We start from the raw sequence: 72,089 nt of genomic DNA, 5'->3' as shown, positions 1-72,089 counted from the left end.
CATCAAATTTGTTAGAGAAACACAGTTTTACAGTTCCCTTACTGTCCTGATTATCTAAATCATCTACCTGTCCATTCAGATTACATAATATACCCACTCAGGAACATTTGCTCTTGTGCCCTAATCTGTGGTTTAAATGGTTCAAAGTGCATGTAGGTCACAATTCAAGGACACTGCTTTTCAGTCTGGAGGGATGAGACCAAGCCAACATCCTCCGTGGAGGTGTGGCCAACAGCTGGACACCATCATAGAGCAGCAAGCTTGGCTGATGGCTTCAGGAAGCTGGACCCACAAGGTGCTTAGAGCTCATGAGTGCATCAGTCCTCTGAAGGCTCTTAGGATGTCCTACTTTCCCTTCCTTGAAAGCCTCTGCCTCCCACTCCCTGATCCTTTGGTTTTCACTTCAACTGTTAAGGTAAAGAAGCAGGGATGCTCAAGACACTTAGGAAAATGAGCAATCAAATCACCTAACAGGATCCCAAACTTTCCTATCTGCCATACAGCCTCTGTCGATGTCCAAAACATAAAATATAAAAATGACAGAATGTTATGTTTTATAAAATGCACACCTTACAAACCTACCTAAGTTTCTAATCTTTTTCTAGGTTGAATTACCAATTAACCAAATCGTACTTTTTAAAAAGCTCTGGGAAGATAAAATTCTTTAGAAAGCATGAAGGAATTAACTGGCAACTTTTCCCCTAAGAAAAGGAAGGCTGAAAAGTAGGCCAAAGGAGATTATTTGGGTGTTATACATGAGTTATACATACAATAAAAGAAATAATCATAATCAATAGAAAACAAGTAATTCCTCACTCATAAACGCTCAAATGACCTTCATCAAGAATAAACAGTAGGAGACACTTCATAGACATTTTTTGACTTATATCCAAAACTATACTACAGAACCGTTACACACTGGTACAAGGAAATCAATTTCACATCAAACTGGGCTTGCATCACTTCAGTTATATGTCAGACAGTATAAATGTATACATTCCGCCCCCAAGCACATTATGGTTTATAAGATAGTTTAAGATATCTTACCATCTTTTTAATTGAGGGCATCAAAAATTAAGCACATGCCCCCTATAACTCATTATCGGTGATCCTGTCACTAAACACCACTTTCAGGCACCACCAGACTTGGCCAAGGGTCTCACGTGCCTTTGCTCAGTGCAGCAGTTCTGATCAATACCCATCATGCACAGCAGGTCAATTAATCCCTTATATTTATAGCATTTTTTTCTCAAGGTCTCAGGACCAAATTATCCTCCCCAGTCACAAATCCAAACCGAAGTGTTTGGGTAATAAAGAAATCGCTAAAAGAAAGAAAGAAAGAAAGGGGGAAAAAAGCAATCATCCTTCACAAATGTGCTCTTGTAAATGTTACAACACATTGTACTGGATGCTAAATTCCCAACCAGTAATTCATGTTATCACAGGGCAGCTAGAAACTACAGAATGCTGACCTAGAAACAGCTGATGAAAGCTTCCCTGGCCTTATGCTACCCCGGCTGGCTCAGATGGTCACAAACAACTGCCTTTCAGTGGCACAAAGATAATGTTAATCCCAATTTAAACAAGAACGTTTTATGGCTCATTTTACATCTTTGGATATGCCTGGTAAATTCAATTACAGAAATCTTTAAGTAGAACAATGTGGATAAAATTATCAGACCTTGTTTTACAACCGATGCCGACAATTAGGACCACTCTTCATAAAATTCAGACTGTTAAGCACAGAAATGCAGGAAACTACTCACAAGACTGAACTAGTATTTTACACTTGAGGACGCGCAGTGTGACATGTTCCCCCACACGTCCGCCAGGTGGCTAACCTAAGACAGGAACTGAAGCACATTTGCCATTTGCATGTTCTAAGGAGATCCTGGTGGATGTCGCGGTCTTTTTTTCTTTCATCGCCTGGTTGTGTGCATACCTCAGAACGCTGATCATTTAGACAAACATGCCATGCCAGGCAACTGTTTTCTCACCGCACCAACACAGGCTTCGTTTGATGCTTCAGCGCGTGTGTAAATAAACCACCACAACAAAGCATGCGATACAAGACTGTTTCTTTCTGATGCTTAGTGGCTTTATTTATTTTTTCCAGGAGAAAGCGGGATAGCTTTGAAGATGCCAAACTACACCGACTCTTGTGTTCTGTGTGAGCTAACAGCAAAGGCAAAACATGAGTCTTTACTGTGTTGAATTAACACTGGCTACCTCCATCCTTCTGCACACAAAACTGAGGCCCACAGTGTAAACATTAAGGCCAGAACTCACTGTGGGGGTTTCTGCAGGGCCCCTGTACTTGAATATCACATTTGTTAGCAAATACCTGAACAAGGCTGTACTCTTAGTGCTATACAACTACATTCTGTGTTTGCAAATATACATAAGCTTCAATTTTCTGACTGTCTTTCATGCTTAACTGAGAAAATACTTGTTTTCTCTCCTGGCTTTCTTCCCAAAATGAATGCACCCTTTCATTACTACTATCAAACAGTGTCTAGTAGAGCATCTGTGAATCTCTCTTCCAGGTAAAATTCATTTTTTTTTTAAAAAAAGCATAAGAATTGTGGAAGCATACTGTTGCTGCAACTTAAATTCCTTAGTTTCCACTTCAATCTTCTAATAAGTAGCATTACTTCAAATTGCTAGCAAATATGATCAGACTTAAAAACTTAGTAATCAGTAGGCTTGCAGATGCTGAAATTCCCAAAGAGGGAAGAGAAACGTTAGATAATCATTTTATGTCTGGCACCTCAAGTAGTTTTAACAGGCATAATCCTGATCAACTCAATTGTAGTTCAAAATGTTTATTGCCATTGATTTCTTTTCATTAAATACCTTCCAGCAAAAACATAATTTCTTGCATTCCATGTAATGTGCTTTGAGCTGATCTACTACAACTAATAATTATTTTACTAAGTTGGGTAATCAATTTAACTAGTTGAATCATTTTCCAATTTTAATTGTGACATCTCACCACATTAATAAATACATTATTTCCTTCCGAATTAATCGGCTGTATTTCTAAAACTGCTTTGTCTTTCGCCATTGTATGACATATAAGATGATTTCTAAGTAGCTGAAACACAAGTCTTGACAGTCCCATTTTTAATTTACTCTTTGCAGTCTGCCACAAACTCAGTGACACGAAATGACTGCAAGGCTTGGGGGCACTGAGAAGGGAGAGAACCCATAACTGGAGCAATTCCCTATTCACGTCCTCTATGCTGTAGGCAACCGCATAGTAACCCTCCTCACAAACTCACAAACAGGAGTGCAAACACCACCTGCTATATGCCTTCAAAAGTGTTTTAATGACAAATGAAAGCACAAGGTATTTTCGAGTTCCTTAACGCTTGAACACAATACTCTCCACAAACAATAGCAGTGACTCTCGGGTCAAGTAATTAAATTCACAAAGTACTGATCCTGCTATTACGTCTGGTGTCGCTGGATGGGAAACCGGCACCTTTCCAACTTAGTTACAGGTGGAACGACATCTACCAAAGACAAAGATGGTTAGGTTCAGAATTCAAACAAACTTCAGAAGCCGCCTCACAATGCTGCAGAGATGCTCACTTTACAGAGATTTTTGTAAATTTTTTGTTTGTTCCGTTTATTACCCTCCCAGCCCTTTCCATCCCATCCTGAAATTTAAAAAAAGGATGCCCAAAGGTAAATCTTTTCATACCTTGCTTCCCAAAAAGCCTCGGTGACACTCCAAAAGGAAGGGACCAAAAGAGACCGGACAGCTAATGTAGGTGGGTACCACCCAACGCCTCTACGAAAAATCAAATCTAACAAGCACCCCCGCTCGGGGAAGCCGAGCTGGGAAACCCCTTCACCCAGCCAGACCTTCAAGTTGGTGCCAGGACAGGGAGTCCACCCTCGCACCCTAAGGCTCAGCCCGCCGGTGCGCGGGCGCCGCACGGCCCCGAAGTTTCCCGCCCAGCCGGCCGCCCCCTCCCCGGGGCCGCGCGGGTCCCGGGGAGCCGGGCTGGTCCGGGCGGACGCACTGCTTTCCCGGAGCGCGCGGGTTAAGAAGGGCGCGCGGGTCTCGGGGAGCGCGGGGGGTGCGCGGCTCTCCGGGTGTGCGCGGGGCAGGGCGGCGGGCCGCCGTTTCCCGGCAGGAACGCGCTCCCCGGGGAACTCGCGTGCAGCCCGAGCCCCCGCGCCCGCTCCCCGGGGTGGGAGGACCCCTCCCACCGAGCGCCCCGGCCCCGGCCCTCCCCGCCGCCGGCGCGCTCCCTCACCTGGCCTCGGCAGCGGCGGTGGCGGCGAGCGAGGGGCCGGGAGGCGCTCGGGTGGCGGCGGCGGCGGCGCCTGGGAGGGGCAGGAGGCGCCCGCGGAGGAGGAGCTGGGGCGCGGGGCTGGCGCGCGGCTTTGTTTCCACCGCGCCAGCCGCCGACCCCGTGTCACCATGGCAACCGGCGGGGCCTGGCGGGGAGCGCGCGCACACACGCACACTCACACACACATACACACACACACTACCACCACCCCGCCCAGTACCCAGGTCCCGGACCCCGCCGGGCCGCCGCCCCTCGACGCAGCCGTCTGGGTGTACCCGGGGCACAAGGAACCTCCAACGCGCCACCCCCACCATGAACACACCCCCTCCGTCTTCCCCACCAAATCGCTTGTCTCGGACAAGAGGGACAGGGTGAAGAGACAAGCCAGCCCTGAGCCAATTCTCATTTCCATCCCACACTGGACATCCCGAGGCCCCCCCACTGCACCCCCCCCACACACACACATCTTCTTCTCTGGAGCTGCACCCTCAAAAAATGGAAATTCGTACGAGGGAGAAGAAAGAGCAATGCAAACTGATAAAGTGTGAGCAACTGGTACCCGGGGCTCGGCCAGTGCCGCAGCATTCGCAGAGCTGCCAAGGGGACGCAGACCTCCCTCCCCCGCCCCCTGACCGAGCTTGGCCTCAACCCCGGGGCTGGTCTGGCTCCACCGAAGTCGTGTCTCTGTATGCTTGGGGGCTCCAGAAGGAGCGAGGGGAAATAGGGCTTTATTTCTGATGGTGAACGCTGAGGATACGGCCTCCCAGGCTGAAATACAACTTTCGGGCAGCTGCATTGCATTGTGCGTCTCAGCTGCTGCCCCTGCTGGCTGTGCCGGCTGAGCATCTTCTGTGAGCCGGCGCGGGGTGGCTCTGGGCCAAGGGCCGGAAATTCAGGAGAAGGGAAGGGCAAAGCTAACCCCGGCCCAGGCTAGGCACCCTGGTCCTGAGGAAATTCTTGGACGGGGAGGGGGAAAGGTACCCGCCGACCCTCAGTAATGCTTCCTCTAAAGCACAGAGCTAAAATAGCTGCCACAGGGTAAGTGACTCATCACTGTTTTCTTGAAAGTCAAGCTACTGAACCCAAAATCTACAGTGTCTTCATGTAGACCCCAGGGAGTATGGCACTCTTCTTTTCCCGCATTTATGAATCACTGGACGGAAACATCAATAATTTCTAATAAAACTCTGGGGTAGCTGATGGTTTCTGGGGTTTGCTACCTCTCTGAGAAGTCGTAAAGCAGCGCAGTGGTACAGACGCTGCACTTAACTAATGAAGATGTAAGATCCATTTTATGGAGGAGAATGAAGGCAGTTTGTTCCCCAGAAAGGTCGGCGGCTTTCCTGTGAAGGGAACATTATTACTTCCACACGGGTCAAGAGACCAGGTTTTTCTGACAGGCCCTCAAGCAGTTTGGCCATATCCATCAAAATGTAAATTGAAAATGCACATACCTTTTACCCACCCATTTCAATTCTAGAAATCTGTCATGCTGAAGTATGCACGTGCGCAATGAAAGATGTACGAGAATGTGCATTGCAGCAGTGGTTTGCCATAGCAAATATATGAAACAACTTGCCTGTCCATCAATAGTGATATGACTAAATAAATTTGTCACATGCATACCGTGGAATACTATGCAGCCATTAAAAGGAATGAAATATGTAAACTACATAAAGGATGTCGTTTCTTATTAAATGAAAAAGGGCTCTGCAAATGACTGCGTATAGCATTACCCCATTTCTGTACCCCAAAAAATTTCCAGATAGATATAAGCATAGACACAGACAGAGACATAGAGATAAAGGTCTGGAAGAACACATACCTAATTGTTAACAATGGTTATCACCAACACGAGTCAGAATCGAAGGAATTAGTACCTGTTACTCTATACAGTTCTGTATTCTTTGATTTTCTTAACCATGTTCATTTATTAGTAATTTTTCAAAGATGAATCAACAACAAAGGTCCTGAATAAATGTTTGTTGACCTTCATATTACTACCTGGTTGAAAGCTGAATACAGAACAGAGAAGAGCCATTGATTTGGCCGAGCTTCACCTGAGCGGCTGAGATAGAACCGATGGAAAAAGTCGCATCAGGCCCACTCTTGGCCAATGGCTCAGGGACTAGGTTCTGCCTTATTCTGTGAGGTTCTCTTCCAGACGTTCACTTTTTCCAGGGAAGTTTAGCGTCACCTTAAAGTCTGCCTCCATTCTAGCTCTTCTTAGACAAAATTAAAAGATTGTACCATATTCTAAAGTTTGCCACCTTATTTGCCACAGGATATATCATTTGAACAGTTTAAGTGGCAGCTTTTAGTCCAGTTCATTAAATTGGGAATGAAGCTACTGGAACTGCGAAATCAGTGTATGGGTTAGTGGCCTGCCTTGCCTATTCTTTCACCGTTTTTTAAATAAGCTGCATGCTTCTTTAGGATAATGAATTTACTTTCCTAAAAAGATCTGGAGCTGCACTGTCCACTTTGGTAGCCACTAGTCACTGTGACTATTGAGCAATTAAAATGGGACTAGTCTGAATTGACATGTTCAGTAAGTATAAAATACGCACTGGATTATGAAGACTTGGAACGAAAAGAAAAAGAATTTGTTATATCTCGATAACTTGTATACTGATTACATGTTGAAATGATAACGTTATGAGATATTGGTTTGAATAAAATATGTGATTACATCTGTTATTACATTTGTTATGTACATCTGTTTTGTTATGTAAAATAATGTTATAATTTAAATTAATGCTATTTTATTATGTCAAGTAATCATTACACTATTACATCTGTTTCTTTTCACTGTTTTAACATGGTTACCAGAGAATTTAAAATTACATATGTGCTGTGTTGAACAGTGCTGTCTTAAAATTAGTGTTATGGGAAAATATCATCAAGAAATCCAAAGTCATGGGCAGGCCACGGTGGCTCAGTGGCAAGAATGCTTGCCTGCCATGCAAGAGGACCTGGGTTCGATTCCTGGTACCTGCCCATGTAAAGAATTAAAAAAATAAAAATATAATAAATAAATAAAAGAAAAAAAAAAGAAATCCAAAGTCAGCTATTCTTCTCAGTCTTTCGTTAAAACAAAATAATTTCGTCATCAATGCTTCCTAATTCATTAATAAGGTGTAATACTGCCATTTATGTTAAGTAATTTCAACTTATTAGAAAAAACATTGTATACAAACATTAGCTCCTGCACTTATATTTTAGAAATATTTTGACCAGACACTGATGTGAGATTATCTGGGTTTGAGCCCCAGAATTTATCAGCTACAGGACCTGAACAAGCAATTTAATACATCTGTTTCTCAGTCTCCGCATCAGTAAAATGGAGATAATAATGGTACTTACCTCACTGAGTTGTTGTGAGAATGAAATAAATGAATGCATATAAAACTCTCATTACAGTGCCTGATCATTTACAATGCAGATCATATACAATTTGTATTATACTTTTTCAGATCTGTCACTTATTCTATATATAGTTCAGATTAGTCTATATATAACAAAATTATAAATATACTTTAAATGGGCTGATTGTGGTAGACTAAGGTATCAAAATTTAATCCTCTTCACTCTTGAACTGGTTATGAAATTATTATCAAAGCTAAGAAAAAATATTGATTCATTTCAAGTTAGCAGAATAAATCAAAATTTCAATTACTAGATCAGAATTCATAAAAATTCCACTTTAATAAATAATAAAAATTCCACTTTAATAAGTAATAAAATTTCCAGGCTTAACAAAATTCTAATACCCTCAAGTGGCTTACATTCTCATTATTATAGTCATATCCTTAATATGTGAAGTAAATAAGACAACCTTACTAAAATTTTTATAAAAAAATCTTCCTGTGGTATAATTTAGACTTTGTTATTTATTGTCCCTATTATTATTAATGTGTGGCTCATTTAAATCCCTATTTTTTCTCAGCTATAAATAATAATAGTAGAAATATTTATTGTACTTCTGTCCAAGGTCACACAAGCTATTAAATGACAGAATTATTAGATTCTTAACCATTATTCACTACATCAAAAAAGTGCAAAGTTAAATCTCATTAACTTTTACTTCTTGACACAATCAAAAACTAGAAGAAAAGACATCTAGCCTGAGAAATAGCTTTAAACTATTTGAGAGCTTGAATTTGAATATGTTTTACCCCATTAAGCCATTAAGGTTGGAAAAGGCAGGGGGTAAAAAAGCAAACTTCAATGTTTTCTCATTACAGCATCATTAAGCAATGACTGCTTTGACCCCTGCCTTCTAGACATATTCTGACAATGTTTAATGAGATGATATCAGCCTTCCAAAAAATATGGGAAAAAAAACATTTTTATTCTCTATGTCTTAAAATTATTCTTATGTTCTTTGCAGATATTCAAAATTTTTTATTGGAAAGACCCAGCCCCAGCCATTCAGAAGGCTTGAGAAAGAAAAACACAGAACTGAATCTATACATACGGAAAATTCAGAACTCACTAATTCCTCTCCTCCCAATAGCACCCCAAGGACACTAGGCAAATCAGCTCTGGGCAAATATTCACTATCATATCCCTGCAAGTGGAGGAAAACATTTTGTTTTAGTTTGCTAGCTGTAGGGATGGGATATACAGAAATGAAATGGCTTATAAAATGGGGAATTTATTAAAGTTGATGGTTTACAGTTCTAAGACTATGAAAATGTCCAAATTAAAGCAAGACTATAGAAATGTCCAATCTAAGGCATCCAGGGAAAGATATCTTGGTTCAGGAAGGCTGGTGATGTTCAGGGTTTCTCTCTCAACTGGAAAAGCGCATGGCTAACGTGGCAATGTCTGCTAGCTTTCTCTCCAGGCTTCTGTCCCCCTGGGGCATTTTCCTTCTTCATCTCCAAAGGTCCCTGGCTGCTTGGGCTCTCATGGTTCTCACGGCTCTCTCCAAAATGTTTCTTCTCTAAAGGATTCCAGTAAACTAATCAAGACCCGCTTGGAATGGGTGGTGCCACATCTCCCTCTAATCAAAGGTTAACACCCACAATTGGGAGAGTCACATCTCCGTGGAGATAATCTCAATCAAGTTTCCAACCTTCAGTGCTGAATAGGGATTAAAAGAAACAGCTGCCTTCACGAGATGGATCAGGATTAAAACATGGCTTTTCTGGGGTGCAAAATCCTTTCAAACCAGCTCACACTCCTTGATACACTGCTTCTAAGACACATGGACAGCCTTGCTTGAAGCGGGTACACTGGTCCCTTGAACTCAACAACCTCTGGCTGTAGAGGGGAATTTAAATCATATTTTTTTCAAAAGCTCCTAGAGGCGGATAGCATTTATTCTCAGTTCTTCATCATAGCAAATCCTTTAGCAAAGCAACAGATACAACCACATGACAAGAATTTCACCTCATTTAAACTGAGTTCTGCATATGATGTGCAGGTCTGTAAAAGACTATGAGTTCCTCTAATGGGTCAAGCACTAAAGAAATAAAAAGACATTCTGCTTTCTTATCAATGCCAGTCCCACAATCACCTGCAGAATTGAAGGAGACTGACTTCTCTACCCAATTAATTCCATGAAGATAAGAAGAATTTTGAAATATACTTTCTATAAAACTAGGTATTGTGAAAAATGTATATTGCTAATAATTGATATTAGTGTTACATTAAACCACCAAGCTATCTAGCAAATCAGATCAGGGTGAGAAAAGATGTCATTAACTAGAGAAATGAATCCTCCAAGAATTCTGATGAATACACCCAAAAGTAAATGGGCTTGAAGAGCACTATCTTATTCACTATTTATCATCCCCTTGTCTTTATTGTGCAGCCTATTTAAAAATATGAACATATTATCTGCTGGTGGGGAAAATGGCATAGAAATAGAGAGTTAACAAATATATCACTGTTCTCTGCCAAGGGATTCTATAGAGGGATCCAATATAGTATCTTCAGCCCAAAACATAATTTGATCTTGATCAGATTGCATTAAAGTAAACTTTTTGATATACTATAATCAGATATGATGAATTTTGTTTTAAATACATTAGCTTTAGGCTAGCTTCAAAAAATGCATTGAGAGAGTTGGTATAAAACTAATTGTCTTCCTTTCTCGTGGCATTACATCAAGAGTCTTGCATCTCTTTGCAGAGATCCTTCACATCAGACCTTTCCCTCACATGCAACTTATCTCAGTGGTAAAAATATATCAGAAGATAAATTACTTCCAGTGCTACCTGTTTGAAATTCATAATTCATTTACTTATTGATCTCTGTCACAGCTGCAAAATAGCTCTTAGTAGAATGGCAATGATTTGTTTCGTTTCCTCATCTATATTGAGGGTTTTTCTTATCTCCAGTAAGGGATTCCATACATTTCAATGGGATCATCCAGCAAAGCTCATTGATCAAAGGCTCTATGTGAGTCTGATGCCATAATACGATTATAGCAAGGGGCTATAAAAGTTATCACAGGGAAACTATTTGTACACATCATCATAATGGTAAAACTATTTTAAAGGCCCTCTTTGTTCCTAGATCTTTTGAACGGGATGAATAAAGACTTCGACACCATCAAAGACAAACCAAGGATGTAGGAACCAGGCAGGTTGTCCACAGATGAGGTACACAATGTGTCATCGGAAAAGGCGCTGCAGCGTGTCCCACTGGTGCCTCTCCATCAATTCAATAGTGCACCTTGCTTTGTTCGACAGAGACAGATCACAGGAAACACCCAGATATAGCCCTGTTAACTGCAGCCAGGTGTGACTCAACTAGGCTCTGGAACAAGCTCGGCTCTCTGGGGTGAGCTGGCCTCTAGGCAAGAGTAGGGCTGCCAGATGAAATACTGGACGTGCCATATTTGGGACATATGGATACTAAAAATAGTATTCATTGTTTATCTGAAATTCAAATTTATATGGGCATCTTGTATTTTAGTTGCTAAAATCAGGCAACCCCAAGAAGGGAGAGCAGAGAATTTCAACAGATATAGATGCAGGCAGGAAAATATATCTTGTCCACACGATAATAGTCAATGGCTAATAATGGTGGTGCAGGTAAGCAGTAAGCAAAGCAAGTAGGGAGAGGTATGAGGAGGACAGGGGCTGGGGAAGAGCACAGTTATTAGAGCCGGGCACAAGATCAAGGCCACACTAACAAGAGTGATTTGACACGGAGTCCCAAAACTTTGGGCTGGAGCAATAGTTCTCAATATTTCTGCCTCTGTACCAGTCACAAAATCTAATCCTCCAATCAGTACACTTCATGTTATACTCTCCCAAAGGTGTATCAGATTTCCCACCAGGGAGGGGTAGGGTTTGGAAAATCCACCCCTAAGTTCCTAATATGCATCAACCACCATGAGGTTATTCCTCCCCCAAGTAACGGTTTAGTAAAGATTACTCTACTTCCTGGAAAATAGAGTTGTGGACAGCAAGAATGGAGGAAGGAAGCCCCACAGTAGACTGGTTCAGTCACCACGTCAGAGGTGATGGTGGGTTGGACTGGGGAGGTGGCAGTGGAGATGGAAAGAAGTGAAAAGAATGAAGAAGCCTTTGGGAAGAAGACTAGAGAAGTCTTGGCAATGGACTTCCTCCAAGAGTTGGGGGAGGGAGCAATGCCAAGAATGCCTCCCAGGTATCTGGCCTGCCAGAAAGACTCTGTGTGAAGGGAGAAGAGCTGGGCCAGGAAGATTATCTCTCCTGTTAGAAGAGACTGAGACCAGTCGGTGGAGGTGAACATAAGCCGAGACACCTTGATGCAAAGCTGGGGCTAACTGCCACCCTGATCCCTGCACAGGAGGAAGACAAACAACCGCCAAGAGAGACCGAGGCAAGCGTTAGGTGGCCCCCAAGAGGCCTACACATCTTTGACCACATCAAGGGTACTCTTGTCTAAGTCTCACGCCCTTCTGTTCCCCAACCTGGAATGCTCTTCCCCCAGATCTGCATACGAACTTTCTCCTTTGTGCCTTGCAGCTCTCCATTGGAAGTCACCTACTCAAAGGGAACTTTCACCAGGCCCAATCTGAAACAACAGCCAGTTTCTCATATCATAGTGCCCTTTTTTATTGTTTTCAAAATATCATCTTCTGAAATTGTCATTTGTTTGTTTCCAGGTGTGTTGTCTGTTACTACATCTTCTAGAATATAGGCTTCCAGACCGCAGGGACACTGTCTATGCTTTCCATTCTTATCCTATAGCCCCGAGACAGCACCTTGTACAATGGGCACTCAGCAAATCCTGTAGGACCCCATTCCCGCTCACAGGAAGCTAGACTTTCCTTATTGCCTGCTCTTGGATGCTGTAAAGTAACCACTTTTCCTCGGCTTCTTCCCCATCCCCGCAACAAAAGGGCTAAACCAGACAAACATATGGGCCTAAATTAGCAGAGGGGATGGATTAAGGTCAGGGAATGTGTCCAGTTATGTCAACCCCTAAAAAGGAGAAAAGCCACTGATTTTTAAAATTAGGATAGAGTTCAAACGAAGTAAAATCCTCTCTAATTGCCTGTTGATGAGCATTAGCCAATTCAAAATGGTATTTGTTCACACAGTAGGTATGAAATTAAGTATTGGCTAAGGCTAGTGATACAAGGATGAATAACGGTTGACCCCAGCCATGGGAGACCCCAATGCAAACAGGCAGATAAGGGGACCAAGACTTCTACAGCAGCTTGCAGAGCATGCTTCGTGCCCTGAGGTCCAAGAACATTTGCATCAAGGAGGTTAATTTTCCTACTGGTTCTTGAAGCAGCAAAGGAAGGGAGGTCATTCCAGGTAGAGGAAACAACAGATGCAAGGCTCAGAGATGCAGAGCCAGCATATCAAGTTCTGAAAGATTGCTTTGCGTGGGTAGTGTTTATGGACTCATGGTAGAAAATGAGATCGAGACAGTAGCAAGACCACATTGTATGGACCTGTGTAAAGAAAAAAAGTCATTTTCTTTAGTAAGATTAACACCCAAGATATTAAAACTTAGCCCTGGGCAAGGACACAAATGGACATTTGCACACCGATGTTTACTGCAGCATTATTTACCATTGCCAAGAGATGGAAACAGCCAAAATGTCCATCAACAAATGAGTGGGTAAACAAGCTGTGGTATATAAATACAATGGAATATTACTCAGCTGTAAGACAGAATAAAGTCATGAAGCATGTAACAACATGGATGGACCTTGAGGACATTATGCTGAGTCAGATTAGCCAGAAACAAAAGGACAAATACTGTATGGTCTCACTGATATGAACTAACAATGGATGAACTTGGAGAATTTCAGTTAAGAAAAGAGACCATCAGGAGATAGAAATAGGGTACACATTAGGTAATTGGAGCTGAGGGGATACAGATTGTGCAACAGGACTGATTGTGAAAATTCAGAAATGGATAGTACAATACTACTGAATTGTAGCACAATAATGTAAGTACACTGAATGTGAGAATGATAGAGGGAGGAGGGTTGGGGGTACGTATGAAACCAGAAGGAAAGATAGACGATAAAGACTGAGGTGGTATAATCTAGGAATGCCTAGAGTATACATGACAGTGGCTAAATGTACAAATTTAAAAATGTCTTTGCATGAGGAAGAACAAAAAAATTTTTAGCCCCGGAAGAATAATTTACTGAAGAACTGGCCCTCCAAAATCTGCATGTGCTCCTCCTCCTGGGAACGCCCAATACTTACCACTGCCACTCCCATGCCAGCCTCAGAGAGCCTTGTCTTTGGAGCCAAGGACCTGGGACTTTACTCTAGGCAACTACACACACAGCACACACACACACATCCTTTCTCATGTGCTCTGTGACATTTTGTACAAGGCTGCCTTCAAAAGAGCTTAGCAAATATTAAAGCTGCATGTGATTAATAATAAAGGGCATTGGAAGTTAGAGGCTGGCTGGTCCCCGTCCAGGTTCCCACTGATGGATATCCAGTGTCAACAAGACCAAACGCCATTGTCAACCTCATCAATGACAGCCTGCTGCAGAAGGGCAGCGAGCCAGCAATCTCCAAAGTCGCCTGTTGTAATGAAGCTCTTAGAACCACGGGGGCTTCAGTAACTTCTTTAATAGGAAAGACATTCACCAGAACAGTTTGAGTTTAATGAAAACAAAACCATTCAGCTGGGAGGGTACATTGTCCTACCAGAAACTCCCAAAAAAATGAAAGGCTGGGTCCCAGGTCCAGGTAAGCCCTGAAACCTAGCGCAGCCTCTCCAGAACTTCAGATAGTTCCATCTCCCTACTCCGTATTAGTGACAGACCCTTTCAATATCAAAAATTAAGAATTGCCCTAGCCCAAACACCCCTAAAGAGAGGGATGGAAAGATCAAAGGTGATGGTGGAGTTATACAGTGAAGATAGGATTTAACAAATGAATATGAATGCTGAATCATTAAATTTATATCTCTTTTAGTTCCCAGTATTTTAGAGCAGCTAGAAGTAAAAACCTAAAATTGTGAAATGTAACCCATGTCAAACCCTGAAATAAGTTCTACAACTAACTGTGGTGCTGTACTTTGAAATATATTGCTTTTCTGTATATATGTTATTGTTCACAAAAAAAAAAGAAGGAAGAAAACTTGATTGTGATGATAAAAAAAAATTTATGCCTTCTATCCTCCTATATTCTGGAGCAGCTAGAAGGAAAAGTTTGAGAGGATGGTATGGTAGCCCATGACAAGCTCTGGGATCTGTCCTGTAACTACTTGTTGAAGAGTGCTTTGGAAACTATTGCATTTTTTTTCTTTGCTTTGTATATATGTTATACTATACAATAAAAAAGTTATAAAAAAAAAATGGAAGGTTGGATGACCCGTTCTCTCTTCTTCCTGGGCATTTGCCACATTCTATCAACTTTGTCTTTATATTTACATTCCCAATACACCCTTCTACTCACTTCCATTTCTGTAACCCTAACTTCACTATATTTTATCAAAAATATCATCATAGCTTCTTAACGGGCCATGTGCTGTTTAGTTCTCACCACCTGAGCCTATAGTCTTCTTGCTCATTGGTGCTGGTTGGATATTCCTAAAGCACAGCTTTGAATGTGTCATGCCCTGCTCAGAAACATTCCATCGCTCCTACACAATGACCACCTTACGGAACTCATTTGCTCTCAGGGATCTGGTTCTAACTTATTTTTCCCATTGTAATGTCCAGTACGCCGTCTTCATTGAAGATTCACTTCAAATGCCGGCACATGCCTGGAGCAATCTCTCACCCTTTGGATGGGATATAAGCCCTCCCAGCTAAGGTCCCCCACAGCATGTGCCCTTGTACCCCTTTTGTGGACTTACTCCCTTAAACTTGGCCCTAGAAAGGTATTTGCAGAGGTCTAGAATATATACTCCTAAGCCACAAAATATGATGTCTTATCTTTGAATGGTTGGTAACCTCTAGCATAGGGTCCTGCCTTCCTTTGGCACTTGGTTTGTTAAATTAATTAGTGATGTATTTTGCCCCCACCTAGAATTCCCATCATGGGTATGACTCGTATGAGGCTCGTTCCTGTGGCATTCTGTTTAACGGTCAAATGAGAATGCACGTCGAAGGTTTGTTTTGACTTTCTGTTTTATGGGGAAGATGGTGGCTGTTTGTTTGAAGATTTTGGGTGAAGGCGCACTGAAGAGGTGCCAATTTGCAAAATTTGGCCTGAAGCACTCTTATTGGCACAAAAGCACAGCTTTGGGTTTGCAACATGAGCTTCCTTTCCTGAATCCCTGATTACTCATGTGTACTTCTTTTCTTGGAGGTTTTTCTTTTTCCTTTCTTGGACTTTTGCCCTGCTTAACATCCCTCAAGACCCTAGCGCTAGAGACACATTTGTTTCATCAGCTTTTATTCCGAAAGGATAGATTTGCTTTTGCAAACTTTAATTTGGTTTTGTTTTCACTTCAAGGGCTTTATTTGTGAAACTGCAACGTGTGTGCGCAAATCAGATGATTAAAATGCCACGGCAGGGCGGGCAACAGTGGTTCAGTGGCAGAATTCTCACTTGCCATGCCAGAGACCCGGGTTCGATTCCTGAAGCCTGCCCATGCCAAAAAAAAAAAAAAAAAAAAAAAAAAAATCCAGAGCACTGAAAGCCCAGTCTCAGGGGATGTTGGGACAAGTTCACTACATTTATCCTAGGTGGATGTAGTGGATGTTTTCCACATTTGTGGTGGAAAAATCCTAAATTATTAAAGTACTTATATTAGGTAGGCAGCTTTTGACTACAAGGAAGGAAATAACTAAGTAGTTCAAATAATAGGTATTTATCTCACCAAACAAGAAGCAATTCCAGCATCTTATAATGTCGGCAAAGCCTGGTCTCTTTCTCTCTTCTCTGCTTGCCCAATAAGTTGGCAGTAATCCCTCTTATTATTACAAAATGACTGGCATGGCTGCAAACATCAGGTCCACACAACTGCATCGAAGCAGAAAATAATGAAATATGACCAAAGACCTTTCCCATGGTGCTGATTTCTTTAATCAGAGGAGAAAAACTTTCCCAGAATTACTCAGCAGCTTAAGAGTTAGTGAATTGAATCGGGTCTTATGTTCACCTCTAGGCAGATGATTGGCTCAGGCCAATGACATGCTTCTCTGGATCTGTTCTCACAACCAGGTGAAAAAAAAAAAGTTGGGTTCTGAGAGTAAAATGGTTGTTGGACAGGCAATCCACATACATTCCGCTGTGCTAGCTACCGAGAAAGCACTGTATAGGCAGGAAATCAGTACTGATAGGAGTGAAGGAAGGGCTTTTCATAAAGATTAATCCAAGCCCAGCTAAATAATAATAATAACCCACTTTTATCATCATCATCATCAATGAAAGGGGTGATGAGGAAGGGCTGACTCTAAAAGATCAAGATTATGCATCTGATTTAAGCTGTAGCATGTTTTATTGTCCTAGATATATTTATACCTTGCTATTGAAAACATTTTCTCTTATGCTTACCTACTGTCCTGGATATATTCATACCTTGTTATTAAAAACGTTTTCTCTTATGTTTACCTAAATAAAGCTTAAAGCCAACCACGATTCATTCTTTTCATGTTGATTGCTTAGTTAATTTGTGGTTTATGTATAATCATTGGACCACGAGGTTTATTCTGACTTTGGGAAAATGCTTCTCAATCCGTCCATCACCAAGTGTTTCATTCGAACAGACTCACCAACCTTTATCACTTACTGTAGCCTGTCTACAGCTGTCATTTATCTCTTACCACTGTTTTGTGGTATACTATCTTGTATCTTTACGTTTTTTTTTTGTTCTTTCTCCACTCAAGTTTATTTTATTGACTTTTGCATGGATCTGTCCCTCCCCCGCATCTTGCATTCGCATCTTCACCGCGATGCTCTTTGGAACACGATGTATTTTAACATTGCTTACAGATACATCAATTCCTCCTACGGAAAACTTCAAGGTTACAAAGCAAATGTAAGTCTCCAAATATCAGAGTGCTCTTTGAAGCTATGCTCCCCTTTGAACAATTTAAGGGACAGCAGTAGGAAGGAACAGAGCAATCAGGCAATTTCAGGATGACTAAAATGCCAAGGCAGGAAGGATAGCTCAGCCTCAAAGAAAATTCAGAAGACCTTGGGGCAAACTAACTGCCAATATTGCAAAGAGACAGGAGGAGCAAGCTGTTGGGAGTCTGTTGTAGAAGGATGATTTAGGTAAATAACAGAACGATGCATGAAAGATAGTTACAAGGAGAACTGACAGTGGAAATTTTGATATGCTAACTCAGAAGGTTTTCCTAAAGTCAATTTAATAGAATGTGAAAGTTTGTTTCTATTTCACCTGCCAGCCACCCACTTTCTCACTAGATTTAACAGTGGAAAACAAGTGGAATATGGAATAGTAATACTTCTTTACATGGTCAGTTCCCTTGAAATCATCTAGTAATGCATAATGAAGAATGGAACAGGCAATATTTCATGGGCATACTTGCATATTATTTCACATTACCTCTTCAAAAATCCCAAATCCCCAACCAATTTTATCATCTGCTCCTCCATTTTCTTCTTTTTTTAACACTCCTCCCACCATCATCTATGCATTTTGACCTACCTCTCTTTCCAAATCCAAAAATAAGAATACATTTTAAGATTTGAAAAAACTCTCTCCTGTGTACAGGGATGGCTCTCAGTTTGACCTGCTAAACCTTAAGATCTAGATGATGGGATGCAAAAGAGAGGGTCCAAGATAAAAAGGAGCAGACCTGGCTTGCATGCCAGCACTACCAAAAAATGTGCCTTATGTTCCCATACATAAAATCAGAGAGGGTTTAATTGGGTGCTCGCATACAAACTTACCTCTAACAAGCAGTACGGTCTATGAAAGAGCAGAGATCCTGGAGCCATCTTGGTTCTACCCAAGAGTTTCTAACACAGGGTCTCACAAGAGAAGAAACTTTGGGCAAGTGCTTCCATCACACTGTGCCTCTGTTTCCCCATCTATAATATAGGAAAGATTAAAGTGTGTATCTCATGGGACTCTTGTGAAGATTAAAAGAGTTAACATATCTAAAATGCTTAAATTAGTATCTGGCAAATGTGTTCTAAATAGGGAGATGGATTATTAAAAAAAAAAAAACAAACACCCAGCTCTAATGAGATATAATTCATATACCATACAATTCATCTATGTAAAGTGTACACTTCAACAGTTTTAGTATACTTACAGTTGTGCAACTATCACCCCAATCAATTTTCATCATCAAAAAAGAAACCCTCTCTTCTTCAATCACCTATCTCTCCACCCCCTTAGCCCTAGAAAACCACTAATCTACTTTGTGTCTCTACAGATTTGCCTATTCTGGACATTTCACATAAATGGAGTCACTTAATATATGGTTTTTTGTGACTGGCTTCTTTCATTTAACATAATGTTTCCTAGTTTCATCCACGCTGTAGCTTGTACCAAAACTTCATTAATTTTTTTAAACTTTTATTTATATATAACTCAAAATTTCCCATTTTAACCACTCCCAAGTGTACAATTCAGTGGTATTCATAATATCACAATACCACCACTAAACTTTTTCACTACCTCCACCTCACTGCCTGTGCCCATTGAGCAATAACTCTCCATTTCCACCACCTCCCCAGCCCCCAGGAGCCCAGATGGACAAGGCATGTCAAGAGGACTTCCATTTCCTAGAGATCAGAGGGAAGGGAGTCGAGGCAGAAGCCACTGGACAATCCTGGGATACCTGAGCCAAATGCCCTCCCTGTACGCCTTGGCCATTCCTTCGATGCTGTCGGAGCTCTTCTCTCAAGCCCAGGAAGAGAAAAATCTAAATAAAACACAGTTCTCATCATCCGAAGACAGCCACACTTCAAATAACTGAATGAAGCATTTTCCAGAGAGGTTATCTCTTGTCTTCTTGTCCTAACCTTGACTCGACAACAGATCTACCCAGCAGAGACTGGTCAGGTCGCTTGCTCCCATCCATGGGTAGAACATTAAAAATGACCTAAGGGGAAGTTAAAATTTCACGTTTCAATACCTGCATATCTAAATGTAATTCCATGAAAAGTTCCAAAGAAGTGCTTTGCTTATGCGCTGTTTTTCCCAATGTGCAGAAAAGTAAGCAGGAAAATTTAGGATGTTGAATAAGTCTACAATAAATATCATCAAACCTTCCCGAGAATAGTGATTCGCCGATTATGCTATTGGTTTGAAAAATCAATTGATTCTAACAAGTCTAGCCCACCACAGCTTTTAACTGGGAGCAAGTAGAAAAACAGAGATCAAGTTAGGTTCAACTATTCTTTACTAAAAAAAAAACGACCAGTGTTCTGACTAAAATGACGCTGATTGAAACCCATTACAGCACAGAAGTTTGACTTGTCATGATCTCCATGAAATTATGATCTTCATGATTATTTTAAAACAGTACTCTCTTTCCACAGCTAGAAACTTCTGCACACCGAGACAGGAAAATGTTCTTGAATGAGAAAAGCTCAATTGTATCCTGAAATATTTATACCAGCTTTGCAAATAAGTATAAAACATTTACCAGTGCTGCTTCCAAACACACCCTTGAAAAGAATAGAAAATATAGCCTCTAATTCACATACACTCACAGAAGTAGTTTTGATTTATCTAGTCAGCCAATTTTAGGTAAACTTAAAAGGCTCTTGGGTTGATGACTAAAGTAAGAAAAAGGGAAATGGCAGCTTTGTTGAGAGGAGAGGCAGGTGGAAGGCCAATGCACATAGTTCTTAAAGCATTCATCATAGTCTGGGTTCATACGCCCATCTCTTAACTACACGTGAGATCTTTAAAAGTAGAAATAGTATTTTCTTTATCCTTGGCTATCCCAGTGCCTGAAATTTAGACAATTAATAAAAATATTGTGGAAATCCAATCAACAAAAATAAATTCTGCACCTACTGTGTGCCATTCACTGTTCTAAGAATTTATTCTAGGCACTGTTACAGGTAGAAGGAAGGAAGGAAGCGAGGGAGGGAGGGAGGGAGGGAGGAAGGAAGGAAGGAAGGAAGGAGCGGAATGGTTTTCAGTGTGTATCGAAAAGATGGGTGCTTATTTTGGAAAGGTAGGGATAATAAATGGCAGGAGAAGCAGAGCCTTGTTGAATGGATAAATTCAGTTAAGGGTCATTTGATCTGGCTAATAAGTTTTCCATTGTTGTAAGCCATGGTGTAAAAACATATAATGCATAAAGACCGAACCTGGGAGAGGTGTGCTGACTAAATTTAAGTAGATCAAGTGATTACTTCTAGCTAGGTAATGTCACCCCTGAGAAAGGGAAAAAATTCTCATTTATTTTGTGTACAGCTTTATCTCTGGCATTTAAAAGAGATCTTGGCACTTAGCACCCAACAAATATCCACTGAATGAATATTAATATCATACCCTCCTGGCGGAGGTGGAGTCTGGTGTCTTTAAAAATGAGGTCTTCAGAGAGATGGAATGATCCTCTCAAGGTCACTTAACAGGAAATCATTTGAATATCAATTGGCACCCAAAGGTTTGATTTCCAAGGCATCCCCAGCCCCCACCCCCGTCAAGGTTAATCTTTAGAACAGACCACGTGACACTGCTCTGATCTCAGATTCTGGCCTTATTAACACAACCAAATAAATGTACACGAAGACACAACTACAGTGAACCACCGCTTCCAAGGCATCTTCGCTTGCCTTCGCTGCAATGCCTTTCTCATTCCACCTGCTGTCTGCACTAATCTGAAGACTTCTGCGATCCTCACTGAATTCCATAATCCCACAAATGAGATTGTTCTTCCATCTGTGAGAGCCATCAGAGCCCCCCTTAGGATGAATTTCAATTTAAGGAGCTTAATGTCCCATCTGGAGCAAGAGGATTCATTCCCATATGAAAAAGAAAGGATTGTTGTGATTTTAACCTGATTTTAATGGAAATGACTCAATTCAAATTTAAAAGTTGAAGTGCTGTTTAAATATTGTATATTTCAACACACTGAGAGAAAATTATCTTGCCAATGATTATCTTCAAAGTCACATTTTCACAGCGGAAGTGCTCATTAAAAATAAACCATGTATATAAGAACTTTCACTGCCACAGGGTGGTAAGAAAAACCTTGGAACCAACCCAAACATCCATCAAAGGACATGGGATAAAGAAATTGCGTTATATTCAGACCATGCAGCTTTTAAGAAGAACGAGGTAGACCTACCTGTGCCAACAGGCAAGATGTCAAAGACGTACTCATAAATGAGAAGAGCAAAATGCAAAACGAATATGTGTTTTTAAAAACAAACAATAATAACGGCAAAAATGTCAGTGTTTTAGTTTCCTACCTGTTAAAAACATACTGCCCAACGGGTTGGCTTCACAGCAGGAATTTATTGGCTTGGGGATTCAGAAGCTTGTTTCCCTCTAGGTGGGTCTCTTCTGGTTGGGTGGCAATCTTGGGGTTCTTGGCTTCTCTATCACATGGCAGAATAAGTGGAGACGTCTTCTCTCTCTTCTGGGTTCCGTTGCCTTCCAGCTTGTGGCTGCTCCCTATAACTTCTCTCTTCCTTGTCCAGTTTCCCTTTACTTATAAGTATTTCAGCCCTATTGGAGTAAGGCTCACCTCCTTCAGTTTCGGCATGCCTTAATTGAAGAAGCATCAAGAGATCTTAGTTACAGTATGTCCACACCTACAGAAACAGGGGTTGGGGACGTGAACATGACTTTTGTGGGGGGGGCAACAAAATTCAATCTGCAACAGTCAATATACCCATATCAAAAAAATCTGAAAGAATATGCAACAAGCTATGAGCAGTAATTACTCTGGGAAATAATGTTATAGAGTAATTTTGCTTTCAAACGTAGGCACCTCTGCCTCATGGAAAATGTTTAAAATGACCGCATATTAACTTCTGTCATTTTTTTAAAATGCTTGTTTTATTCTATTTTTAAATAAAATTAGGGATATGGAAAATTTAAACTTAAAATAAATAAAAGTTTATCACATTTTAATTGAGAGTTTTTATGTAAACTGAAGGTAATCCTTTCAGAGAGTATTCTAACTCACAGGCATTTAAAAAGCATATATTCCTTAGCCCGGTAATCTTCACTACAGGAAACTTTTAGTTGTAATGATGTTTGCTATAGGACTATTGGAATTGCAAAGAATTGGAAAAAACCCAAATGGTTAACAGAAGAAGAGTTGAATAAACTGCCATAAAATATTAGGCAGCCCTTTAATATTGTGTTAAGAAGATTGTGAAATAACATGAAATGCATATGTTATAATGTTAAGGATAAATGGCAAGATATAAAATTACGTGTTCAAATGTGCTTAATAAAATCTCTCAGTGGGAAAAAAAAATAAAAAACAGAAAGAAAATTCACCAGAGCTAAGGGTAATGTTGTTTAGATGGTGGTACTTGTGGTTATTCTCCTTCTTTATGCATTTTCATATGTTCCAATTTTCTAATTAACCACTTATCACATTTATATGGAAAATGTAATGTAATCTCTGATGCTGATGGGGATATTAAAGATAGGAACATTCCTTATTACAATCTGGCATATACATTTTTTTTTTTTTTACATGAGCAGGCACCGATAATCGAACCCAGGTCCTTGGGCATGGCAGGCAAGCATTCTTACCTGCTGAGCCACCATGGCCCTGGCATATACATTTTTCACAATTGTTTCTTATTTGGCCCTCACCCTTACTTTAAAGAAAAGCAAATGCTCCCTTCAGCAGCACAAATACTAAATTTGGAATGATGCAGAGAAGATCAGCATGACCCCTGCACAAGGATGACATGCAAATTCACAAAGCGTTACATAGTTTTTATCAGAGGGGCAAACTGTGGTATATACATATGACAGAATATTGAGCGGCTGCAGGAAGGAATGAAATCATGTGGCATGCAGCTAGGTGAATGAACCTTGGGGACGTGTTGTTGAGCGAAATAGGCCAGAAACAGAAGAACAATAAATGTGTAGTTTGACTGGTATAAACTAACAATAATGAGCAAATTTTGAGAATTGAATTTGAGTGCATGGGATGGAGAGTGGATGAGGATTGAGCAGCTGATAATTAAGGAGTACAGAATGTTCAAGAAGGACTCGCTGTAAGGGTTTTCAGATTGTGGGCTTTTGATCTGATCTAAAATTTGAATTTTCTGTAGCACACTGTCTAATTTAACGTGTCTTGTCAGTTTATTAGAACAACCTAATTGTATGGAACCTAGAACAGGGAATGAGATCTTATCATTCTGTACAAGTTAATGTAATGCTTGGATACGTTCCAGAGTAATGTGGGCAGAAAATAAAAGTCTTTGCAAAGTTCCCTTGAGGGATTGGGGAAAAAATGAGGAACTATTTAACTTTTCCACCTGGGGAATTCCTGATATTCTCTCAAGCATCAGGGACTCCCAGTTTAACAAACCAAGCCCTGCTCTTGAGGCTTGTTCTTAAGAAACTTATTTCTGTAATGGCAAAGCTAGGCCTACTTGGAATTACGCCTAAGAGTCACCCACAGAGAACCTCTTTTGTTGCTCAAATGTGCATTCTCTTTTTAAGCCAACTCTGCAAATGAGCTCACCATCCATTCCCCCACCACCACGTGGGAAATGACTTCCAGGAATAAGCCTGGCCTTGGCACTATGGGCTGGAGAAAGCCTTCTTGACCAAAAGGGGGGAAAGAAATGAAACAAAATAAAGTTGCAGTGACTGAGAGAGTTCAAATAGAGTCAAGAGGTCCTTCTGGAGGTTACTCTTATGCAAGCTTCAGCCAGATATTGCAAACTACCACAGTATGCCAAGCCCCAATCAACAGTTTTCATGAAAATCCTAGGGAGTGCTCTAGGCTCTAAGCCTCTATAAAAATTTTTCTTAGTAAATTTATTTTTACCTGAAGATTGAGAGGAAGATCAAATGAGAGGAAGGAGGTTAATTGAGAAATTAGAATGTGACAAATAGCTGTTACTACTGACTCATTATATAGATACTTCTTTTTTAGTGTCTAGTGTTTTAGAATAGTCAAAAGGAAACATCTGAAGTTATTGAACTGTAATCCAGTAGCACTGGTCTCTGATAATAATTGTAAAATTATATAGTAAAAAAAAAAAATTGGTTTGCGTGGCTCTACTTTTGGATGTGGTGTTCTCTTCCACTGATACATATATAGATATATAGATATATATCAATACTGACAATACTACACTGTCTAAGTTAACCTAACTCTAGGGTAAGTCTTAAAATTAAGTAGAGTTTCAATGTTCAATTAGAGTGTGGGGAAAGGGATATAGGATGTTTGAGGTTTTCTCTTTTCTACTTACTTCTTTTTCTGGAGTAATGCAAATGTTATAAAAATGACCATGGTGAAAAATGCACAACTATGTGATGATACTTCAAGCCATTGATTGTATACTTCGGATGGGCTGCGTAGTATGTAAATATATCTCAATAAAATTACATTAAAAATTAAAGAAAAGCAAGTTCTAATTCTTCCTCTGCCACTAACTCCCCAGTACTTTGGAGCAAGTCACTAACCTATTCATTTAGACTACTTCACTGGGCTAAATGGGAAATTAAATAATTTCTGCAAAATAGAATTTCAGCAAAAAGAGATATGTTCTTCTCGCTGAGTTGAGCATCATGCATCAGCAAAAAGTGAAGGCTGAAGGAGATCAATAATCTTAAAATCTGGTGAGTTGAGTTACAGTCACAATTCAGCCACTTTGTGAATATTCTTTTTCCCAACTTAATATTAATTTCTCTACTCTTCCATTTCTAGACAGTAAAACAACTGCGTGTGTTGAACGTGAAGCTTAATTTCAGACTTAGACTCTTCCTAAAACGAAAGGACTGGGAAATAAAATTGAGTGCCTACTGTGTGCCAGGAACATGGCAGATAGGTATTATCGTCTCTATTTGACATTAAAGAAGCTAATAGTCCGAGAGCATGAGAAAGATGACCAATGTGGTGATGAATTAGGATGCAGTCACAGACCGTCTGCTCCTTCTGCCAAAGCACCCCAACTCTTTAAGATTTCATAGGTAAGGAAAGTGAGACTCCCAAGGGCTGAATGATTTGTTCAAGATACACAGCAAGGTATCTTCAAGGTCAAGAACAGAACCCAAATCTCTTGATGTCAGTCATCAAGACCTTACATTTTTCTCTTTTTTTCACCATAGATACAGAGTTGAGTTGCTTATCATCCTCTATTCACAGTTCATTATCAACAATTATTTCACTGTATTTTATTTTAATTTTTCCCTTCCATTTCCTATCTTCATTATAATTTGCCCCCTGGTAGCGTTCCTTGATCTTCCATTGCAGTTCACCAATTTCTTGTCCAACTATATACTTTCTAGTGTTATCCCATCTTTTGAGTTGGATATTTTAACCATCTAACCATTATGTTTTTAATATACTTATATAATATGTAATTAGATTATATATAACCAATATCTCCAATATGTTCTTCTTTATAACTTCTTGTCCCTGGATCATGTCACAAATATCCTTTCTTATCTACTTGAAGTTCTTTATTGTGCTTATTTTAAATGTTTTATCTATTTAACTACTTCTGGTTCGTATAGTCAGCATAGACTAGGATATGCTGCAGTCAGAAATAACCCAGTAAATCACAGTGGCTAGGACAGCAAAGCTTTATTTCCCACTCTTGGTCAGGCAGCTTTTCCTTGCTTTCCTGCGTCTGTGACCTGGGCTACTTTACCTTACATGGTGTTCTAGTTTGCTAGCTGCCGGAATGCAACACACCAGAGATGGATTGGCTTTTAATAAAAGGGGATTTATTTTGTTAGTTCTTCAGAGGAAAGGCAGCTAACTTTCATCTGAGGTTCTTTCTTACATGGGAAGGCTCAGGGTCATCTCTACTGCCTTCCTTCCAGGCCTCTGGGTTCCAACAACTTTCCCCAGGGGGATTCCTTTCTGCATCTCCAAAGGCCTGGGCTGAGCTGCGAGTGCTGAGATGAGGTATGCTGAGCTGCTTGGGCTGTGCTACGTTGCTCTCTCTCATTTAAGCACCAGCCAATTAAATCAAACATCATTCATTGCAGTAGGCACGCCTCCTAGCCGACTGAAGATGTAATTAGCAACAGATGAGGTTCACATACCATTGACTCATGTCCGCAGCAACAGAACTAGGTGCCTTCACCTGGCTAAGTTGACAACTGAATCTAACTACCACACATGGCAATGCCACTGCCTTGGAGCTCTACACTATGAGGTACAAAATTAGTAGAGGAAAAAAAAACATGGAGACCTCACTTCCGCTCACAGCCTGTTAGCCAGAACCATTCACATGGTTCAACTCGACTGCAAGGAAGGCTGGTAAGTGATAGCTCAGCAAACTGACATTTGATGAGCTCCAATGATCTCTACTACAAGGACAGTGTAGCGAGTGAGCTTGCTCTCAGCCATTGGGTTGTGCACCTCAGATGTCTGTGAGCTCTTTTTCCCCTGGAAGTTCAAAGTGGGATGGGAAAAGGATGGGTGGGGAGCCTTCCTTCATGTTGGCTGGATCTGTGTATCTTGTGGCCACTAGCCTCTACACATGCACACGCACACACACACTCACTTGCAGGGTGAAACTGCCCCTCAGTTAAGCTTTTCATTCTTCTGCCGCAGGCATTGCTCTCCGTGGTAGTTTTTCCCTGAGGGTGCTGTGGCAGGGAAGAAAGAGAGGCAGGGATGCTCGGTAGGCTATGGGTCACCCTGCACCTGCTGGGACAAACCGGTGCCTGTCATCTTGTTGCTAACCTGTTGCTATCCTCTCTTCACCCTAGCTGGCTGCACTGCCTCCTTGAGGCTGTCCCTACTCCATGTCCACAGCCTAAGACAGACGCTGCTGTTTGCCCCACAAGGGAGCAATACAGTAGGAAAAGCGAGACTATGCCCAGTCTCCTTCCAACTCTTGAGCACCAACCTCCTCTGCCCAGCTCCCATTTCTTCCCCGACCAGCTCTCGCCACCTCCCTTTCTCTCCTTTCTTCACGCTCTTTACTTTCTCAGATGCACAGCGTCTCCTTTAACTTCTCTGACAGCTCTAGGGTTAGGCTGGATCTGGGGAAGGAACCAGAGTCTGTCTGAGGTCACTATCTTGTCAGGAATCAGAAACCAAAGTGTTTTATTCCTGATGCCTCCTTGGACATGGAGGTGAACTTTTCCTAGGGCACCCAGGACCTCTGCATTTTTTTTTGTTTGGAATAAAGGTACATAGTACTGGCACATAGCAAGGGCTCAAAATAACGTCACTTCACTTTCTGTCCCCCTACATGTGAACAGGCAAGCAGTTCTCCAAAAACATGCTGCCCCAATGAGTGTGTCCACACCAAAGTGCACCCATCGTTCCTGAACGAAGTCTAAACCCAACACCTCCTCTTTGCTCAAGTTGCTGTTCAGATCTGGGCAGCACTCAGGAGAATGGAAAGAACATCAGACAGGAAGGCACACGGGATCTCTAGATATTTTTTAAACCCAAGCTAACCGGGCCTGGAAGCTGACTTTTATGAGTATAATTAGGAAGCAAGATGTAAGAAAATGATGCAGTGTGGTCAGTATTTTTTTGTTGTTATCAAGGAAAGATATATATGATTTGCTATGGCATGTGCCAAAAATATCATAAAAGTAAACGTTTCAATCTTCAAAGTCAAACCCTAAGCCACAGTTAAAAAAGAAACCCTTTGTTCCCCAGCCACTTAATCGAATCATAGCATATAATCTGAAAAGTAGAAAGGTAAAATTATTCTTTCCTCTGTCCGACATTCCCACAGCGACAGACGCTGCTGCGGATTCTGGAGCTCAGAATTATTCCCAGACCATTTTTCACTTATGTACCTCCAATTGTAGAGGATGAAAACCTCGGATACTTGTTTTTCCAGTTCCCCTTGCAATTAAGAAAGCAAAATAACCCAGTGCTGGCCAAAGGTTTTGTAAGGGAAATCTCAGAGGAGCAGAAATTACAGGAAATATGCTTTATTTCCCTGATTTAAAAAAATCACTAATGAGAAGGCTGCCTTTGCCACCCTGTTGGCCAGCCCCACCCCCATCCCCCCACCCTCACAACTTCTACTTGTTTTCTTCCTTCAAATGCAGCCACAACATCTAGAGCTGCTATGTCATCTGGCAACCATGAAACAGCATAGCTTAGTACAAGGAGACAACACGCTTTCGCTGGCAGAGCAGAAAAGCAGTGAGAACTTGTGCTCTTGAAAAACATTGTTGAGCTGCTGCTCAAACCTGGAAATGCCTATTCCCCAAGTTCTTATCAAATGAGACAACTGAACACCATATTGCTTGAGCTACTGTTAGTTGGTATTATGTTACCTGCAGCCAAAAGTATTCCTAATGATATGCACCCCACAGTGAGCTGTGGATATTGAGAAGGGCAATTTTAAATCTCTCTCAATTGATAAAAGGCATTCAGCAGGTATGAAATGCACTTAAATTCTTTTGACTTGAAAGTATAAAGGAGTCAATGCTTAACATTTGTAGACTGCCAGCTATAAGCCAGGCACTGTATTAGAGCCTTCATCCACTTTATTTAACCTACAATTTTCTTCGATTGCTCATAAAGCTTCAGTGAAAAACTTCTAATTTAGAGAACCACAAATGCTAGTGGGGAATTTGCTCTGGTATGTTATTTTAAGAGTGCCTCTAGGGTGGGCCATGGTGGCTCAGTGGCAGAGTTCTCGCCTGCCATGCCGGAGACCCGGGTTCGATTCCCGGTGCCTACCCATGCAAAAAAAAGAGAGAGAGAAGAGGAGTGCCTCTAATAAAATACAACGTGAAGAGAGGAGAAAAAAAAACAAGAATTTATATAGTATAGTAACTAAGAGAGTAGCAGGCTGTTTAGGTCTTTTCCAATTGACCCTTCATCGACATTAGGAACAGAGGTGGAGCAAAGAGATGCTAAGAGCCCCACTTCCTGAAAACAGCTGCCAACAATTGAGACATCTCTCTTATCTATAAGAAATTCAGAACTGGCGCTGATACCATCAGCCACCACCCAAAACCCCTTTCCCAGAAGAGAGAAGGAGAGAATCTTTGGAGTATTGGAGACAGCAGTTTCATGGAGAGGAAACTTCCCTCTCCCTCAGGCAAAGTAAGAGAATCTCTAGGAATCAGTAACTGAGGTTGAGTGAGGTGTGTCTGCAAAAAAGGGCAACCTCATTCCTGAGTTCAACATCTACTTAGCAGTGAACTTGTTGATTGAAAATCAGTGAAATTGATAGTGATACCAGAAGGGATCTTTTTAATCCCAAAACTTTTAAAACTGCTGAAGGATTCATTGATAGTAACTGGAGCTAGACTATGGAAAGAGAACTATATTTAATTTGCTATATAAGTACCTTAATCGTTATTATATACCACTATTATAAATAACATAGAGTGGTGTCTGGCCTTAATTGCAGATCCCCCCCTCTAACAACTGGTCAAATGTTTTAATAGCCATTTCTTTGCTCATCCTCATCAATTTTTATTTTCACAGTTCATCCAGAAGCCCACAATGGTCTTCGGTGGAGAAGTTACTTCCTTCTATCATGACCTTTATTCCTATTGCCATAAAATTATCAGACTCGGGGTAATAACTGCTGAAAACTCAGGATTAAAATCTTCTTTTGCTTTCATGCGTACAAAAGCAACATACTGTGTTTGCAGAAAATTGGGGGGAAACTGCAATGAAGAAAATAATCACCCATAATCTTGTCACCTAAAGGAGACTTTTATAAACAATATGTTATATTCTTTCTAGGTTTTGGTGCATATGTGTGTGTACATTTAAAATTGGGATTTTTAAATGTACAACAATCGGTTAAGCAGCTTTCCTGTTAGTGTTATATTGTGAACACTTTCCATTGTAATCTGTTATGGCTTAAAAACTTGACCTTTAGTGACTGCAGGGTATTTCATTTAAAGTTGAATCACATTTTATTTCATCATCTTCCTATCATTCAGACGAATTCATTTCCAATTCTTGGATATTCTAAATAAAGCTCCAATTGAATTGCCTTAAATTAAAATAACAGCAACATGAAGAAAAAAAAAAAAATCCATGGAGCAAGAAAGCAAAGTGGAGAGAGGAAGCATCTGTGGAATGTCCTGCCCTCCACCATTTGGCACAGCAAACACAGGTGTACTTCCCTAGGCCAACAGATACCCTGGAAGGAAGCCAAACTTGAACCCATTTGTGGCCATCGTCCACCAGGCAGAAGAACCCAAGCAGCAAAGAAGCTCTAGGGTATACAATTAGTGGCAGGAGCTAAAGAGGGGTGCGAATAGTCAGGCTGGAGCCCATTCTTCAATATCAGAGGTTGTCCAGTGGAGAGCCTCCTCAGGTCTCCAAAACACCATATACAGCAGCCCAAGAAAACCAGTATTTAGATGCTGCCATGCAGCAGAGACCTCAAAGGCCAGTCCACAGGAGCCAAACAGACAGCCAACAAACAGGGGACCACACCCATGATTGTTGAATAAGAGATACTTGTCCTATTCCCTCTCCCTCATGTCCAACCCTTTACTCCAAAGGTCAGCACTTTTGCTAACCTATTTTTTCAGGATTAGGACCCAGAAGAGGGAGGAAGAGCAGGTATCGCACAAGAAAGTGAAAGAGTGGTAGGGCAAGCCATGCCCCTTCCTTATTTCAAGACACCTGTGAGATAATTAAAGTCTATTGCTTAAGCCACAGTTAATGATCTGTTAGTTGCCACCAGGAACATGCCTGGCTGATACCTGCTTCTAGGTATGGAACCTTCCTGGAAATTACGAGATTTTCCACACATTCCTTAAGCAATCCACCTGCCAACAAGGAAGAGAAAGTCAGCATAATGCAGAATGACGATAAGGACTGGAGAAAAATAGAACAGTTTTATATTTACACTCTACCATGCTTGGATTGTTCAGCAAACTAATATGAACAAATGGGAGTGTTCAAATTCTAACTCTACTACTTGCCAGCTCTGTGAATTTGGATAAGTTACTTAAATTCTCTGAACCTCCGTTTCCTCAGCCATGAACTAGAGGTAACAATAATTACTTGATGTGGTTGTTCTGAAGAATAAACAAAATGATGTCTGTCAAGTGCTTAATGTGACAACTAGCATAAAATGGATATTCCACAAATGGTGGGTGTGCTGGTTTGAAAGGATTATGTGCCCTAGAAAAGCCGTGTTTTAATCTTGATCCATTTTTGTGGAGGCAGCAGTTTCTTTTCATGCCTATCCAATACTGTAGGTTGGAAACTTGATTATATTATCTCCACAGAGATGTGATGTACCCAATTGTGGGTATTAACCTTTGTTTAGAGGGAGATTTGAGTCCACCCATTCCAGATGGGTGTTGATTCTCTTACTGGAGTCCTTTAAAAGAAGAAACATTTTGGAAAAAGCCTCAGCACCATGAGTGCAATAGAGCCCATGCAACAGAGACCTTTGGAGATGAAGAAGGGAAATGCCCCCAGGGGATCTTCATGAAACAAGAAGCCTGGAGAGAAAGCTACCAGATGTCACCATGTTGGCCATGTGCCTTCCCAGTTGAGAGAGAAACCCTGAACGTCATCAGCCTTCTTGAACCACATACTTTCCCTGGATGCCTTCGATAGGACATTTCTATAGCCTTGCTTTAATTTGGACATTTTCATAGTCTTAGAACTGTGAACTAGCAACTTAATAAATTCCCCTTTTTAAAAGCCATTTTATTTCTAGTATATCACATTCCAGCTTGCAAAGTAGAACAGTAGGTAATAGTATTAGGGGAGAGTTGAAGAGGATGGAGATGTTTAATGTGAAGAGACACTAAGCATCTACATGAATGATGTCTTCAAATATCAGAAAGTGTCTCATGTGAAAGAGAATGTGGACAATTTTACATTGCTCCAGAACGGAAAAATGGGAAAAGGAAAATCCAGGAAGAAAAAATTTAGCTCAGTTTTTTAAAAAAAAGACATTCTATAGTATCTAATAAATATTTGCTGAACACTTATCAACAGAACATTACACTAAGCACTTGGAAACAAAGGTGACAAAATAGGTTATGGCCCTTCTCATAGAGCTTATTGAAAAAGCTTTCCAGGAACAAGGCGAAATATTTTTGGTAATGGATGGTGGTGACAGTAGCACAACACTGTGAAGGTAATTAACGGCACTGAAATATATATTTGAATGTGGTCAAAAGGGGAATTGTTAGGTTGTATATATGATAACAATACATTTTTTTTTAAATCCATAAAGCCGTGGATTCATGCATCACACAAACAGTGAATCCTAAGTTAAACCATTAATAGTACAATATAAAAATGTGCTTTCATCAATTGTAACAAATGTTCCACACCAATGCAAGATGTCAGTAATCGGGTGATTTATGGGAATCCTGTATTTTATGTGTGTTTGTTCTACATAACAATAATCTGCAACTTTCCTTGTAAAAAAGAAAAATAAAGTTTTTTTTTAAAAAAAGACATTCTAATCATCAAGTTCATAAAACAACGAAAGAGACAACTCCAGTAAGTACCAGGCAGTTTCCCTCACTCCCCCCACCACTGGAAACATGGAACCAGAGATTGCATGACAATGAGATATAATGAACATCCTGCAGTATGTGGGATGTGGAACTAGATTCAGGCCTCTTCTTGACCTCTGATTCCTCCAGTGCCTTGTTGCAAAGCCCAGTGAGGATTCCTTGCATGCAACAGAATAAGCTCCTTGCTTGTCCCTAAAAGGGGAGGAAATAGCTTTATTTAAGCAAGAAAATGGTTGAAAAAAAATCAAAGGAAAAATAATATTTCATGGCACATGAAAATTCTATGAAATTCAAATTTCCACCTCCTTAAATAATGCTTTATTGGAACACAGCCACGCTCCTTCATTTAAGCATTGTCCATGACTGCTTTCACACTACCACGGCAAACTGGAATAGTTACAACAGAATGTATGGGCCCCAATGTCTAAAGCATTTTCTCTCTGACCCTTACAGAAAGTTTGTCAACCGCTGTCCTACAGGGTGGAGACCTTGTCTTATTGATCTTTGGTCCCAGCACCAGATACAATGCCTGACATGGGGTTCAGTAAATGTTTGATGAATGAATAAATGGATTCATGAATCCAATAGTAGTTTAATGAAGAAAACACATTATGGTTTCAGGACAGGAACTAGTTGATTGTGTGATTTGGAGTGCTTTCACTCTAGTCATTTCTGAGTTTTCACGAGTTTTTACTTCAATAAGTATAATTTGGCTAAAGCCCAATTTAGCACAGATTGTCATTCCAAAATTGAATTCATGATTTAAGTGACTGCAGGACTACACAATTTCCTGGCACAGTGCATATAGGAGCAGTTATTATTAGCTATCCCCTCATCACAGAAGAGCTGACAGCCCTCTAAGATCCAAATAATCACCTGGAGAGAAAGCAGGGGAGGGCAGGTGCTAGGGCAATAGAACCTTCCATGAGTAACCAAAGAAATCGTCCATGGCTACTCAGACATACACTGGATACTGGGAATGTGATAATTTTTCCCAATGTATTGAATATTACATTCTTCCCATACTTTCAGAAAAACCCACAGGGTAGGGAAGAAATGTTGGTCTTGAATTAATTAAATCACTTCCTTAGTTTCCCATGTCATTCTGCCCTCCATGATGCAGACACTACTCAGACATAATTCTTGGCTTGAAAGAGATGCCAGAGAACCTGAGATTTCAAAACCCAAGACCAAAAAAAACACACCAACAGAAATGCACATGTGCATGGGCAGCATTTGTATTTTCATTTCGTGACTAGCTCTCTAGTTAGAATCAAGAAAACAGGGCAGTCTTTTGGAAAGGGAGCTCTAAAGTTAAAATAGAGTTCACATATTTTTGACAATGAAGTGACTCTAGAATAAACCTAAAAAAAGAAAAAAAAAACAGAAAATGGGTTTATAAAATGAGTCATGGTGGTTGAAACTTTATCCAGTATTCTTTGTTCCATGTGTTTGTTTGTTTGTTTGATGAACTACAGAGGATTGTACAAATGTAACCCCTAGGACTGGTATTAACATGTCTTTCTTTGTAATTGGTTCTGATACTCAAAAGTTAAGTTCTTTGACCATACTTGGTCTGAATATGGCCTATGCAGAGATCAGATTTTGCAGGATTTGCATGTGAAGTAAGTAGTCAAAGAGTCCTATAATTTCAGGGTCATAGAAGGGCTCTCTGGAAACAGACTCTGAGACAGAATGGCAAGACATAGGTTTATTTAGCCATGTCCTCAAGAAATACACATCTTACTAACATACTTGTGTGTTCACTGAAAGAGTCCTCCCACCCTTGTGCAGTACTGTTATAGCCCAACAATGTCATTTATGGAGTAGGACACCTTAGGTAGAAAATAGAGCTATTCCTTATCTCAGCATTACCATATTAAATCTGCAATGTTACTGATTCAGAGAAAGTCATTGAAAGAGCTGTTGGGAGCAATTTCTGTGGCATGTCCAGCAGCTAGCTATTGTTTCTCTACGCAGGTGGACTGCAGCAGTTTTGCAATTAATAAATATTTATTTCAACAAAAGAGAGAGAGAGAGATCTTAGAAAATGAGGGAGGCAAAGTTGGGCAAAGGGAGAAGCTGCTTGCAATGCTGCTGCAACAGTGGCTTCACAGCCCATCCTTCAGGGAACTCTGGAGCTGGCATGTCCCTTCAGATTGTCCCAAATTGAGGTAAGAGAGCCAGACTTCCATTTCTCAAAACAGGTGTTCCACTTCTACCAGGCATCCCATTATCACCAATCTCTTTATGTCACCAGCAACCTACTTTGTTCATCTACCAAACAAGAGACTTATACACCACTTTCTCTATGTCAGGTGCAATGTCATGCACTAGCAACACAATGGTGAACACACTAGACATGGCTCCTGTGCTGCTGGAAGATACAGACCAAGTAATTATGATGCATAATAAGTGCAGTAATGTCTTAATTTGCTAGAGCTGCCAGAATGCAATATATCAGAAATGGAGTGACTTTTATAAAGGGAATTTATTGTTGCAAGTTCTTAGGCCCTGAAAATGTCCAAATTAAGACACCAACAAGAGGTTACCTTCACTCAAGGAAGGCTGATGCTGTCTGGAAGCACCTCTATCAACTGGGAAGCCAAGTGGCTGGCATTTGCTGGGGCTTTTGGCTTCTGGACATCTCTGTCAGCTGGGAAAGCCTGTGATGTCTGTGAGCTTTCTTCAACAGCTTCCTTGAGGGCATATGCTTCATCTCCAAAGGTCTCTGGCTTTGTGGGCTCCGTCAGCACTGAAGCTTTTTCCAAAATGGTCCCCTCTTAAAGGGTTCCAGTAAGCAACCCTACCTTGAAGGAGTGGAGACACATCTCCATGGAAACAATCAAAAGATTTCACCCAGCAATATTGATTGAGGATTAAAGAACACGGCTTCTCTGGGGTACACAACAGTTTCAGAACTGACACAAATAATATGAGATGAACTGTGTACACTGGATATACAGATGTGGGGCACTAAATTAGACTTGGGTGGTCACTCTTCTGTCAATGGACACTTGGCTATTGTGACTAATGCTGCTAAGAACATCAGTGTAAAAGTATGTGTTTGAGGCTCAGTGTAAAAGTATGTGACGGTGGCTCAGTGGCAGAATTCTTGTCTGCCGAGTCTGAGACCTGGGTTCAATTCCCGGTGCCTGCCCATGCAAAAAATATATGTATGTGTTTGAGTTCCTCTTTTCAGTTCTTTGGGATAGATATCTAGAAGTGAAATTGCTGGGTCATATAATAATTCTGTTTAATGTTTTGATGAAATGCTGAATTGTTTTCCACAATGGCTACATCATTTACATTTCCACCAGCAATGTATGAGGGTTCCAATTTCACTAAATCCTCACCAACACTTGTAAGTTTCCATTTTTAAATAATAGCCATCCTAGTGGGTATAAAGTGATATCACATTGAAGTTTTGATTTGCACTTCCCTATTGATTAAGGATGTTGAACATCTTTTCTTGTGTTTATATATAAAGAGAGATATAGATACATCTTCTTTGGAGAAGTATCTCTTCAAGTCTTTTGCCCATTTTTAAATTGGGTTGTTTATCTTTGTGTTGTTGAGTTGTAAGAGTACTTTATATATTTTGGATATTAAACCCTTACCACATACATGATTTGCTTATATTTTCTCCCATGCTATAGGTTGAGTTTTCACTTTCTTGGTAATATCCTTTGATGCACAAAAGTTTTTACTTTTGATGAAATCCAATTTTATCTATTTCTTCTTTTGTTGCTCTTGCTTTTAGTATCATATCTAAGAATCCACTGCCAAATCCAAGTTCATGAAGATTTACCACCATATTTTCTTCTAAGAGTTTTATGATTTTAGCTCTTATATTTAAGTCAATGATCCAGTTGAGTTACTGTTTGTATATGGTGTGAGGTAGGGGTCAACTTTCATTCTTTCACATGCGGAACAGCAAGTGCAAAGGCCTGAGGTCAGCACTCACTAATTGTTAGTCCCCTTTTATCTTCTTTCCCTTATTGAAATGAAGAAGATAATGCAATTTGCTACAAATTCAATCTCAAGATTACCACTCAATAGCAATAGGCCCTTTATCTTCAGTTATTTATATTTTGTAACAATGGTTCTCAGGCTTGCCTGGACCCTATTCCCTGAAGATTCTAATTTAGCATGAGATCGGTCTAGACTCGTACCTTTTTAATAAGCTCTCCAGTGAATTCTAAAGTTTGGGAACCACTGTGTTACAGGTAGGACTGTGGGCTCTAATTTTAAAATGTACCTTATTCCTCATAAAATTTCTTTCTTAGAATTTGAAGCGTGACTCTTTGTCTTTTTTACAGCTCAACTGGTTGTATTCAGAGCTAGAGAAGAACTTGCTCAATTATGAAGCGAGTTAGGTTAGCTGCAAGCTAGGGGAAAAAAATGTGGCCATGTTTTTGGCACCTTTTAATTGGATATAAATGTTAGCATTTTGGAGAAAATCCAAAGAACAATTAAGAAGGGAAAAGAACTAGCAGAATTGTAAAACCAGTAAGTATTGTTCCAAAAGCTGAACATATTCTGCTCCATAATGATTGGGGGGGGGGGGGGGGGTAGAAGGGAAAATGAAGAGTCCAAAGGGGACTTATAAATGCCAAAAAAGAATTGCTCTACAGGAGAAAAAATACTTTCACTTACCAACTATGAGTCTCTTGTTCTAAGCAGCTAAAATTTGAAGTTACAAAAAAGGGAAATATTTGTGTTAACCATTAAAATATAATTCACGAAGTAAAACTATAACTATTGTGTCTGGAAGACTATTCATGTGTTATTTTATGGAATAGATGTGTTTTTTGAAAAGGTATGATTTTATCAAACTCCAAAATAAAGAGGAGGAGATTGGGGATACCCAAGGGAGATGAATGGAGGCTGCCCTGGGCGAAGGAAATACAGTATACCTTCTCATGGAGAAGCAAGGCAGGAGATGGTTTGGATTTGTCTTTTCAAATGAGCCAACTTTTAACTTTGTTAATATTCTCTATTATTTACTCATTTTCTATTTCTTTTTGTTTGTTTGTTTTATTTTTATTAATTCCCTCATTAAGTTTTGCTTTTTCCTCTTTGGGCCTAAAAATTTCTCATGAAATACCTCTTTAACTTTATCCTTTAATTTTTGATGGGTAATATTATCATTCCAGTCTTAATTTTTTTTAAGTTCTATTATGCTTTCTCCTTTAACCATATGTTATTTTAAATGCTTTTAATTCCCAAATATATAGAATTTTTGGCTTCTTATTGATTCCTAACTTCACCGCTATCAGAAAATGTGATCTTTGAAACTTGCTGAAATGGGCTTTTTTGTAAATATTTCATGTGCACTTGTAAAAAATATATAGTCTCCAATTTGGGGATATAAGTTTTTCTAAAATGTCCATAAACAGTATTGTTCAAATTTTCCATATCCTTATTTATTTACCATCTTTTGACCATCAATAATTGTGAAAAGTGTGTTAAAATATATCACTAAGAGGGTGGATTTGTCTATCTCTCCTCTTTCCTGAGAAACAGACAAAGGGTTCTGTCAGTTTTTCCTTCTTGCATTACAAAGCGCTTATGTGCACATAAGTTTTGTTACTTCTCCCTGGTCAATTTAACGTCTTTCCGTTGTGAATGGACCCTCGTTAAGTCTAGGAACGCTTTCTGTCTTGCAGTCTGGTTTTTCTGGTACTGAGACCGCTGCGACAGCTTTCCTCGCGCGAGTCCTGGAATTCAGCCTCTAGAAGTCTTGGCGCGCACCCCCGCAGGCAGACTCCCATTTGTGTGGCATGGATTACCCAACACAAATGGGAGTCTGCCTGCCCAATGGTGGTCCCCGGGCCAAGTCCTTTTAAGGATTCTCAGGGATCAGAATCCTCAACTCCGTGAGAACATATGGGGAGCAGAGTTCTTCTCGAACGAACCGACGATGGGTTCGATCGGTGGAACTCCACCCGCTCCCCTGCCTCGGTGCGCCGGGAGAGAACGCAGAGGCCGCGCTTCACAGCGTTTTGTCCCCTTCAGATCATTTCAGTCCATTGGGGTAAACCACAGTTTCATCCAGCTGCGAAATGTGTCATCTGGAGCGTCATTAGCTTCCGCCGCAGCCCCTCGCCCTCCGCCCGCCTCGGCCCCGGCCCTGCACCGGTGCGCTCGGCAGATCTGGTCGACGCTGAGACGCCCGCGAAGGGCAGATGTCCCCGCCGGGACCGCCGCTTCTTCACCCGCACCCGAGTCCAACCGTCCCGGCTTTCCGCCTGCCCTCGACGTCCCTCCGCTTCTCCCGCAGCTGGCTGCGAAAGGATGCTTTTCCCAGCCAGGGGCGCAGGCGTGCCGGGGCAGCTTAGCAAACAGCCAGCTGCGATGGGTGCCAAACTCTCCGGTCTTGGGGGACTCTCTCGACACCCCCTCCCAACTTCTGGCGTGACGATCATTAACCCCCTGCGTGGACTGGGAGGGACGGGTGAAAGTTCTCCTCTTCCCAGGAAAGACAGAGGAAAAGGATAGCTACCAATCATTAACCTGTTCTCCCTCCAAAAAGAAAGTTCACGTGCCCTTCCCTCCACCTTACTGTGTAAGACGCACACAGAGAAACACATATCATGGGGGCGGCAACAAACCGGTTCTCCTCATTTTCTCATCTTTGTCTCACCTGGACAAGGTCGCCCTGGCCCCTGTTCATTAGTGAGCTGGGAAGGGGGAATACTTGACCAGGAAAAGAGGAATTTTAGTGTCTTAGTTGACACAGTGAACAGATCTTTTCCTCTGTTACCCGTGTTTGAGCCCCTTGTTTGCAGATGTTGGCGCAGCTTCCATCTTCGTTGTCTCAAACGGGTGCCTGTAAATTTGCCCTCGATTGTTGGGCACTTTTAAAATATGACGTGGGGAGGTTTGGGGAAAAAATGAAACTTTTTCTTATGCAGAAATAACTTCCTCGTGTGCAAGAAGAGTAGGACAAATTTAAGCAAAAAAAAAAAAAAAAAAAAGCAGTCTGAAGCCAATGGTGCCAGGGCTTGCTCTCTCCAAGAGCTCGTCTAGGATAATGCTGCCAGTTTTCTTTCACTGCCTCAAGGCTCCCTGGTAAGCACTGGTGAGAAGTACAGGTGGGCTTGATCCAAAAAGCATTTCACCAAAGCAAAACTCATGGCAGCTTCAACTGCCCACATCCATTCCTCATGAGCAGTTCTTCACTATTTACTTCTTGCAGAACATCTGAAATAAACAGGAGTGTGCAGTTTTTCTTCTACCTATTACCAAAACCATAACTGAATGGGTTTTATTTCCCCTTTACCTTGATTGAGTCTATTAAAGCACAATAAATGGCCGTGATGGACCTATTTTCCCTGCTTCCTACTGCATGGTGATGCATTTTCTAGCTCAATATATATCATGTGCCCCATTTCTTTAACCACTGCCAAGAGCTACTGGCTTCCTTTACCCAGAGGCGCTGCCAGATAGCTGATCCCAAGTACTTGGAATGCTCACATCCTTATGCCAACCAATTAAAAGAGAAGGGATGAAGGAAGGGTCAAGGGTTAAGGATGGGACAGAGACCAGGAGAGGTGGCAGTATCCGTTAAGCAAGTCATTTAGCAATATTTAAAAGTGGAAAGATGAATGGCTTTTTTAGTCTACAACAAATTAGCATTGTCAAAATACTAATGACCCCTTTCATAGTTCTGCAAGGATGACACGTCACCCATACATGCTTCCCATAGTATCTTTGTCTTTTTAGTGCCAGCTAAATACTACTAATACCTTATCCTAAACACACTTATATTTCAATTATTTCAGATCTGAGGAGATGGGATGTATTTTACATGCTGCTTAAAACAGGCCATTTTAGCACAAAGGGTAGTAAGGAAGGACATTTGAACCAACCATTCATCAGTGAAGTCAAAGCACTGCATCCAACTTAAAAGACACTGTTTTTATTGCCCAGTAACATTTGAAACAAACATCTCTGACACTTACCCGCACCCTGATCCTGACCCCATCTCTGAGCCTTACACAAACCTTACATCAAAATAATTGCATCGAAGTTATAAAAAAATCTACAATGATGGAAACACACTCACTCTACAATGATGGAAAGAGGCTCAAGGAAAAGCTGTGGGTCACAAGCAGGGTGAGACATCTCAATGGGAAATTATAGCAGCCTCTTTTAGTGTCCCATGTCACATTCCCTTGACTCGTCTATGATTTTGGCCACAGCTGAGGAAGACAGTTGGTTCTGGTTCAGAGTCTCAGGCACAGCACCCCCCTCAAGTCCTTACCTCCAGGCTCCACATTGTACTTCAAGTCCTTATCTGAGCTCCTACTTGGTCCTCACTAAAGCACTGGCTGGACGCACAGAGCAATTAGCACCCCAAGGATGACCCTCCACCAAGAGAGAACCAGAACTGGTGGTGGGTAATGCCCAGGGTCTCTCCCTGCAGTGAAACGATTCTGGGGGGCCACCTGCCCACCACTCAGTGATCCAGGGGGATCTGAGCCTCATCCCCTGCACAAGCCACCTGTAGATTGACTTGCCCTCTTTCCTGCTCTACCTCTCCCCTATCCTTCATTCCTATTTCCTGGGATCACCACCTCCCTACCCTCACCCCCAAGTCTTCAATTCAGTGAGTTCAATTGTTTAAAAACCTTTAGCATTAGCTTTAAAAAAAAAAATAGCATTCATTTTAAGGTGCTGTCAAAATGAATCTACATCAAAATGGCCAGGCTGCAAGCTCTTTTCATAGTGCTATGAACTCATCGCCTGCCATGCAGGAGACCTGAGTTCAACACCCAGTCTCTGCACTTCCCAAAAAAGTAATTAAGCAAAACAAAAAAACAAAAATTCAGTGAATGGTGCTGCAATAACGGGATACTTACATGGAAAAAAAATGAAATGTGACCCTGCCATACAAGATACAATATATATATATATATATATATATATATATATATATATATATATATATATATATACAGTGAACATATCCTAAGGTCTTATTTGTAAAATGTTGGGTCTGTTTAATTTTCTGTGCTGTCACCTGAAAGAGAGATCCTATAATTTCTGTTTTGCTCTATGGTTCCACCTCAGCCAGGGATATGTGAAGCAAATCTCACAATAGGTGTGTGTGTGTGTCTGTCTGCATGAAAATGCTACTAGTATAGCTTACGCTTAGGGTAGGTTTTTTTTTTTTTAAGGTAACTGAAAGTTTTAGCAGAAGTCATAAAAAAAGGCACAGAATATTTGTACTGAAAGAGTGTTTACACATTATTTCATACCATAGCAAAGGGGAGGAAATTCAGACCCACAGAGGTTAAGCAACTTGCTAAAGGCATCACAGAGAAAAAACAGCAAAAATTGGGACCCGACCCCATTTATTCTGACTCCATGTCCAAAGATCTTTTCCATTATATCACATAATAACATACTTTAAACATAATAAAGAAACCCATTATTTAAATGACTGATAATGATGACTGTATAATGATGATGGTGATAATGATGATTATAGCATTTATTGAATGCTTGCTGAGGGCCCTACGTGCCTTACCTATACAATTTCAATAGTTCTCATAGCCATGAAGTAAGTGCTGTTATTATCCCCATTTCACAGATGGGGAAACTGATGCACAGAACTATTGGGTAACCTGCCAAGAATCACAGGACTAGTAAGTGGTAGAACCAGGCCTCAAACTCAGGCAGTCTGCCTCTAGAACTTGCGCTTTTAGCCCCGATGCTAAAGTGAAAGATTACTTTTATAAAAGTATATTTTTATGTATGCAATCAAAGTCTTCATCTTTGAGAGTAGAGAAAGAAGTTTTGAAGTCTAGTCATCTTTTCCAATTTCACAGGGAACTATGACAGTGATGGTGCTTTTTTTTGGAAAAAGGCCAGAACTGAGCGTCCACGGCAGACGGTGCCTTCCTTTCCTGCCAGCTCTGTGCGCGATGGTTCTGTTCATCGTCACGCTCCATCTGGGGGAATGCTGGGCTCTGTCTTCCTTCTTCTCCCCACAGATTCCAAACATTCCCGAAGACCATTAGAAGAGACGCCTCTTTCATGCAGAGCTAACGTCTGATCTGACAGTGGCTACTTCATCGAACTCTCCTTTGACAAACAACTGCCAAAACTGCCATTTTACCAAGACAAAATATAATCAAATTCAAAAGTAAATGTGTTTTCCAGGTTTGACAACATCAAATACCTATACTGTTGTGACTCCTTTTTGTCCACATGGAATATATTCCCGAAGCACAATAATTATTTCAGATGCCACGTAGTTCTCTAAATTATACATCTAAAATTGAAAATACACACATATCTCTGAAGTCCATCGATTATAAACACATGTTGCTTAAAGGGAGAAAATCATAAGCAAAGCATGATTTACTCTTTATCTAAGTATATTACCAAGCCCCTAAAAGAATGCAGCTAATTACTAGCAATAGAAATGACAGCAGTAACCATAAAAGAACAAGTTTTTAATACATATAAAAAAGGAAAAGTTCGTCTATATCCTAAGAAATGACCATCTCCAATTCAATATAGAAAAACAAAATCACTACGTTAATTAAAGAAGGTCCCTTAATTTGTGAAGCCACAATTATCTTCAGCGAAGGGCACAAAATAAATCTGGTTTTGTTCTAGCTTTAAATGAGAATTTCCTGGTGAATAAAGTTCCTCACCTCCTTCTACAACCTGATAATAAAGAATTAACACCTTTGCCTTCAAAAAATAAAAACAACAGCTGTTGAGCAAGCAATACAGTTGCTTTACTTAAAAGTGTATGAATTTTATTTCTCATAAGACTGAGTGATAAATATGAAAAGTTGAATGTTGTCTATAGTACAAATTGTCATAAAAGAAATTGTCTATGACACAATCAGTTAATTAAAAAAAATACAATTTGTAGTTTTCCTGCCACTGTTGAATACAACTATAACCATATTACATCCTGGGAACCTATATAATCCAGTTTCAGGAGGGTTCGAAATTCAAAGCCCAACAACTAATAGTAATTTAAAATAATTCTAGGGGGTGCAAGGGTAGTTCAATTGTAGAATTCTCGCCTGCCCTGCCAGAGAACCAGGATGATTCTTGGCCCATGCACTTCCCAAACAAACAAATAAGTGAAAAACAAACAAAAATTCAGCAAATGGTGCTGCAATAAGGGGTTATTCACATGGAAAAAGAATGAAACGTGACCACAGCCATACAGCATATAATAATATAATATAATACAATATAATAATTACTATTATTATAGTAATAATAATAATCATCATTCTAGATGTTATTTTTATAGTTACATAAAGAAGTCCCATTTCTTCTTCTTTGGATGTCCCTCAAATTCCGCAGCTATTCTGGTACCCCTCACCCTCAATTCTTCTCTCGGCCCTGCCAGACACCTTTCCTTTAAAGGTCATTCTCTTCCCTCCTTCTCTTCCTGCCCGGAAGCTCCTTCCCGCTTGGTCAAGATAAAAGCTGACCAAGGACAGGAGTGAAGCGGTCCCAACAACGCTGCAATTTTTGCAACACTTAGTGATTAGCTGATCTCGGTCCTGCAGGGGTAGCCTACTGAAAATGGACAAGTATGCTATACTAACCAATATATATCTGGTATATATCTCCACCTTTTATAAGACACCCTTAAGAAAACTGGAAACTCAATTTCAGCCAATCAGAACATTTCCTCACTTGGAAATGCGACTTCTGATTGGCCCCATTGAGCTCTTCCTTTCTATTCCCTCAATGGAGCTCCTCCCTGCCCCGCCCCCTGCTTTCTAGCCGGGATGCCAACCAATTAATGAATGGCTCAATAAGGGTGTGAGATCCTAATTGTCATATTGTTTAACAAGCTTTTTTTTTTTAATCAATATTAGTCTTTTCCCTTGTAAGAATTTCCTGGATAATAAAATTCTCCATCTCTTTGTACAACATGGTAATAACGAATTAACACTTTTGGTTGAAAAAAAAAAGGAACTGTTAAGCGAGCAATAGAGTTACTTTGTGTTTTATTTTTCATTATGTTAAGTGATAAATATGAAAAAGGCAAAAAGAATGTGTAAGAAGAATGTTCATAATGATGAGTCAAGTGATAATAATAGAAAAAAAAAGTCTCCCCCTTTTTCCCCAAAACTAGATATAATTAAATATTGAATTTGCTCAATGGTGTTTGATTGTACAGTTATGCACCTAAAAGAAGTACCTTTGTATTCAAATGCCTGTAAGAAAAATAACTTTTTAAAATTGACATTCCATGATTATCCACCTCCTACACTTCCTTAACTTGCTAAAACAGTTATAATTGTGTGGGATTTGAGCTCCCTCTATTTCCTATCTTTCTGCCATGTAAGACAGAGGTAATGGAGATATTAATTTGCCACTATATGGGACTATTAAATGTGCATGGTCACTCAGTCTGAAGTTCTTTAAGATGAAAACACATTACAGATTTTGAAGGTTGATATCGTAATTTTAGCATTTAAACTGATGTTTTAGTAATGCAATAAAATTACATGGCCCTCCTTGTCAATTTTTATTTTCATCTATTATTGAAAAATAAACCTCTAGATATGTCCCTAGCAATTACTGCCAAAGCGTGATAAAGCTCTGATTCTCCTGAATGTCTATAGTATAACAAAGCTAACTGCAGATGACTTATTTTTGTATTGCTAAGTTTCTACATCTCTTTGAAATAGTTCTTTAAGTCTGATAGCATTTTTCTATATTTGTGAAAATGTCTAGCTTATTTGCGATATGACTTCATTCTCAATCGCAAATTATTAAGCATTGCAATAAGCTCTGCTCCTATGTACTTTTTCTTCCCAGCTTTTATAACATTCCTAAAAAGTGACGTTATCAATAAGCTTCATTGAATTTTCAATATAAACCAGATCCACTGGCATCATGGAAAAATCAGAAGACTGAGTTACAAGACTTTGTATTTGGCTTCCCTGTCAGTTTCTTATTACCAGTATCATGAAAATTATTACTGCCACCCATAAGATTTTCCCTTCCTCGGCATGTTGAGGTTAACTTATTTTCCTGTAGGGTCAGGAAACCAGAAACTCAGAATTATAGGGTTTTCTTCAACTTGTCCCTGACGTGCATTTCACAACTATTGCCAACACCATCTACTCTCCATCCCACATTGTAGCTGTGATGCAACCGAACTGATGTAGTGAATGCATTGCATTGATTACGTGGGCCCTGGGCCACGAGAGGCCCACTCAGCTAGGTGCAGTCAGAGACCACTGATCAGAAGCAAGTTTGGAAGACATTCAATGCAGTAAGAAGAAAGACAAGTGCAAGTAAAATATGATGCAATCAAAATCCTAACCATAAAAAAAGTTTAAACCTGAAAGCTAACTTTATTTTTTACCATCACTTATAAATATAACAAAGCAGGAAAGAAATTCACAGTTTAAACAACAAGGATTCAAAATACTTCTAAAAGTGAAGAGTCTTCAAATAGAAAAATTTATTTGGTGGTTGAGACACCAATGAAAAGTGGCATTTGCAATGATTAATAATTGGCGATTGAGAATGATCTCATATTGCAAATAAGCTAGAAATTTTCACACGTATGGAACAATGCTTTCAGAATTAAAGAACTATTTCAAAAAGATTAAAGTCGATATTTTGGAAATGTATTACTTAACTACTGTAAATATGGAATTTTAAATGACATAGTGGTTGTGATAATCCAATAAAGTAAAATTTGTGGACACTGGGAATCATCCAAGTTGTTTTCTCCCCACCAAATGAACCTGGGTGCAGCTCTCCTTTCAAACTACCAAAATCTCCTTTCCCAGTGCACACCTTATAAAATGGCCATTTTTCCCATTTCACTGAGAAATTAGAAGAATCAGAGAATATCCTCCATGCTCCTGCAATGAATACCAACCAACCTGTGATGCTAAGTACCCTCTCTGCTTCCCTCCCCCTGCTGTGAATGAACTGCCAGAGTAATCCTTCCTTCAGTACCCTGGACATCACCTCACTTACCCAATAATTTCATTTCAGCGTTTGTCCCATCTCCGTCCTGCATCTTCAATTTTTCCCTCTCTAAAGGCTCATTCCCATTAGCATATAAACATGCTATAAGTATTCACATTACAATTTTTTTAAAAAGCTTCTCTTGGTCCCATTCTTCCCTCCTGCTTCCATCCCAATTCTCTTTTATAGACTTACTATACTTGCAGTCTCCAATTTTTCTCCTTCCATGCTTTGTAAACCCACTCCACATTAGTTTTCATTTGCCATTCCATCCAAAAGAGCTTTTGTCAATCTCACTAAAGACTTCCATGCTGGCAAATCCAATGGTTAATTCTCAGTCCTCATCTTGCTTGACCTATCAGAATCATTTGACCCAGTCAATGGCTCCTCCTTGAAACACTTTCTTCACTAAGGTTCCATCACACCGTTCCCTCCAGTTCCCTTTCTCCCTCAGGGACTGTCCCATCTCAGCCTTCTTTGCTAGCTCGTATGGTCCCGGAATCAGATCTTGAGCCTCTTTTCTTCTCTGTCTGCATTCACTCCATCCTCCAGTCTCCTGGCATTAAAAGGCATCTAAACGTTAACAATCTTGACCTTCCCTTGAACATCAAACTCATATCCACCTACCTACCTAAGAGCTCCACCTGAATTCATTTCAAATCCGACCTAGCCAAAAACAAATGACCAATCCCCACCCACCTCCATCCCTGCACTTCAAAGCCAGCCCCATTTCCATAAAGAGCAACTCCATCCATCTAGTTTTCTAATGGAAGGCCTTAGAGTCAAGCTTGATTTCTCTCTTTCTTTCACAGCCTTCATCCAAACAAAGCCAACAGCAATCCTTGTTGCTTCTACTATAAAAACATATCAAAATCTGACCCCTCGTCACTATATCCACTGCTGCGAGCTGGTTTAAGTCACCATGATGTCGTCCCTGGATGATTGCAGTACCCTCTTAGCTGGTCTCCTTGCTTCCCCAACTAGAGTCGATTCATCACACAGCTCCTTGAAAGGTAAGCCAGAAGCTGCCGTTCCTCTGCTCAGATCCTCCAGTGACTTCCCTGTCACTCAAATAAGAGCCTAAGACCTTTGTAGTGGCCCATAAGGGCCTCTCTAGTCTCATCTTCTACTACTCTCCCCTTACTCTGCTTCACTCACACTGACCTCCTTCCTCACACAAGCCGAGCACACTCCTACCTCAGGACCTTAGCACTCACTGTTCTTTCTGCCTAGAATACTCCTATATTTATGAGACTCTTTGCAACAGTTTTCAGGACCCTGCTCAAAAGTTACCTTATTAGCGAGGCCCTCCCTGATTGCCTTATATAAAATAAACTCCTCCCCACCCTCCAGGATTGCTTATTTTCTTTATTTTTCTCCATAGCCTGTGTCATCATTTGTCATATTAACTTGTTTGTCTATTATCTATATCCTTCAATTAGAAGGCAAGCTCCACAAGGACAGGAACTTTGCCTAATTTGTTCACTGATGAATCACTAATGTCTAGAGTGGTTCCTGACTGATCACAAACATCAAGAAATATGTGTTGAAAGAATGGATGAATGAATGAATGGCATGCTTTCCCAATAACAGAGAAAACAATAAAAAACTGTTCTAGACCAATAAAAATATATATTACTAGAGAGATATAACATGTTATATGACTGATAATAAAATAGTAAAAATGCAGTTTTGAAGAAAAATTCTAGGGCAACTAATTAAAGTCATTCTAAAATTGTCCAGAAACTACTTGGCTATAAGAACTGTACAATAAAATATGGAGCAGTGAAAAGAAATGAGTTACAAAAATATATGTCAACCCAAAGAACTATTATATGATGTTAAGTGAAAAAATCAAACTACGAAGTTACAATATTAATATCATGTCATTTTTTTGAAGTTTTCATGACCATACTATGTTTTTTTATTAGAATAGTTGTAATTTTACAGAAACATCATGTAGAAAGTACAGAGTCCCCATATATCTCCCTTTCACACATGCGTACAGTTTTCCCTATTATTAGAATTTTGCATTAGCGTGATAATTTTGTTATACTTAATGAAACAATCATTTTAATTGTGCCATTAACTTTAGTCATTGTTTACATTAGGTTCTACTGTAATGCATATTTCTTTGGATATATGTGCGTGTGTGGTAACTTAAACACAACCTAAATGTCCCCCTTTTTATTCCTTTTCAAATGTACAGTTCAGTGTATATTATATGTACAAAATTGTGCCTTCATCCTTATTATTAATTGCCAAAACTTTTCCATTATCTCTAATAGAAACTCCATACCAATCAAATATTAACTCCCATTTCCCTATTTTTTGAGTATGGAGAGAGCATACCTCAGAAGGTAGATTTGGAGTAGGAGATCTTGAGGTTGAATTATAAACTCCCATATTGTTTAATTTATTGAAGAAAGTATTTATTACTTTCATAATTTTCAAATCCGAAATTTTTTGAAGTTTTAATGTGAAATTGTTTATTGAACACAAAGCTTTTAATGGAATATGATGCAGGTATTGAGTAGATTTTGGATTAATGACACATTTAATGCAAAATTAAGTTATTAAATGCTTGAGCCTACCTTAAGAAAAAAAATTAACAAAGGAATAAAAGAGCCCTCATATTTTTCTTTCATTACTAATACAACTCAAAATATTTCCAAAACGGCTCAAATAAGTATAGTATAACATTTCTTGATTTTGTTGTTATAGAAGATGGATCAATTGCTCGAATTATATAAATTGTGTGGACTCTATTTAATGATAGGGAGCTTTAAAATGTCATAGGGAGGGCTAGGATAGAGTAAACACATTAAAAAGAGCATATTTAGGTATTAAAAGCAGGCCTAAAAGAATGACAACATACACTGCATGGTCCAAAATCTCAATTTCATTAGTAACAAGATAGTGTGTGCCAGACGTATCTAATTATTTGAGCTTTGTTCAAGCTACACTTTCTTTTCTTTTTTTTTTTTTTTTGCCTACTATATCAATTCTTGGGATTTGGCTCAAGTTCCAAGCAAATCAGATACTCTATTAAAGAAATTAAGTTCCAAACAAGTTGGTGGTCCCTTTAAATACAAAATTGCTGTAAAACTGAATTTCCCAGACCAATAAAGACACAGTGAAATGTTTTCTTTAATTATTAGGAGATAAAAGACCTTGGGCAATTTGGACTAACAATAATACTCATAATTTTTATTTTTTTATTATTCACAATACCAATGGGAAAAATCTTAATGCAATGCAATAACAATGATTTCACCAAAAAAAAAATAATAATAACTGACGTTTAAAAGCTTTATGCTACCTAAATACAACATAAAATCAAGTTTTGAAAATAAATGGATTTGAAAATATCCATTAAGGAAGTTTGATGGTTAAGTTCATGTGTCAACTTGGCCAGGTGATGGTGCCCAGTTGTTTGGTCAAGCAAGCACTGACCTATCTGGTAATGTAAGGACATTTCATGGACTTAAATCATTAGTCAGTTGATTGTGTCTGTGGCTGTTACATCTATGATCAACTAAGGGGAGTGTCTTCTGCAATGAGAGACATTTAATCAAATCAGTGGAAGGCTTTTAAGGAAGAGGTGATGACTTCAGCAGACAGAAGAGAGAACTTTCATCTCTATTTCAGCCAGCCAGCCTTTCCTGGAGAATTCATCGAAAACCTTCATCAGAGTTGTCAGTTTTCAGTCTGCCCTACTGAACCTGGACTCATTAATCCCTGAACTTGCATGACATATTTTTATACAATCTCATCTTTACAGATAACTTATGTTTCCCTAGAGAACCCCGATTAATACAGGAAACATCTACTGTATAGATATGGGGTATAGCACGTCAGTTTGGAAATAAACAGCGAACAGTTGTAAATCTCCCTTTGACGAGCTGGCAATGCAGAAATATATACTGAAGTTAATATTATCATGACTTTATATACACACATGTATATATATATATATATATATATCTTACTCAAACACAAATGGATGAAATTTAAAGCAATACAGAAAACAGTATCGTATAACTTGTCAGAGTAATGGCCAATATAATTACAGCTTTGTATAAAATCCATCAAAATCGATATTTTTAAAGAAAGAATAAAATACATGTGGGAGATCTGGGTTCGATTCCCAAACCATGCACCACCACCACCCCCCCCAAAAGGAAAGCATAAGATAATATGCATCTAAGTTTTCCCAATTACATCAGTTTTAGATTAAAAAAAAAAAAGTATACAAAGTCATTTACAAGTAAAGAAAGCACACCAAGTGTTTTAGAACAGGGGTTCTCAAAGTATGGTTCCTGGACCAGCAGCATCTCCTAGAAACTTATTAAAAATGCCTTCTTACCCCATCCAACCCACCCTCCAGACTTCAGGAGTCAAGACCTACAATCTGTGTTTTAACAAGCTCTCCAGTGATTCTGATGCCAGCTGTAATGTGAAAAACATTGCACTGAATAAAAACAGCTCAAAACCATTTCATGAGCCTGTCCTATAAACCAATGTCCAAAAACAGACTTAGCACCTCTGGGCATAAAAAATCAAAGAGCCAGAAAAAAATGAAAGCTGAAGAAATTAATGATATTCTCCTAACACTAAATAATGTTGAAAACTATTGCTGCATTGAGAGAATACTGCCTTTTTTGTTGTTGATTTTAGATTTGAAGTTGTAAGGTTTGTTCATGTAATAAATGCTTCATTTCATCAAATGGAGTGCTATGTGATTATTAATAAAGTTACATATAAATGTACGTCAACCCAATCTTGTCTAGCTGTGCATAGTGTTGTGGGAGAAAATCACTTTGGAATAACTTTGAATTGGAGTCTTTCTTTCTAATTTTGCCATGGATTGAAGCTTTTCCTCAGTGCTTCCTGGACCTGGTATCCTGCCATGTCTTCTTCAAATAGAGACACCTCTTTTTTTTTTTCTTTAACTGTGACAATTCTTTTATTCAGGACTCTTTCATGTCCTCTAAAATATACCCTTCTTCTTTCAAGTTAGAGAGTCCTTGTGAGTACGGGTGAGTAAGGCAATACAATAAAGCAGTGGTCTCAAAAGTTGCAAGAAAGTACTAGTACTTGAATAAATGTTTACATTACCTTAAAGGATAGGAAATTAAATCTTGATGATGTATAGTATATGGTTTAACTTTTGCCTCAACTAGGTCCATAGACAATAAGGTCTTGTCCCATATATACTAGGTGAGGTGTCCTGAGAGAAAAGGAGGAATTCCACCCTATCATACACTTACAGAGAATTGCTAAACTGGCGGTGGTGGAGTGAAATTTAAGAATTATATTATTTAATTTTTTTCTAAACTAACCCTCACTAAATAGACAACTGTCTTAAAAGATACCCATGAATAAGATAATATTGACAACATCAGCATAAGGGAAAATGGCATAGTACAAGTTCTTCCTCAGCTAAAATGCAAGGTAAAAGCAACAGCATTCATCAGATCTTTTTCAGAAAAGACACCCCCCCTCAAATCAGAATTACTAAAAAACCATTTAAAGTACGGATGTTGAAAATGGGAATGATCCTGAGAACTTGAATCTCCAAGAATCCAGGGCGTCTCCCTCTCCAGAAGAAGTAACTCCACTCTCAGTCCAAGGAGGATGGCCCTGCCTTACCTGAAGACCCCATAAGTACCACCACTTTCCAGAATGAGAAACTTATCTGGCAATTGTTCTCATGCCCACCCATCCACCCCTCCACAGCTTGCACCCAAACCCAGATAGAATCAGATCCCACTCTGCCCCTGGGGGGCCAATTAAAAATACAGTTCCAGAACAAAGTTAGTTTCATGGTAAAAGAATGTCTGGTTTTGTGGAGTCTGGTTTTGCAGATGTTCCAAAAGCCTAGGAAATATGTGTGGAGATGGATCCTGAGGAGGCTAGGCTCGGAAGAAAAGGGAAGAACGTAATGAGATGAAGCTGAAGTCATCACCGCTCTGTTGCATCTCAGAGAGATTCTGCGTCTGGGGTGCTCGGTCCGTCCACGAGGTGGGGGGCGCCCACTGTTTCCTCACTTGCCTGGCTTCACACCGGGACCCAGAGGTGGTCTCACATCAATGAAGCTGAGATGCCAGAAATCCCTTGGTATCAGCAGAGGAAGGTTCTTAGGGAGATAGGGACGCGGAGCGAATTTACCCCCTGGACCTGCGCGCCAGCCCCTCCCCACAGGGACAGAAGCCACGCGCTGGACCAGAGCGTCCTGAATTAAAGAGGGGCGCACCAGCACCTCTGAAAAGCCGGCTGGAGTCTGTCTCTGTAGGCATGTGGATGAGAGAGGGGGGAAGATCCGCATGTGGCTTCCAAAGCCACAAGCTCACCAGCTGGATGGAGCAAATACTAAACCGCTCAGCTGGTCTGTTTGCTCATCTGATGAGAATGAAAAACCTTCTGACAGGGCAATTGTGAGAGCGAAGTGGCGTAATTGTTAGGTCTCAGAAAAAGAATTCTCAGAGCAAAAGGAACTCTTGATGCAGAGCTCCCCATCCTCAGTGTCCTTGGCAGGTCCAAGGATCCAGATGTGAAGCAATTGCCATACTAGCTGGTGGTATATTCTCCAGACGAATGAAGGCATCCGAGACAACTAGAAATACGGTCATAATCTGTTTCTGCTGATAACACCCTCCCCTGCCAGCGCCTCACTCCATATAGTGTGCCAGCACCTCAACAATGTATCATACCCGAAGTCAATAAGCCCCTTTGTTAGTGCAGTCTTTGGGGTGCATTTTTTTTTTATTAATTAAAAAAAGAATTAACAAAACAATTAGAAATCATTCCAATCTACATGTACAATCAGTAATTCTTAATAACATCACATGGTTGCATATTCATCATTTCTTAGTACATTTGCATAGATTTAGAAAAAGAAATAAAAAGACAACAGAATAAGAATTAAAACAATAATAGAAAGAAAAAAACAAAAAACCTATACCTCACATGCAGCTTCATTCAGTGTTTTAACATAATTGCATTACAATTGGGTAGTATTGTGCTGTCCATTTCTGAGTTTTTATATCCAGTCCCGTTGTACAGTCTGTATCCCTTCAGCTCCAATTACCCATTCTCTTTTTTTTTTTTTAATTAATGGAAAAAAAGAAATTACCCCAACATTTAGAGATCATACCATTCTACATATGCAATCAGTAATTCTTAACATCATCACATAGATGCATGATCATCATTTCTTAGTACATCTGCATTGGTTTAGAAGAACTAGCAACATAACCGAAAAAGATATAGAATGTTAATATAGAGAAAAAAATAAAAGTAATAATAGTAAAATCAAAACAAAACAAAAACCTATAGCTCAGATGCAGCTTCATTCAGTGTTTTAACCTGATTACTTTACAATTAGGTATTATTGTGCTGTCCATTTTTGAGTTTTTGTATCTAGTCCTGTTACACCGTCTGTATCCCTTCAACTCCAATTGGCCATTATCTTACCCTGTTTCTACCTCCTGCTGGACTCTGATATCAAGGACATATTCCAAATTTATTCTCGAATGTCTGTTCACATCAGTGGGACCATACAGTATTTGTCCTTTAGTTTTTGGCTAGACTCACTCAGCATAATGTTCTCTAGGTCCATCCATGTTATTACATGCCTCATAAGTTTATCCTGTCTTAAAGCTGCATAGTATTCCATCGTATGTATATACCACAGTTTGTTTAGCCACTCTTCTGTTGATGGAGATTTCGGCTGTTTCCATCTCTTTGCAATTGTAAATAACGCTGCTATAAACATTGGTGTGCAAATGTCCGTCTGTGTCTTTGCCCTTAAGTCCTTTGAGTATATTCCCAGCAATGGTATTGCTGGGTCGTATGGCAATTCTATATTCAGCTTTTTGAGGAACCGCCAAACTGCCTTCCACAGTGGTTGCACCATTTGACATTCCCACCAACAGTGGATAAGTGTGCCTCTTTCTCTGCATCCTCTCCAGCACTTGTCATTTTCTGTTTTGTTGATAATGGCCATTCTGGTGGGTGTGAGATGATATCTCATTGTGGTTTTGATTTGCATTTCTCTAATGGCCAGGGACATTGAGCATCTCTTCATGTGCCTTTTGGCCATTTGTATTTCCTCTTCCGAGAGGTGTCTGTTCAAGTCTTTTTGCCATTTTGTAATTGGGTTGGCTGTCTTTTTGTTGTTGAGATGAACAATCTCTTTATAAATTCTGGATACTAGACCTTTATCTGATATATCATTTCCAAATATTGTCTCCCATTGTGTAGGCTGTCTTTCTACTTTCTTGATGAAGTTCTTTGATGCACAAAAGTGTTTAATTTTGAGGAGCTCCCATTTATTTATTTCCTTCTTCAGTGTTCTTGCTTTAGGTTTAAGGTCCATAAAACCGCCTCCAGTTGTAAGATCCATAAGATATCTCCCAACATTTTCCTCTAACTGTTTTATGGTCTTAGACCTAATGTTTAGATCTTTGATCCATTTTGAGTTAACTTTTGTATAGGGTGTGAGAGATGGGTCTTCTTTCATTCTTTTGCATATGGATATCCAGTTCTCTAGGCACCATTTATTGAAGAGACTGTTCTGTCCCAGGTGAGTTGGCTTGACTGCCTTATCAAAGATCAAATGTCCATAGATGAGAGGGTCTATATCTGAGCACTCTATTCGATTCCATTGGTCGATATATCTATCTTTATGCCAATACCATGCTGTTTTGACCACTGTGGCTTCATAATATGCCTTAAAGTCAGGCAGTGTGAGACCTCCAGCTTCGTTTTTTTTCCTCAAGATGTTTTTAGCAATTCGGGGCACCCTGCCCTTCCAGATAAATTTGCTTATTGGTTTTTCTATTTCTGAAAAATAAGTTGCTGGGATTTTGATTGGTATTGCATTGAATCTGTAAATCAATTTAGGTAGGATTGACATCTTAACTATATTTAGTCTTCCAATCCATGAACACGGTATGCCCTTCCATCTATTTAGGTCTTCTGTGATTTCTTTTAACAGTTTTTTGTAGTTTTCTTTATATAGGTTTTTTGTCTCTTTAGTTAAATTTATTCCTAGGTATTTTATTCTTTTAGTTGCAATTGTAAATGGGATTCGTTTCTTGATTTCCCCCTCAGCTTGTTCATTACTAGTGTATAGAAATGCTACAGATTTTTGAATGTTGATCTTGTAACCTGCTACTTTGCTGTACTCATTTATTAGCTCTAGTAGTTTTGTTGTGGGTTTTTCCGGGTTTTCGAAGTATAGTATCATATCGTCTGCAAACAGTGATAGTTTTACTTCTTCCTTTCCAATTTTGATGCCTTGTATTTCTTTTTCTTGTCTAATTGCTCTGGCTAGAACCTCCAACACAATGTTGAATAATAGTGGTGATAGTGGACATCCTTGTCTTGTTCCTGATCTTAGGGGGAAAGTTTTCAATTTTTCCCCATTGAGGATGATATTAGCTGTGGGTTTTTCATATATTCCCTCTGTCATTTTAAGGAAGTTCCCCTGTATTCCTATCTTTTGAAGTGTTTTCAACAGGAAAGGATGTTGAATCTTGTCAAATGCCTTCTCTGCATCAATTGAGATGATCATGTGATTTTTCTGCTTTGATTTGTTGATATGGTGTATTACATTAATTGATTTTCTTATGTTGAACCATCCTTGCATACCTGGGATGAATCCTACTTGGTCATGATGTATAATTCTTTTAATGTGTTGTTGGATACGATTTGCTAGAATTTTATTGAGGATTTTTGCATCTATATTCATTAGAGAGATTGGTCTGTAGTTTTTTTTTTTTTGTAATATCTTTGCCTGGTTTTGGTATGAGGGTGATGTTGGCTTCATAGAATGAATTAGGCAGTTTTCCCTCCACTTCGATTTTTTTGAAGAGTTTGAGGAGAATTGGTACTAATTCTTTCTGGAACGTTTGGTAGAATTCACATGTGAAGCCATCTGGTCCTGGACTTTTCTTTTTAGGAAGCTTTTGAATGACTAATTCAATTTCTTTACTTGTGATTGGTTTGTTGAGGTCATCTATGTCTTCTTGAGTCAAAGTTGGTTGTTCATGTCTTTCCAGGAACCCGTCCATTTCATCTAAATTGTTGTATTTATTAGCGTAAAGTTGTTCATAGTATCCTGTTATTACCTCCTTTATTTCTGTGAGGTCAGTAGTTATGTCTCCTCTTCCATTTCTGATCTTATTTATTTGCATCCTCTCTCTTCTTCTTTTTGTCAATCTTGATAAGGGCCCATCAATCTTATTGATTTTCTCATAGAACCAACTTCTGGTCTTATTGATTTTCTCTACTGTTTTCATATTTTCAATTTCATTTATTTCTGCTCTAATCTTTGTTATTTCTTTCCTTTTGCTTGCTTTGGGATTAGTTTGCTGTTCTTTCTCCAGTTCTTCCAAGTGAACAGTTAATTCCTGCATTTTTGCCTTTTCTTCTTTTCTGATATAGGCATTTAGGGCAATAAATTTCCCTCTTAGCACTGCCTTTGCTGCATCCCATAAGTTTTGATATGTTGTGTTTTCATTTTCATTTGCCTCGAGGTATTTACTAATTTCTCTTGCAATTTCTTCTTTGACCCACTCGTTGTTGAAGAGTGTGTTGTTGAGCCTCCATGTATTTGTGAATTTTCTGGCATTCCGCCTATTATTGATTTCCAACTTCATTCCTTTATGATCCGAGAAAGTGTTGTGTATGATTTCAATCTTTTTAAATTTGTTAAGACTTGCTTTGTGACCCAGCACATGGTCTATCTTTGAGAATGATCCATGAGCACTTGAGAAAAAGGTGTATCCTGCTGTTGTGGGATGTAATGTCCTATAAATGTCTGTTAAGTCTAGCTCCTTTATAGTAATATTCAGATTCTCTATTTCTTTATTGATCCTCTGTCTAGATGTTCTGTCCATTGATGAGAGTGTTGAATTGAAGTCTCCAACTATTATGATATTTGTGTCTATTTCCCTTTTCAGTGTTTGCAGTGTATTCCTCACGTATTTTGGGGCATTCTGGTTCGGTGCATAAATATTTATGATTGTTATGTCTTCTTGTTTAATTGTTCCTTTTATTAGTATATAGTGTCCTTCTTTGTCTCTTTTAACTGTTTTACATTTGAAGTCTAACTTGTTGGATATTAGTATAGCCACTCCTGCTATTTTCTGGTTGTTATTTGCATGAAATATCTTTTCCCAACCTTTCACTTTCAACCTATGTTTATCTTTGGGTCTAAGATGTGTTTCCTGTAGACAGCATATAGAAGGATCCTGTTTTTTAATCCATTCTGCCAATCTATGTCTTTTGATTGGGGAATTCAGTCCATTGACATTTAGTGTTATTACTGTTTGGATAATATTTTCCTCTGCCATTTTGCCTTTTGTATTATATATATATCATATCTGACTTTCCTTCTTTCTACACTCTTCTCCATACCTCTCTCTTCTGTCTTTTCAGTTCTGACTCTAGTGCTCCCTTTAGTATTTCTTGCAGAGCTGGTCTCTTGGTCACAAATTCTCTCAGTGACTTTTTGTCTGAGAATGTTTTAATTTCTCCCTCATTTTTGAAGGACAATTTTGCTGGATATAGGAGTCTTGGTTGGCAGTTTTTCTCTTTTAGTAATTTAAATATATCACCCCACTGTCTTCTAGCCTCCATGGTTTCTGCTGAGAAATCTACACATAGTCTTATTGGGTTTCCCTTGTATGTGATGGATTGTTTTTCTCTTGCTGCTTTCAAGATCCTCTCTTTCCCTTTGACCTCTGACATTCTAACTAGTAAGTGTCTTGGAGAACGCCTATTTGGGTCTAATCTCTTTGGGGTGCGCTGCACTTCTTGGATCTGTAATTTTAGGTCTTTCATAAGAGTTGGGAAATTTTCAGTGAAAATTTCTTCCATTAGTTTTTCTCCTCCTTTTCCCTTCTCTTCTCCTTCTGGGACACCCACAACACGTATATTTGTGCGCTTCATATTGTCCTTGAGTTCCCTGATACCCTGTTCAAATTTTTCCATTCTTTTCCCGATAGTTTCTGTTTGTTTTTGGAATTCAGATGTTCCATCCTCCAAATCACTAATTCTATCTTCTGTCTCTTTGAATCTATCATTGTAGGTATCCATTGTTTTTTCTATCTTTTCTACTTTGTCCTTCACTTCCATAAGTTCTGTGATTTGTTTTTTCAGTTTTTCTATTTCTTCTTTATGTTCAGCCCATGTCTTCTTCATGTCCTCCCTCAATTTATCAATTTCGTTTTTGAAGAAGTTTTCCATTTCTGTTTGTATATTCAGCATTAGTTGTCTCAGCTCCTGTATCTCATTTGAACTATTGGTTTGTTCCTTTGACTGGGCCATATTTTCAATTATTTGAGCGTGATCCGTTATCTTCCATTGGCGTCTGCGCATTTAGACAGATTTCCCTGGGTATTGGATCCAAAAGTTTGGAATATTTTTCTGTGAAATCTTTGGGTTCTGTTTTTCTTATCCTGCCCAGTAGGTGGCGCTCGTGGCACACGTTTGTCTGCGGGCCCACCAGTAAAAGGTGCTGTGGGACCTTTAACGTTGGAAAACTCTCGCCATCCGGGAGGTTCGCTAGCCGAAGCGGCTTGAGCCGGCCCGGGTTCCGAACGCAGGGAGGGTTGCTGGCCACCGCAGCCCGGGAAAGAGCCCGTCCAAATTTCCTAATCGGCCCTGGGCGACAAGCGTGGAGGGAGGGCGCCAGCGGCAGCAGCCTGCCCCGGAGAGTGCACGTTCCCTGGGAGTCACGGGTTTGGAAGGGGCCTCCCGCACCCGTCACCGTTCTCCGCGGCCTGGGGATTTCCGATCCAATTCTCTCAGTTGGTCCGGGGGGCCGCGCGTGGTGTGGGCGCCAGCCGCCGTGGTTTCAGGGGACCGCCTCTCCAATTCTCCCAGCCGGCCCGGGAAGGGGGAAGGGAGTGACTCCGGCCGCTTGCCACCCCGCCCGGTAAGGCCCGCGCGCCTCGGCGATCTCACCCGAGCTGCTTCTCTCAGCCAGCCAGCCGTTCCAGGATGGGGTACGCTGTCTTTTTTATCTCTGTTGTGGCTTTGGGCGCTTTCTGTATTGTTTCTACTCCCCTAGTAGCTGTCCTGGGGAAGAAACTAAGATCTGCGCGTCTTACTAAGCCGCCATCTTCCTGGGGTGCATTTTTTTTTTTCTTTTAAAGGGCGACTACCCAAGGCATGGGGCCCTGAGCCACTTCCCGCATACCTTTGTTGGCAGCTCCCTTTTGTTTCTTCCCTGCTTTCTCTCCCCTAATAAATCTGTTTCTATGCTTTAACCCGCTGCCTCGTGTGGAATCCTTGCAGACTCTATGCCTGACAGTAATGCCTGTAACAGCAAAGGAAAAAGAAAGACTATTAGAAACCGAAGGTTGAGCACGAAGTAAAAAAAGTCCTGTGTTCCCATCTGGTTTCTGGTCACTGACCCACGTGGGTAACTCTTCATTCTTCTAAGTATAGGCTTTTCCGGGACCTCAGGTCCTCTCTCAGCTCTTTCCGGGAGCTCTGAAAGTGGTCCAGGGAGCTTTGGATTCTTTTCCCTAATGCCACTCCGCAGGAAACTCACAACTCCTCTCTGCATCCACTCCATTCCTGCCATGGCCGGTTGGGGGAGGAGAACCCAGCCAGGCCCACCTGGGAAAGGCAGCACAGGTGTCCTTTCTGCCCTCTGATTCCCAAACTTATTTAGGGATTCAATTTCAACGCACCCATCCACTGGGCAATTGCGGCAGAAAAGGGGTAGGAGCTGGCGTGCCTTTTGAGTGCTCAGAGATGCTCTCAAGCTAATTCAATATCCCCCCAACCCAAACCTGACCCTTCTCCCAGCTCCCAGATATTTCCGGTTCCTCTGAGGCAGGAAAAACGCAGCTCAGATATTCTTCTACAACTGCTGTTTTATGATATGAATATTATATTCTGAACGCTTAAAAATAGAATATTCAAAAACTTAAGTCTCAAAACACTTTCTGTCAACTACTATAGCTCTGCTGTGGGATTTAAAATCTGTTTTTGAAACTCAAAAACTGAAATAACTCTTCTTTTTCTTTTTATTGCTACTGTACTATCCCTAAGGAAGAAAATTTAGGAATAAATGTGAAGTGATACAGCCATCAAATACAATGTGTGGTACTTTTTTGTACCCTAATTTGAACAAACCTTTTAATAATATTACAAGGTAACAGGGAATTTGAACACTGATTGAATATTTGGTAATAGTGAAGAATTATCATAAATTTGAATGTATAACAGTGTTGCATGAGTTGGTTTTTTTTTTAAAGAATCCTTTTCTTTTAGAGAATAGTGAAGTAGTTATGGATGAAATAAGACATCTGGGATTTGTTTCAAAACAATCCAAAGGCAAGGGAAATGGAGAGTAAGCAGAAGCTGAATGAAACAATATTTGTTGGTAATTTTGAAGCTGGAAGATGAATAAATGGGGGCTCGTTACACTATTTTCTCTATTTTGGGATCTGTTTGGACATTTCCATAATTAAAAAGTTGAAATTCAAAAGCTAACATTGGCACTTATTTTTCTTTGAATTGCTACTGTAGCAATGCTTCCTTAAAGGAGTGAATTTGAAATGCCCAAATTCCACTGAAGCCTAAGTTGGGTGATGCAAATTTAATAGGAAAAAAACACAAACATATCAGTAATTAGCTTATAATGATGGTAATGATGATAATTTTCTTGTTAAATCGTAATGTTGTTTACTTTTGTTGATTAAGGAAGTAACTTCAGTAAGCTTTTCTTCATTAGTGGACAAAAGTGAATATGCTTTCATTTCCCCCCTTCCTCCTACTGTTTGGGTGCCCCTAACTATTTTTGCAGATTGCAATTTACTTTGACCCAGTTATTGCTATGGCATTTGTGGGATTCTTTTCCTAACCTCTAAAAATGGATTCACCGATTTCCTAGAAGAGAAAGTATTGATTTTCTTAGGTGAATATATACTTAATAGATTTATATAGTGCCATTTCTTCCAAAGAAAAATTCCAACAAGGAAACTTTAGGTACAAATTAGCCATACAAATATATTCATACAAGATCATTGTTTTTGGTAGTTTATTTTAACTCCAAGCTGACTGAAGGAAATCATCTAGACATATTTATTTACAGATAAGAAGTCGCATGAAGGAATAAAGACCTCTGTTTATAAAGATAAATATTATGTAAATTTATACAGACAAAATGTAAAAGTTTTGTACTTCAGAGATACCATTTGCCTGTTTCCTAGAAATGAAAATTAAAATTTAAGTATCTTCTTTATATAAAAGGCTCAGAAGTTAAGGGGGATACATAAATGAGTGAAAATACCTAGAGTTGTGTTTCATAACATATGGGTATGGGCTGGGCCTTTGCCAGGGATATCTACATGGTGCACGATGAGTTATTTAGCCTAAAATATTTTCCCACAATCTGGGTTGCTTATCTACATGATCTAAAATGAAATCAAATATGGCTCAGATCCATAGCACCCACGTACGCACAGTTCACCTGCTAAGAGCCAGCTTCTCCCACTCTGCTTGGTCAATCGACTTCTCAGAAGAGCAATTAATCATTATTTATGTGATAGACACTATATCAAGTGCTAAAGTTACAGCGATGAACAGGACGTAGCCCCTGACCTCCTGGAGCTTGCATTCTGGGGGAAAGATGGAGTTTAAATTGCTTCAGATATGAGCAATTTAATTGACATCCTGATGACTGTCAGGATACTGTTGATGCGTTTTCATTACTCTTGTGTCAGAGGTTCCCAAGATCACCCCCAGGTTCAGTTATTCCCTGGGAGGACTCCTGAGACTTCAGCATATAGCTGTATCCCTGGCTATGATTTATTACTGTGAAAGGATGCCAAACACAATCAACAAAGGGAAAAGGTGCATGGGGTGAAGTCTGGGGAAAACAAGGTACAAGCGTCCAAGGGTCTTCTCCCAGTGGAGTCACGCAGGTGTGCTTAATTCCCCCCAGTAATGAGTTGTGACATGTGAAATACTGTCTACCAAGAATGCTTAATGGAGACTCAGTGCCCAGGGTATTTATTGGAGGCTGGTCCTGTAGGTAGCCTCTGCCTGGCCCGTACCAGAATTCCAGACTCCCAGAAGGAAAGTGGGTGTGCGGCACAAACCAAATTGTTTATTTAAACAGTTTAGGCTCCAAAGCCACTATTATAAGTTAATGGTGGAGACACTCCTGAAATCCAAGTTTCAGGATACGAGTCAAGGGAAAATCTTGCAAGCAGGACTTTTCAAGGAGAGCAGCCTGGGCTCACTCTGTGAAATCCTTTCTGCATACTGAGACTGGGCAGGTTGTTCATAGGGTCAGCCAAGCCTCCAAAAAGACGAAGAGGCTGCAGTCACAGAGTTCCTAGAGTTATTCTCCTGGAAATTCTATTCCCCATGCAGTCATCTCCAGTCGGGACAGATACTCTTATTCTTACCTGGAAAGAGCAGCAGTGCAAAGGAGGACAAAATGGGGTAGACAGACAAAGAGGGAGAGCAGAGTCCTTACCCTGAGCCCAGCCCCAAGTTAGATGAGGTAATGAGTCAAGTAGAGAAGGTAATTGGGGTGTGGGCATGGGTGTGCCCTGAAGAGTCTGTTACACTGGTCCCTTCTGAGCCTTGTCATTAAGGAGATGACTCATTGTGCATCTCCCAGACAGGTCATCATGAGGTGGCTGAAATGTAGTCATAGATGCATGATGACTAATGATTTTTTATGACATATAACTTATGAAACAATGTAGCAAGATGGCACCAGTGGCATTATAGGAGATGGTGCCTGGAACAGAATTATAGATGTAAATGACATAGCTGGCAACCATATAGGTGATTGTGTCAGAGTTTCAAGGTGACTTGGTAAGGGTTACAGGAGATGCAGTAAATCCCCAGGTGGGGCTTGAAGGACGTTGCCCTCACCAGACAGAATAGTGTGACCAACAGTCTACCGTATCTCCCATGAGACACCAGAGACTGGAGAAGCCACATTCACAAAACATAACGGCAGCCTGATGTCTTCTGAGTGCTTTGCTAAAAATATATATATGTTGAGCTTGTCATGCTAACTTTAACATTTATAAGATGTATTGCTGGATGCTCATTTTCTCCAGGCCTCAAGCTCCATAGGTGGAAATGCCTGGGAAATTAGGCTCTGGATAAGTGCCTGTTTATAGCTTCAACTTGGAAGTGAAGCCTGGGCAGTGGCCTTGAAATGGAATTGACCAGCACATGGAGGAAGCAATGAGACTTTCAAACTCAGCTTCAGTCAAATCATCAGGATTCAATGAGATAGACTAAAGAGCCGAGTGTTTTTTTTTTATTTTCCTTTTCAGGCGATATAAAATATCTCTCACACACTCAAGTCTTTTGGAATTTACGTACCAGTAAAATAAAATATATATATATATATATATATATATATATATTTTGAAGTCAAAGGACCCACATGTCAACATGTCAACATACACTGTAATAATGCATTCTTTAAAAAAAAGTCAAGAGTAAAAAATTAGGAAGGCCACAATGTCAGGACAAAAACAATGACTAAATTAATTTTATCATTAAAAAAACTCACTACTTTATACATATACTTCGTAAGTAAGAGGATATAAAGTAAATCTGAAAAATATTTGAAGGTGCAGAGTGCTTGGCACTGAGCCAAAGTTAGCCTTCACAGGTTTTTTCTTCCCAAGGAGCTCAGTGACCACCAATACCCATGAGTTTTCCCATCACCCACAGCAATCCTGAGGTTATTACTTGGTGAGTTTTTCTAGGTACCACTAGATGGTACCTGAAGGTCCCTCAGTCCCTAGTGGTCCTGGAATAAAAAACTCATGGATTAAATATGTGACTCCATATGCTCACTTGAAAAGATAGGCATTATTTTCTTATGAACCAAATTCATGAGCATCCAATCAGCAATAAATAAATAAGTTCATACAACTTATTAAAATGATTTTCTAACCTTAGTGTAATGGGAAAGGACTTAGAGTTGGAACCTTGGGTTAGAATCATAGTTCCACCACCTCCAAGTTCCTTGACCTTCTTAGGTCATTTAAGCTCATCTGTCTAATGGTGGGAAGTTAATGCACAAAGAATTAAAAGGAAGGGGAGAGGAAAGCAGATAATACCATCTAGCATAACACCTAGCAAGAAAATTAGAGTTAAAACGTGCAATTGTTATTAAAAACAGGGAGGTGGAAAGTTAAGTCTTATTTGTGCGTGGCAAAAAGAATTGGTACATTCACCTTCTTGCCTAAATTCAAGATAACTGTTTGGGTGCAGCATTTTCCTGGAAAGCCAGACCACTTGAAAAAGTTACTGATGAGGACATGTTATCATATTATGGATGCCCAGTACTTCTGAACATCCTTTTTGTGTTTGGGGAATTAACTCAGAAAACTCAGTGCTCTAGGCTTCTCTGCAGGCATGTTGTTACATAAGCTCCAACAAACAGCCACCTGAGATAGAATTTGATTCAGCAGTGGACAGTTTAAGGACTTTGGCTCCATGTAGGATTTCTTTGGTTCATGGCAGAGGTTGCAGCACTTAGGAGGAACAGCATGCATTCCCCAGGTACAGAAATGGCTTTGGCACTGGTGTCTAGAAGTTTTAGTTACATTCATTTCCAGGCAGCATTGTAAACTGTGACAGTTCCTGCTTGATGACAGCAGTGACACAAGAGCAAAGTTTCTTCATCAAGTTAGTCTGCTACATGGTTTGGGACACTGGAGCCTCACACCAGGTCCCAACAACTCTGTGACCCAATACTATTTTAATTATATCATTTGCTGCCTAACCAACCAGAGTCAGCTTCTGTTTCTTGCAAGAACCTAGACCGATGCATATACCATGACTTTTCTAAACTACAATGGGGTCATGTCTTACCTTTGCTTAAAATGCTTCAGTGGTTCTCCCTGTGATCATGATAAAGTCCAAATATCCTATCTTATCATACAAGGTTTTGCTTACCTCTTTAGCCTCACCTTTCACCGCAGCATATGCTGCAAGCTCTCTGCCATTACCCACAGTTTTCAAGTTCTTCTTTTCCCTGGATCTACTGTGTATGCTATTTCTGGAAGGAATGGAAGGCCACTGAAGGTTCAAAAACATCGAAGGAAATAAGGTTATCAGAGCTATAAATTCAATTCAATTAATAAGGCAGAAATATGTAAATTGGATTGAAAAGGAGAGGAACTGAATTCAATAACTTTAATTAAATTATTTTGGCTAAATCTGCTTCTCAGATTATGACAGATTATTTAAAATATAACAGAAAAAAAGAAAAATAAGTCTAAGAGTTTAGATTCATTCCAAAATTTAACAAAATCCCCAAATGATCTTTAATCAATAAAGGTTCTTAGTTGTGGACAACGAAACATGATTTGTGGCAGAAACTGGTAGTTTCCCTTTGGCATCCATTCTCCTTTTCTAACTGTAATAAAATCTCTAATTTTTAACTCCTGTTATGACCACCCGAAATAAAGACTGTGGTTTGGAAATTCCTCACCAATGACCCAGCAATTCCATTCCTAGGTATCTATCCTCAAAGAGATGAAAACATATGTACACACAAACTTGTATATGAATTATTTTTAATAGCCAAAAGGTGGAAACAACCCAAATATCCATCAACAGATGAGTGGATAAACAAAGTGTATTATGTACATGCAATGGAATATTGTCCTGTCATTAAAAGGACTGAAAATCTGACACATGCTATGATTTGGATGAGCCTGGAAAACATTACTCTAAGTGAAAGAGGTAGACACAAAAGGCCACATGTTGTATAATTCTTTTTATATGATAAATCCAGAAGAGGCAAAGTCATAGAGATAGAAAGCAAATTAGAGGTTACCAGGGGCTGGGTGGAGAGAGGAAAGGAAGAGTGATTATTAATGGGTACAGGGTGGTTTTATGGAGTGATTAATTAATTGTATCTGATGTGAATTTCACCTCAATTAAAAAAGAAAAAACTACATTTCCCAGCCTCTCTTCTATTTGGTCACTTACATATGTTCTGGCCAATGGGATGTAATTGAAAGTGATATCTTCCCGTAAAGAGAAGAAGATATCCACTCTTTTTTTTTTTTCCTTCTGACTGGTTATAATGCCAGTATTTTGGTGAACTATCTTAGCAAATGATGGTATCAATTTAGGGATGGTGAGTCAACAGATTGGAGTCCCTTGTAACACTCCATGAAGAGAAAAAAATTCAATCTTCTTTTGGGGGTCTTTAGTTTAGATGCTGAACCTATATCCTATCTAACAGACCAATTTCGGTGGTTAAGCAGAAACTTAATTCAACTAAGACTCTTAGAAAGGTCCCAGAATTTATGGGTGGATTGGTGCCAGGATTGGAGGTGACGCAGTAGGAAACAAAGCTCCAACCATTCTAAACTACTAGCCTGGCCAAGACCTTGCACCTCCCTCCTGGGACTGTGCACTAGATGCCAAAACTGTCCCCTCTGCTGAAAACGTGGTGCCTCTAGCACTATCACTGCCAGAAAACTAGTGCTTTGTTCCCTCCCATGTTTCACTTCTCATTGGGTCTCCGTCTGGCCCATGAGTATCACATGAGCTGAAGTTGAGTCATATACATGTGTCCTCACTGCAAGAAATGCTGGAAAAGTGCATTTCTGGCTTCCGCTTTGGACGGGGGGGGCTCAATAGGGGCGCCATGTGCAGCCCCCCACGTTGTGCATTGCAGAGCTGCAAGGGGCACCCTTCACCAGTCTGGTTATGTGAGCAGCGCTTCTCCTCTTACAGGCTGATTTCCCTCTTGTGTCGCAGAGTTTTCAGGCACTCAGCAGGCGTCTTCCCACCTGGGGATTCACTTCTTCCTTCTAGTGGGTTCACGTTCACACATGTAGAGCAAACTCCCCGGCATCTCACAGCGTCGCGTTGGAGATGCCCGGGCAGAAAAAGAAAATACACAGTGAGTGCTCGAGGTGGAATGTTATCAGCAAGAGATGCGTGACACCCCCAAGAGAGCCTCTTTTGTTGCTCATATGTGGCCTTTCTCTCCAGCCAACACAACAAGCAAACTCACCACCCTCCCCCTGTCTACGTGTGACATGATTCCCAGGGGTGTGGACCTTCCTGGCAACATGGGACAGAAATCCTAGAATGAGCCAAGACTCAGCATCAAGGGATTGAGAACACTTTCTCGACCAAAAGGGGGAAGAGTGAAATGAGACAAAATAAAGTGTCAATGGCTGAGAGATTCCAAACAGAGTCAGGAGGTTATCCTGGAGGTTATTCTTATGCGTTAAGTAGATATCACCTTGTTAGTCAAGATGTAATGGAGAGGCTGGAGGGAACTGCCTGAAAATGTAGAGCTGTGTTCCAATAGCCATGTTTCTTGATGATGATTTTATAGTGATACAGCTTTCATAGTGTGACTATGTGATTGTGAAAACCTGTGTCTGATGCTCCTTATATCTACCTTGTCAACAAATGAGTAGAACATGTGGAATGAAAATAAATAATAGGGGGAACAAATGTTAAAATAAATTTAGTTTGAAATGCTAGTGATCAATGAAAGCAAGGGGTAAGGGGTATGGTATGTATAATCTTTTTTTTCCTGTTTTCATTTTATTTCTTTTTCTGAATTGATGCAAATGTTCTAAGAAATGATGAATATGCAACTAACTGATGATATTGTGAATTACTGATTATGTATGTAGAACGGAATGATCACATGTTAATGTCTTAGTTCATTTGGTAAATTTTTTTAAATTAATAAATAAATAAATTTAAAAAAAGAGAGAGCTGCTTGACAGCCCCCTCAACGCAGCACTCTGGCAAAGCCCTGGCGCAAATCAGAGATCCGGCTGAGAATGTGCAGTGCAGCAGGGCTATCTGATTTCAGCAGTTTCTATGTCACTGCCTATCGTGTAAAGACAAAAGTAAGCCTCCTTCTAAATCCACAAATCCCTTGGTTTTTTATGGAGCATGGAATATACAGGGAAAACTGCAAGTACGACTGTGGTAGGTTGAATTACGAATCCCGACAAACACATGTTGTTGATCTTAATCCGAGTCCCCGTGGGTCTGAGCCCATTGTAAACAGAATTTCTTGAAGATGTTGTTTTTAAGTTAAGGTCTGTGTTCCGGTTTGCTAAGCTGCAGAAATGGAATATACCAGAAATAGGGTGGCTTTTACAATGGGGATTTATTAACTTACAATTGACAATACTGGGCCATGAGAATGTCCAACTCAAGGTATCAACAAGACAACAGTGAGACCCTGAAGACAGACTGCAGGCATCCAGGACACCTTTGTCACATGGGAAGGCACATAGCTAGCTTCTGGTGGCCCTTCTGTCCCTGGTTTCCTTGCATTTAGCTTCTGGCTTTAGTGGCTTCCTCTGTTTTCCGTAGGTCCTCTTAGCTTCTCCAGGGGCTTTTCTCTGTACTTCTCTTAATTTCATGTCTCTATGTCTGTGTCTTATCCTTTTATAAAGACTCCAGTCAGAGGATTAAGGTCGGAGTTCTGGCTGAGAATGTGCAGTGCATTAAGGGGCACCTCATTCAAGGTGGGTCACATCTCAATTGAAACGACCTAAGCAAAAGGTCCTACCCACAATAGGTCTGTACCTACAGGAATGGATTAAAATAACACAGGTACATAACAACTTGAGACTGGCAAACTGTACCAGGACGTACCTTGATCCAGGTCACTGGAGGCCTTTAAAGAAAACTCGAAGTCACACAAGTGAGAAAGAAGAGGACATCTCCATGTGACTTGAGGCAGAGGCAAGCCAAGGAACCCCAAGGATTATGGCAAGGGAGCACTAGAGCATCGAAGTCTTGGGAGAATTAGCAAGACTTGCTGATATCTTGGTTTTGAACTTCTTCTAGCCTCAAAACCATGGGCTAATAAATGCTTGTTGTTTAAGCCAAATCAGCAGGTGGTATTTGTGATAGCAGCTCTGACAAACCAAAGCAATGACCTCAAAATGTTCTGGTCCACCTTAAACCAATGACAATCCTCCACATAATTCCCCTTGGGTATTGTGTGTTGCTAATTAGCTTAACACAGTGGTCCCGTTATTTCATCCCTTCCCTAAACCCAGATGTGTCCTCCCATGCATTCTCCCTAGAATCGCAAGTAGGAACCACTCACATGGCTCGCTCATTCCCAGAGAGTATATGCAGCCTGGTCCTTCTGCACCCAGCCCTGAAATCCCCAGAGACAAGCATTCATGTGGATGCAAACCAAACTTGTGACTGCGAGCTGGGAAAGGATGAACTGGTCCACCTACTGAATGATGATGAACTTTTAGCCTTGATGAACTTCTAGGAAGAGATGTTTCCACTGTCGTCTACAAAAAGTTTGCACCCTAAATTCCAATTTCAAGGGATTTCTTTTCAAGGAAATGCTTCAGGGAGTAAAAAAGAGAGGGGAAAGCCTCTTCATCTTTGAACTCCAACCCAGTGGCTGTTTTGCCAAAAAAACTAACTTAGCAGGGCTGCATGAGGGTCCACCAGGAGGCGCTCACCTACCCACCCAAGAGTCTCTGGGAAATCTGATAGGTGTGTCCCTTTCCTTAACTGCCTGATCATCTCCTATTCACCCCATTGGTGTAGGAGGGACCCCTGCCCTAAATGGTACAAAATGGCCCAACACACGCCTGCACTGGACAGATGAAATGGACAGCGCTTCATTAGTCACACACACTCACAGACTGGGGGAAAAGAACACCACACACCATGCAGGATCTCCACCCCATCCCCCACCCCCACCCAGGGGTTACACTCAGGAGCAGAGTGAACTAGCAGGATCTGTAGGAGACCAGATTCGTAGTGACCAGAGGGTGAGGTGACCCTGGGTTCCTGCAGGAGGATTTGATTGTCTCCTTTGGATAATTTCACAGGGTGATAAAGATGAAATTCTTTAGGTTGAGGACAGGGTAGGATAAAGCCGATCCAGCTAGTAGGGGAGCGCGTTGTGTGGGGAGTGTTTCCCACTGGGTGAGCAGGCATCTGGCAAAAGCCGGAGAACCCATGACTCATCATCGTGCAAAGCAAATGTCAAAGATGTCAAAGCAGCACTTTTATATTGCGTCTTAATTTCAGGCCTTACAATCCCTGGCCAGACCCTGCCTTGTGCTGCTAAGTGGGCTTAAAAGTGATACAGCCACCTTCTAAAATTCCTGCGGATGGTGCCACACCTGCTTTCCTGCCCCACCCCCCTACCTGGACCTGACAAGGGACCTCCCAGCCCCAAGCCTCACAGATGCCTGCATTATGATTTCTTGCCGAAGCCACTCAAGTCGTCCCTTTAAAGAATTTGGCTAAAGCAAGATGAAAAGGTCCTTCTAATTTTGTATCTGCTTTAGGTACTGTTCTAGTTTGCTAGCTGCTGGAATGCAATATACCAGAAACAGAATGGTTTTTAAAAGGGGGAATTTATTAACTTGGCAGTTAACAGTTCTAAGGCCATGAAAATGTCCCAATTGAAGCAAGTCTATAAAAATGTCCAAATTAAGGCACCAACAAGAGGTTATCTTCACTCAAGAAAAGCCAATGAAGTTCAGGGTTTCTCTCGCAGCTGGAAAGGCACATGGCGAACATGGTGATGTGTGCTAGCTTTCTCTCCAGGCTTCTTGTTCCATGAAGCTCTCCCAGGGCTGTATTCCTTCTTCATCTCCAAAGACCTCTGGTTGCATGGGCTCTGGCTCTTGTCATTCTGAAGCTTTCTCCAAATGCTTCCTCTTTTAAAGGATTCCAGTAAAGTAATCAAGATCCAATAAACTGGAATGGGTGGAGTCACGTCTCCCTCTA

General features: G+C 40.2%; 1 long non-coding RNA gene and 1 other non-coding gene across 2 annotated transcripts; one reads left to right on the top strand and one right to left on the bottom strand.

Annotated features, from left to right (window-relative positions):
- Nucleotides 1–22,137: 22,137 nt before the first annotated feature.
- LOC143668862 (uncharacterized) lies at nt 22,138–63,928 on the bottom strand. Its single transcript, XR_013168595.1, has 3 exons — nt 63,811–63,928; nt 60,511–60,630; nt 22,138–22,409 (listed from the first exon to the last, which is right to left on the bottom strand). It is a non-coding gene; the product is annotated as an uncharacterized LOC143668862 (long non-coding RNA).
- Nucleotides 23,499–23,605, top strand: LOC143669409 (U6 spliceosomal RNA). Its single transcript, XR_013168921.1, has one exon. It is a non-coding gene; the product is annotated as a U6 spliceosomal RNA (small nuclear RNA).
- Nucleotides 63,929–72,089: the final 8,161 nt, after the last annotated feature.

Source organism: Tamandua tetradactyla, chromosome 25 (assembly GCF_023851605.1).
Source record: "Tamandua tetradactyla isolate mTamTet1 chromosome 25, mTamTet1.pri, whole genome shotgun sequence".
Classification (NCBI taxonomy): Eukaryota; Metazoa; Chordata; class Mammalia; order Pilosa; family Myrmecophagidae; genus Tamandua; species Tamandua tetradactyla.
This window is presented reverse-complemented; position numbering and strand designations above follow the sequence as displayed.